The sequence below is a fragment of the Globicephala melas genome, chromosome 7 (genome assembly GCF_963455315.2).
Source record: "Globicephala melas chromosome 7, mGloMel1.2, whole genome shotgun sequence".
NCBI classification, from domain to species: Eukaryota; Metazoa; Chordata; class Mammalia; order Artiodactyla; family Delphinidae; genus Globicephala; species Globicephala melas.
The window spans coordinates 21,901,856-21,973,944 of NC_083320.1; the positions used below are offsets into that span (position 1 = coordinate 21,901,856).

Sequence of the window (72,089 nt, forward strand, 5' to 3'; positions counted from 1 at the left end):
CTTCACTTAGATGTCATAATGATTGACTAACTTTTAAAGTTTTAGGAATGACTGACTTGTTGACAAAACAGAAGTTGTGTGTATTATATAAACTTCCAAAGTTTGTTTTGTTTTAGTATAAACTTTGAAGATTAAAAAGTCATCTTTTATGTATGGTAGTTAAAGATATGTAACTGTGAATCTTAGATATTCCTTAGAACCAGTCTTATTTGTAGGAATGATAACCATTGATTTATCATTTTGTTTTTGTTTTGATACATAGGTTTATTCTTTCACTTTCCCCATTTACAAGAAACAGGTCGTAGTGTGTAGAAACCAGCTGATCTTTGCTTTTTGGTTAATTGAACTTTGTATCCAGGATCTCTGCAAATCCAAAAGTGACTTTTCATCTATTAACTATTTTTAGCCTTCCCAATTTTAAACCTTAATAGGGAGAATTCAAATGAAGGTCATTGACTATTCTTGTGAAATGATTATGATGGAATAGACTGGATCTTAAAATATCTGAGAAAATGTTAAGTGGTAAAGATAATATTTTCAAATCCAACCAAAAAAGTGGTTTGTCAGAGGGATCATGACCTTCATCTTTCCTTGCCACTCCTTCCAGATACCTGGCTTTGAAAATCTGGTGACATGTCCCAGTACGCTCACCATCTTGTGAGTCAGAACACGCCAATAACTCCTTGCCTCTGATCTTCCCCACCCCCCAGAATGGTGCCATGATAATGGTGTGAACTACAAGATTGGAGAGAAGTGGGATCGTCAGGGAGAAAGTGGCCAGATGATGAGCTGCACGTGTCTTGGAAACGGAAAAGGAGAATTCAAGTGCGATCCCCGTACGTTGCCACAAATCACTTTTAGTGCCTTCTTGAGCGCTCCCACCTTCATTACTGAGCTGTAACTCTCATCCCCAGAAATGATTGGAGACTTTAGGTCTTCTTGAGGAGTGAACGGTGGGTTTGTTAATCTTTTGATTTGGGACAGCAGAGACAAGCTTCAAAAACGAGCCATAATTTAATGTTGTTATAGGGCACTTTAGCACTTTTCCGACCTGAGTATTTTGACCATAATCTGCAGTGAAATGTAACAAGAAATCCTTACGGGTCTTTAGATTCAACTTTTAAAATATGATCTCTATCTTTGCATTGAACCGTTTCCAGTTTATTAGATCTAGCCTTTGGAAATGCTGCCCTAAGACCTATACAGCAGTACCTCTTTTACGGATGATTCCCATTAACACGTGGCACGTGGGCTGTGATGACAAATTTAGGAGAGAAACAAACCCACCCCCGTAGAGGGGTCAAGTCTGTATTACTGTTCTCAGTCTTACACGCGCTTATGATTTGTGTGTCCACGTAGATGAGGCAACGTGTTACGATGATGGGAAGACGTACCACGTGGGAGAACAGTGGCAGAAAGAATATCTTGGTGCCATTTGCTCCTGCACGTGCTTTGGAGGCCAGCGGGTAAGACCAGATAGGCCAGGCTCTGTGCAATTTAGACAAGGGGGGGAGGTTCCTGTACGGACGATTAAGAGTTATGCTTCCTGTGGGCTGTGCACACAGGTGTGGTAGTGCACCTTATGAAATGGGGAAATACTTCAGCTCCTGTTGGAACATAACGCTACTGACTACCCCTTTCCAGTTCTCCCCCTTTGTGGCAGCCTTAGCCCCCTCCCCCATACCTACTATTCTCAGACTGCCTCCGTTCTTCAGCAACTGAAGTGTTAAACGCTGGGTAGCACTGGGCTTCTTGCTCCATTCTGTTGGGCAGGTGCCCCTGTGATACTGCTGTTAAATATTTTGAATACCCAGATCTAAGAAAATACCACTTCTTTGTACCCTCTCTCAATCCCCAAATAGATTCCTGCCATAGGTCTAGTGCTATGCTCAGGAATATGGGACACACAGAGGGAGTGAGAAATGGTCCTGGCTCTTAATGATATAGCTGGAGATATTAAATTAGCATACATTGAAAGTCCAGCTAATTAAGTCAGGTTCTGAGTGGATCTGACAAACCCAGTTCCCATGTAGGCTGATGTCAGCAGGAAAGGTTTGGTGGAAAAGAGAAGAATGAACTGTCTGGGTTTTGGGTTGTTTTTTTGTAAAAATTATTTATTTATTTATTTTTGGCTGCGTTGGGTCTTCGTTGCTGCATGTGGGCTTTCTCTAGTTGTGGCGAGCGGGGGCTACTCTTCATTGCGGTGCGCGGCTTCTCACTGCAGTGGCTTCTCTTGTTGCAGAACACGGGCTCTAGGTGCACGAGCTTCAGTAGTTGTGGCACTTGGGCTCAGTAGTTGTGGCTTGTGGGCTCTAGAGTACAGGCTCAGTAGTTGTGGCACAGGGGCTTAGTTGCTCCGTGGCATGTGGGACTTCCCAGACCAGGGCTCGAACCCATGTCCCCTGCATTGGCAGGTGGATTCTTAACCACTGCGCCACCAGCATAGTCCGCTGGCTGGGGTTTAGGATGGTTACAATCTGGTTGAGGGATGGGGGAAGCAGAGAGAGCAGGGCGAGCACAGCCCCTTGGAATGGGAAGGAGCTGGCACATGTGGGCTCCAGTGAAACAACCCTCTGCCTGCTGTCTAGTGGGAAGACATTAAATGGGAAGAAGTGGGGGCCACTTATGGAGGGCCTCGGAGGTCCATTATTCATGCCAGTACTTCTCAACCATTTCTAATCTGTGTCCTACTTCAATATAACAGAAAAGTGCTGTGCTTTCCTCTAATCTTTGAAATTACAAAATAAAATGCCTTATAACTCAAATAAAAGCAACGAAACATAACATTCCTTTCTTTTCAATGAAAACATACCCTCCCCAACAGCTTTTCAAATTCTGGTCCTTGAAGAGCATGCTCCCTACTCCCGGGTAAGGCTCACTGGTTGATGCCTTTGGCATTAGCCAGTTGCAGGTGCCCAAGAGAAAGGGAACATGATGGAAGACGGTTTTTAGGAAGATTAAACTGGCAGCAGAGAAGGGTCTTCAAGGGTCTGGCTGAGGGCAGCCCCTGGAAGCTACTCTGACCTTATTCCACCACTCGTGGTTGGGTGGGGAAAGTCTCTCTCTCTCTGTCTCTCTTTAACACATATAAAGACCGTGATCACAGAACTCAGTCATCTCTGGTCATGTGCTCAGTGTAGAAAAGTGGGATGGAAAGTGAATTTGTTGAGAAGTCGGTTTTGGTCTCACTTCAGCCTCTCTGCCTCATGATTTACGTACATGAAACCTTTAACGTGTGACACCTGTTCTGCTCTAAAGCGAAGTGCGAAATGAAACACTTTAGACAGGAGTGGGAACTGTTACGTGTTTATATGAAAGCAAGATTCACTGATTCTTATAAATAAAAGTAGGTATTTACCCGTACTGTCTTAGGTATTATGGGGGATATGCTTTTAAATGGACAAATATGTCTGAAATATTTCACTGACAATATAAGAAAGAAAGTGATTGTATTACTTAGGGTTCTTCTGGCTGTAAGAGAAAAGCCCAACTCAGGTTAATTTAGGCAAAAGAAGGCTCACATGGCTGGAAAGTCCCAGGATCTCTCAGTAGAAAGGACATGACCAGGAGTCACCCAGCTGGGTGGCAGTCCCACTCCACTCACAGGTCACTGTGTGACTTCCTCGCCCCCCAGTCAGTCATTCCTCTGGGTCTCCTTTCCCTTACCTATAAAATGAGGGTGTCTGTCCATGTGATCTCACGTTCCTTTTAAAAGCTCTAGGATTCCAGGAAAACCTCCTCCATCATGTAGTGTGGAAAGCTTATTAAGGAAGTCGGGACTGGAATCAGCCTTAGCAGATGGGTGGGGTTTGTAAGACATTTCAGGAAAAAGGAAAAGCATCAATAGAGGCAGCTATAAAACATGCGTTATCAGCCAACATGTATTCTGCAAGTTATAAGTGCATGAAATCATCCTCAAAGCTTCCTTTGTGACTAACTGCGTATATTTTGCCGACCCGTAAGAGGTGAAATTCTTCGACACAAGCTCTAAGTTGCGATGTTCTTGTGTTGTCATAAACCCCATCCGACTTCATGCCTCTGCTCTCTCAGGGCTGGCGCTGTGACAACTGCCGCAGACCAGGGGCTGAACCTGGTCACGAAGGCTCAACTGGCCACTCCTACAACCAGTATTCGCAGAGATACCATCAGAGAACAAATACTGTAAGTGCATTTGCACCCTGCGTGTTTCTCCCCTAAATGCAATTAGGCACATAGCAGGGAGCCTCTTTCTGTAGGTACCTTTCTTCTGAATGAACCCATTTTAAAAAACTTTTAAGACTTAAGAGTAGAAAGAATATTGTATCCTGTAACATAATTTAGGTTCTCTTGAGCATCTCCCATTGCCCAATATATATAGCTAAGCTCTTAAAGCTAGACATTTTCCTATGCATAAGTAATTATCAGAGTAGCCACCCTCCCCTTTTTTCCTCTGTAGCCTTTACAGCATTGCTGTTAATTTTTCTTCTTCTTTTTTAACAGAATGTCAACTGCCCAATTGAGTGCTTCATGCCTTTAGATGTACAGGCTGACAGAGAAGATTCCCGAGAGTAATATTTCCAACCCAGAGAAACAAGCACGGATCTCTGTCAAGGTCCATCCAAACTGGAGTGATGCTAGCAGACCCCAGCTTAGTTTGTTTCTTTCTTAAGCCCTCTGCTCTGGAGTAACTTCTCCAGCTTCAGCTCAATTCACAGCTTCTCCAACCATCACCCTGGGAGTGTTTTTAGACTTTTCTCATAAATGGGGCAGTATGTTGCCAGCTCTCCAAAGTATTCAATACTGCTCAGTATTTTAAATGAAATGTTTCTAACTTGTGATTTGGATTGGGATCAATAGGGAAGCACATGCACCAACCAAGATACAAAATGTCTTGAAATGATATTACCAAAATTTTCAATAGGGAAGTTACCCAAACACTTCTGCTTCCACTTAACTATCTGGCCCACAATACTGTAGGAAGAGCATGTCCCTGTTGCTGTGATATTTGAAATATCCACAGTACTCACTATTTCCAAATGATTCTAGTATTGCCTAGAAATCTTTCTCTTACCTGTTATTTATCAACTTTTCCCTGTATTTTTATATGGAAAAAAATTGTATTGAAGACACTTAGTATGCAGTTAATAAGAGGAATTTGGTCTAATTATGGTTGGTGATTATTTTTTATACTGTACATGCCAAAGCTTTACTACTGTGGAAAGACAACTGTTTAATAAAAGATTTACATTCCACAACTTGAACATCATGGCTTCTTTTTTACATACAGAAATTTGGGGGGAAATAAGAATCTTCCTGAATGTTTTTTCTTCGCTATTCAGCAAACATTGGAAAAACCATGATGCGCACGGCTCTCTAAATTTTGGTGATTTATGTACAAGCTTTTCTAAGTTTGTCCCTCCCCAAACCCAGATTCAGTCTTGTCATTTTATCTCTTCAGTAATGGAGATAACTTTATATTTTCCGCTTTACCAGATTTAGGTGGATTCAGATACTTAACTTGCTAGCTAGCTCTTCAGAAGTATAATCGAAACAAACTTTTCATTGTTCTTTTCTAACCATTATAATTCTTTCCTCCCTCCCACTTCCTTTCCGTCCTTCATTAAATAAACATCTATTGGAAGCAATTACCTGCAAGGAAAATAAAAAGATGACTGAGAGGTTAAAACTACTTAAATCGGGAATCCCCTGGTGGTCCAGTGGTTAGGACTCCTCGCTTCCACTTCACGGAGAGCAGGTTTGATCCCTGGTCGGGGAACTAAGATCCTGCATGCTGCACAGTAAAGCCAAACAAAACAAAACAAAACAAAAAACCACCAAAAAACTACTTAAATCGCATGGCATAGAGGGGTTCTGTCTTAAGGAAACGCTGCAGTATGATAACGTCAATCCAACTTGTTTAAATGCCAGCTGACCCTGGAGTGCCCCAGATGAACAAACTGTGTGCAGTCCTGGTCTACAAAGGCCCTTTTATTTTTCAATTTAACTTCGGGGAACCAACAAATCTAAAACTTTGAGATTAAATCTGGCATATCCAAAATAGTAGAATAGCAGCACTGGAAACAGTCAATCATTAATTAGTAAAAGATTAGTCATTCATAATATACAAGGCATGGAAAACACTTTTTTATACACGACTGTAACAGAATATCAAAAATACCTGGCAATAAATATTAAGACTAAATACAGAAAGAGATTTCCTCAGGGTTCATTGGTTTTTGAAAAAAAAAACAAAACTCATGTTGGAATGGATTTAGTTTATAAAATTCTTTGCCATTTAGCATCTCATTAGGGAGAGGTGGTTTTTTTTTTTACATCTTTATTGGAGTGTAATTGCTTTACAATGGTGCATTAGTTTCTGCTGTATAACTAAGTGAGTCAGCTATACGTATACATATATCCCCATATCCCCTCGCTCTTGCGTCTCCCTCCCACCCCCCCATCCCACCCCGGGAGAGGTTCCACAGTCTAATTTGACGGGACTCCAGCTCAGAGGAGTTTTCCTTAGCAGGACACAGACTCACAGCCCGGACTTCTGTTAACATCACTAAACTTTCAGCTTTGTCAAGCCAGTAGTTACCAAGAGAGCTGCTCTGTCCATGTGGAAAAAAGGAAGAATCACAGGAAGAATATTAAATGACTGCTCCACATACGTGGGTCATCATTGTTCATGGAGAGAGAATACGACCCAATACAAATTCACACACGGTGTAAGGGGAAGCCCCACTGCAGACACACACCAAAGAGAAAGCGGGCTCCTGCCTCCATCTTTAATGTGAAGAGGAAGCCCAGGTACTGAACTTGTGAAAGTCTGCACCTCAGCTCCATCCTATTGAAAGGTCTTTACATTTAAAAACATAATGAAAGAACACCTTTGGATTGAGACTGACTTTGCTTCAAACCACTTATCTAGAGACAAACCTAAAACGATTTTCCCCAACATGAGTTTAAGTAAATCCAGTTGGACTATATTAATTAAATGCATAGTGAGCCCATCAAAAACTTGCACACTGAAAGGTAAAATCTGCAAGTTCCACATTTAAGATGTTAAAAAGCACCACTTTTTCCAGAATGTCTGCTAGATTCTCAAAAGCAATATATTAAACTTACAAATGAAACTCTTTCAATACTGAGTCAGTAACTACATGTAGATAATTAGAACAAATTAAATTTCAATGGTCTTTTATGTTTTGGCATCACAAGGCAAAACGGTAAAACTTTCTTTTTTACTATTTCTCAGCAAAATCATTCAAACACAAGGACTTCCAAAGATCTTTTACAGTTTTTACTGACTCATGTTACTGTTGTTCCTGAGAATTGTCTTAAGCAGGCCAGACTGAAAAGGCATAATGAAAAGACCAATCTGGATTCAGGCAAGAAACTGGCAATTCAAGCAAAGTCAGATAAAAGTAGTAAATATATGAGTTTAAAAAGAAAAATCATAATTTTTAAGCTATACCTTGTCTTGCTGGACGTGATTTGTAATAAAATTTATTGTTGAGTATTTTTGTTGTTTTCAGCTCTAATGACCAGAGTGAATTATGCAAGTTAGTCAGTATACTATCACTATAAGCCTGTAAGGCACACGTTCTGCGGAGGTGAATAAAGAAATGCTCAGGTGGAAATTACAAGTATAGGAAATGACTTTTCCATTTAATTATATTTCCATTGAAAATTCTATTCCATTTCTAGTTGTATGAAACTCATTAAAGTGATTAAGAAACACACATCAGCACATTTAAGTGCTGAAATTGCTTCCTATTCAGTAAGTTCCCATTACTGCGACAGGGAAAGTGGCAGGCTCCAATTAAAAAATCCCATTTTCAGGAGATACATTTCAACCATTAAAAAAAAGATCACTCTTGGGACTTCTCACGTTTGGGGACATTTAAAGATTACCACAAAGGCTGATAAAGCAGACGCAGCACAAAGCAGGGCAGCACCTTGCCCTGCCCTGGATTTTTCAGACTAAGGAAGTTTTAGAGTATATATGGCAGTCATATTTGAGATGCAAGTTATTTATCATTGCCACATCATCCCATTTCATAGTCTCGTTAAAATAAGAGATTCAATTTGAATTGCAAACAAAAATCTATATAAATTACAACGGAAGAGAAGAAAATACTGTAAGTAATAAAAGAGCAAGAGAAATGATGCTTCAGCTGAAAGCCCCAAACGGGAAATTCCTTTCTTAACATTCCTCAGCAGAGTTAGGTATGAAGGTATGAGATATTAAAGCATGTTTTACATTTCCTTAAATTCCTCTTTAGAGACGTAAAAGTTCTAACGATCTGAGGAGCCAGATTTATCCTATTAATGGCTCTTGTGTGGAGCCTCCAAAGGCTTGAAGTTATTAGCTTTGCTTGGAGGTGGCCAGCATGGGGTGATTGTCAGTACCCAGTGCTGGCTAGGGCTGGAATCACCCATCCTGCAGGCAGCCCATCCCCCAGCAGAATGCCCTTACGGAAAATACACTGCAGGCCCAGGATGCTCCCAGGGAGCTCTCTGCATCACGGTACCTCAGAAACCACCATTTCATTCCAGAAGGAAACCTTGCCTCTGCCAGGAGCTTGCTGGTCAGGACCGTACAGTGAAACCTCCTGATCCGTAAAATTCAGCATTAGTTGTAAGACGCCGAGCCAAGCGCCGAACATGCCACTTTGGTGGAGAAACTGGAACCCTTTCATACACTGCTGGTGGAAAAGTAAAATAGTGCAGCTGCTGTGGAAAACAGTTTGTTGGTTCCACAAAAAGTTAACCATTCAGTTACCATATGACCCAGCAATTCCACTCCTAGGTATATACCCAAGAGAACTGCAAACATATGCTCACATAAAAACTTGTACACAAATGTTCACAGCACCATTTTTCGTTAACAGCCAAAAAGTGGAAACAACCCAAATGTCCATCAGCTGATGAATGAATAAACAACATGTGGTCTGTTCATACAATGGAATATTATTTGATCATAAAAAGGAATCAAGTATTCATACATGCTACACCATGAACCTTGAAAACACACTAAGTGAAAGAAGTCAGGTACAAAAGGTCACATAATGTATGGTTCCATTTATACACAATGTCCAGAATAGGCAAACTAACAGAGACAGAAAGTAGATTAACGGTTACCAGAGGGAGAGAAGAATAGAGAATAACTGCTAATCAGAATGTGGCTTCTTTTTGGGGTGATGGAAATGTTCTGGAACTAAACAGTGGTGACGGCTCTACAACTTTGTGAATATACTAAAAAATCACTGACTTGCCTTTTATATGTGTATTTTATTTCAACTGAAAAAAATGGCACTTTAGTTACAAAAGACCTCAATATCCTTTTGCTTCCTGGTAATGTTACCAAGGCTGTTGCCCCAGCATCACACCCCTGCCCCTCCCTCGAATGGAAACCAGTTACTCTTATCTAAGTTTCAGGAGGAAACTGCAGAGAAAAAAACAAGAACTGGTTAGAATCAACTACACCGAAGATGGTGGCAGATTTCACTTCCAGTACACTTTGAGCCTCATTCTATGCTCCTTGTAATACATTAGCATGCTAAGTGACACCCCACCAGCGCCGTGACAGCAACTGTAAAAGCCCATACAAAGACTGAAAAGGAGCGTTGCATCAGTCTGCAGGTCCAAACCACACCCCTATTCTCAGATAACTCGTGGATATTCCTTCCCCGCTTTCCAGTTCCCTCCCTTTTACCCTGACCCTCCTATATATTTGGTGTCTCTGCTCTAACTGGGTTAGGAAGTTGATTTGTGAACTAGGTTCCTGCTTTTCCATTCTTTGACCATTAAATAAAGTTTGTGCTCTTCCAGTCTCAACATCGGTTTTGCTGTTGGCAAAAAATGGAAAAAATAGGAAAAAGAACCTCCCTGGCCGAGACAAGGGGTCCCGGCCCGGGCTAGGACCCTGGGATGGGTCTAGTCAACCAATTCGGTAGCAGTAAGAAGCGGTTTGGGAAAACAGAGTAGATGAAAGATTGAAGAGAGACGTCCCTGGTGGTCCAGTGGGTAAGACCGCGAGCTCTCGATGCAGGGGGCCTGGGGGCCTGGGTTTGATCTCTCATCGGGGAACCAGATCCCGCATGCATGCCTCAACTAAGACTCGGCACAGCCCCCCCCCAAAAAAAAAAAAAGATTGAAGGAACTCAAACTTTCTGGCTACCTATTCAAAAACTAAGGCAAAATCCAACTTCCACACATTAGTATCATCTTCCACTACCTTCCATGCCCCATATACACAAAAGCATTATGAAAATAATAAGTAGCATTTTTTTTTTATGAGCAGTATTTATCATGTCTGAGGTGGGGTTAAATATTTTGTTTCATTTACTCCTCAGAGCAACGTGAAGAGGTAGGTACTGCAACATCGGTTTATAAGTGAGGAAAGGCTAAGTGAATCACCTACCATCACACAGTTTGTTAGTAGCAGAGCTGGAACTTGAACCTGACAAACTGGCCCTGGGTTGTGTGCTTTTAACCAGGAGCTATTCAGCCTCCTTGGGAGCAAATGCATCTCCATTTTATAGATGAGAAAACAAATTCCAAGAGGTTAAGGCATGTGCCCAAGATCAACAAACTGGTGAGTGGCAAAACAAGGGAGAGATGATCATGAACAGCCCAAACGTGGTTTCCTAGAACGAAAGAGGGGGCCATAATCAAGAAGAGGTATGGGGGGACATGGCAGGGGAGCTGCTGGCAAAATCCTTTTTCTTTACCCGGTTGGTGGTGATATATGTTTATTTAAAAATTATTCGTGGGAATTCCCTGGTTGTCCAGTGGTTAGGATTCGGTGCTTTCACTATCGAGAGCTGGGTTCAGTCCCTGCTCGGGGAACTAATATCTGGTAAGCTGCGTGGCATGGACAAAAAAAAAAGATTCTTCAAGCTGTAGATGCTTTAAGCACTTTCCATAGGCATGGTTTATTACAATTTATTTTTTAAAATAAATCTGTGCCTGTCACAGTGTTTAGCAAAAGTGAGCTTTAAGAGTGTCCAAGAATGGAAGGCACTGGGAGCTTAAAGACCTGCAGGGACTTGTGCTCTCAGGAAGGGCCGAGGGACTGGGCTTCAGAAAGAAGGTGCCTCTGGAGGAAACAGGATGGGTTCAGGGTGCCCTTGGTGGACTATTTACAAATGAGTGAGGGCTCATGCTTTTCTTCCTGGGCCCCAGATGCTCCCCCAATTCAAATCACTCTTTACTGATCCAGACGTTTTGTTATGGGTTTTCTGCTCAGTCTAGAGTAACCCATTTCTCCAAGGAGTCCTGGATCCTTTTATTAGATAATGGTATTAGAAACCAAGATCTTAGCATTAGGTACGCTCATTGCCACTGGGGTGTCACACTTCTTGGCCCTTTCAGTTGATAGATATAGTCATGCATTTTAAAGTGTAAGAATATTCATTAAAAAATTTTTTTAAGTTACTTTTAGATTAACTGATTGAAATATTTACAGATGAAATATCTATAGACTTTACTTCAAAATAATCTGTGTTGAGGCATGAGAAGTGGAGAAACAGATAAAACTAAAGTAGTCATAAGCTATTATAGTTGGATGATAGATACATAGAATTTTACTTTTCTTGTGTTTATCCCCAAATATCCATAATAAAGACCTTTTAAGAAATGAGAAAACTACTTATAACTACATACTAACAATTTTGAAAACTTAAAAAAAATGGTCAAATTCCTAGGGGGAAAAATATACCTTGCTAGAACTGACTTAGAAATGAAAAAATTATTTAAGAAACTAAAGCAATTATTAGAAAACATCCTATGATATTTATTGGTGTTTTTTTATTTTCTTAATGGCAGAGTAGATTATATTGGACTACTCCTCCTGCAGATAATTAGGAACACTTGACGAAAATATTAAAAAATCTATTTAAAGCCCCTGGAAGGCAACCAAAAACTGGTGGAAACCAGAGGGGATCAACCTTCAAAGGGGATCAACATCAATTCTCCACAAACTGATCTACAGATTCAATGCAATTCCAATTAAAATCTCAAGAGGCTTTTTTGCAAAAATGGACTAGTTGATTCTAAAATTTACATAGAAATGCCAAGGAGCTGGAATAGCCAAGAAATCTTTAAAAAGACTATTATGAAGGACTCACACTACCCAATTTCAAAATTTACTCTTAAGCTACAATAATCAAGACAGTGTGGTGTTGGTATTAGGACAAACATAACAGTAGAACAGAAGAGAGTCCAGAAATGACACACAAATATGGTTGAGGCAACAAGGCAATCCAACAGGAAGAGCTGTCTCAACAAACGATGTTAGAACAACTGGATAAATGTATGGAAAGAAATGAAACTTGACCCATGCATCACTTTAACACTGGAATAGATAAAAGACCTAACTGTAAGAGTGAAAACTGTAATTGCCTAAAGGAAAACATAAGAGAAAAATCTTCACAGTCTTTGGATAGGTAGGCGAAGGTCTCTAGTTTTTAGATGCATAAAGATGCAAAGATGAAGATGGGATACAGGATGAGATTTTCCTGGAGGAGACCCTGAAATGGGATGGGGTAGGGAAGTTGGGGGCACCAAATGTTTAGAATAAGTTACTGCTCAGATTCTAGCTTCTGTTTTGGGAGAATGAGGTCACATTACTATTACATTACTAAAAATATACACATAGACCAGTCTGTCATGAACTACGGACTATGATTATTCCAATTCTTTATGTCTGAGGTCCAAAATTTAAAAATTACCTCAGAAAGTATTAAAAGGAAATACTCTAAAGAGCATTTTGAGGGAATTCCTTGGTGGCACAGTGGTTAAGGATCCACCTGCCACTGCAGGGGACACGGGTTCGAGCCCTGGTCTGGGAGGATCCCACATGCTGTGGGGCAACTAAGCCCGTGCGCCACAACTACTGAGCCTGTGTTCTAGAGCCTGCGAGCCACAACTACTGAGCCCATACTCCACAACTACTGAGCCTGCGCTCTAGAGCCTGCGAGTCATAACTACTGAGCCCATGCACCACAACTACTGAGCCCACACTCTAGAGCCTGTGAGTCACAACTACCGAGCCCATGCACCACAACCACTGAGTCTGTGCTCTAGAGCCTGCGAGCCACAACTACTGATCCCATGCACCACAACCACTGAGCCTGCGCTCTAGAGCCTGCGAGTCACAACTACTGAGCCCACGAGCCACAACTACTGAAGTCCACGCACGTAGAGCTCATACTCCACAAGACAAGTCACTGCAATGAGAAGCCCGCACACCGCAAGAAAGAGTAGCCTCCGCTCACCGCAACTAGAGAAAGCCCGCATGCAGCAACTAGGACCCAATGCAGCCAAAAATAAATAAATAAAATAAATAAAATTTTAAAATATTTTTAGAAAAAAGCATTTTGAGTCTTTAAAAATTAATATTGTGCCTGCATATCTGGGCAGTAATGGTGGGTGGAATTTCAGCTCTCACACGGTCCTCTTTTCTGCAAATGTAAAACAGTGATTAGAGAATGAATTATTTTGATAAATCTGGACATAAGTATTTATATCTAATTGAGATAGTTTGTAGTGCCATTCTTTAAAATATTTATGTAAACGTATTCAAACCATACAGTGTTAAATAGAGAAACAATTCTTCCAATGATTATACCCTCAGTGTTAACCTTTGTTCAAGGGGAGATAGAATGCACACTTAACAAGTTATAAGCCAAAATATGTATCAGCTGTTTATTGCTACCTAACAAAGCACCCCAAAACTTTATGGCTTAAAGCAATACATAATCTGTTTCTGTGTACCAGGAATTCATGAGAAGCTCCTTTGAGCAGTTCTGGCTCAGGTCTCTCAAGAGGTGGCAGCAAGATGTCGCCTTGAGACTGGAGCTCCACTTCCAAGGCAGGTCACGCACATGGTGGGCAGGTAGTGTTGGCAAGACAGTTTCTCCTTCAGCAGGGCTGCTTAAAGGTACCTACAGCATGCTGGCTAACTCCAAGAAACTAAGGCTGAAGTTGTAATGCCTTTTACAGCCTAGCCTTAGCAGTCACACATCTTTCCTAAAGTATTTTGTTGGTCACACAAGTCAGCCTTGTCTTCAGTGTGGGAGGGTACTAACTATACAAGGGCCGGAAGATTAGTCAATATATTAACGACTAGAAGGATAACCTTAAAAAAACCCGTCAGAAATCTTTTAATTTAGGGAAAGTGGGTTAAGGACATGGGAAGAGGGCAGGACTCAACTTTTAAGGTGAAAGATGACAAAAGGTTTCAGTTGGCCTTCGGTGTAATATGTGAACAATCAGGACCACATGGGCAGGGCACATAAACGCACAATTATGTCCTGATGTAGGAAGGCACTGCCATCCACTGTGCCCTACTTCTGGTAGTAAACCTGGGAGAATACCAGGTCCATTTCTGAGCACCAAACATTGAATACATTTTTTAGGTAGCTCCAGAGGGGACATCAAGGACTGGTTTAAATTATGGGAAACATTTCACTTAACACAGGAAAAAGGAAGTACTGGCAGTATCCTAATGTCGGGCCAACAGAAGCTTTAATCCCCCCTAAGTTTCTAGCCCACGGGTTACAATCTGCTGTTTGTTTAGAAGGTAGTCAACCACACTCTTTAGAACTATGATTAGAGGTAACTCACGAGCAGAATCCCCCATGAGTAAACTAGTGGGACTTTAAGATGCCTGTGCCACCTGCTATGGCGGCTGCTCAGTTTCTTTGGTTTACCTAATGATTTACAGATATTCACACAGGTAACATTTTGGGATGAGCTGAGCCCCAGGAGGCAGGGATGCTCCTGTATTTCTTACAAATAACCATGTGTAATGTTTGTCAAACTAAAGAGCCTATAACTAAGACAAATTAAATACAACTACCAGACACTATGGCTCCAAGATTATTAAAATTTAACGCTTTATTTTTTAAAAAAGGTTATTTTCAAAATTCCATATGTGATTTTTCACCTACACATAGGCAGGGTATAAAATAATGCGTGAAGAAGTCAGTGATGGAAGAGCCGGAGATTCGTGTGAGCGAGGATTATTCCCAGCTCATCGCAAGCCTCGATCACAACTTTGTCAGCAGTGGAACCGGAAGGGGCAGCGATGTAGGCCACGCCACTCTGAGGGGGAGACAGAGACAGACTCTCAAAACACAGCCTCATGCCAAAACACGTCCAGAACCAACCCCTCACACCCAATAACAAGTGCAAGCTAACAACGATTCATGCTGCAGACTTATTCGGTCAAGAGGCAAAATAACGGGATTTGGGTTGTCCATACAACAAAAGGAGAAGTCAAAATAATACTCTAGGTGTTACTGATATATCACATCATCATAGCCTGGATATATAATCTAACTCACAGAACTGAAAAATCAGAAGCAGCATCTCTGAAATGGTTGCTGCATAATGACCAAATCCATACACACACCAATTCCATACTTACCCTTTTAGCTCTGTCTACATTGTCCCGGAAAGGAAAGAAGGCATCAGAGCTGATGGAAACTTCACTAAGTTTGTCAACCCATTCCCTCTTCTCTGCCTCGGTTAATAACTCGGGGACCTGCTCAAACAGTGCCTTCCACTTGATCAAATCTTCACCCTATGAGTGGGGGCAGAGGGGAAAGACAGGTTTTACACCATCTTCAGTACTATCTGATACAAATCAGAATGCCAGAAAAACACTTGGGCATTTTTCCTAGGACTTAATTATAAATAATGACTCATTTATATCCAAGTCCATATTTCTAGAACCTTTTTTTTGATGTTGTATAACATTTCATTAAGGAAGAAAATTAATCTTAAGTGTACCAAATAAAGACTGTACCATTTACAAGCCAGTTTATTCCAAATATATTTTGTTCTTTAATCTCTAAGTTAAATCTACTGCTTTATATCCCTGTATCAAAGCAAGCAAGGAAACAGATAATTTCTAGAAATACATTTCTACAATAATTAGTCTTAAGTACAGAGTCAGTCTAATAGACCAACCAGAACATGACGCAACAGTGTTCATTTTTAAAAAGTACTTCTATTTAGGGTTTAAACCAAAAGGCTTAAACAACATACTTTTATTCTTATTCACATATATAAGTTCTCTTCCAGGACTTACAGCACAATTTGTTGTGTAATAATCAAGCAGAAAAAGCAAATATTAAAGTAATTTTTAAAAAAAGCTATTTGAAGCGTTTCCTGGTTACAAAGCACACTCTGCAACGACACCTGTTGATCATGTCATGGATTCCTATCCCTGAATGGACAGCCCAGTGGAGTTGACTCGCCCCCTCAGAAGACCACTGAGTTTTTGATTACCAAGCTTCTCTTTGTGTTTTGCATCCAGTACCTGTTAAGCATTTCTATTTCCAGAAACTGGGCTAAATCCTATTCTTTTAGCAGGCTACCTAATACTTGCAATTTTAATGCTCCCATATACCTGCTTCAAAGTAGAAAACATTAAAGAACATGAAATATAACACAAGTACACTGAGTTGTTAATGGAGCTTGTAGAAAATGTAGAGGGACATTTGTTACCTGCTATCAAGTAATTTGTGTGCAATGTTAAGTACACACCTATCACATAGTAAGCATCATGACTGGCACTGTGACAGACACCCAAGATGGGTGAAAAACAGCCCCTGTCATCAAAACTTATAATCAGGGACTTCCCTCGTGGTCCAGTAGTTAAGAATCCGCCTTCCAATGCAGGGGACGCGGCTTCGATCCCTGGTCAGGGAACTAAGAACCCACATGCCACGGGGCAACTAAGCTCGCATGCCACAAGTACTGAGCCTGCGCACTCTAGAGCCCGCACACCACACCTAGAGAGTCCACGCGCCACAGCTAGAGAGAAGCCTGCATGCTGCAACTAAGACCCGACACAGCCAAATAAATAAACAAACAAACAAATAAATCTTTAAAAAAAAAAAAAGCTTATAGGGACTTCCCTGGTGGCGCAGTGGTTACAAATCCGCCTGCCAATGCAGGGGACACGGGTTCGAGCCCTGGTCCAGGAAGATCCCACATGCCACGGAGCAACTAAGCCCATGCACCAACAACTAGTGAGCCTGCGTGCTACAACTACTGAAGCCTGTGCACCTAGAGCCCACACACTGCAACAAGAGAAGCCACTGCAATGAGAAGCCTGCACACCTCAATGAAGAGCAGCCCCTGCCTGTCACAACTAGAAAAAGCCCACGCGCAGCAATGAAGACCCAACGCAGCCAAAAATGAATAAATTTATAGGAAAATAAAAAGCTTACAATCAACAGGGGAGGTACAAACATACAAAAGTAAACCAGTGGTTATAATCTAAAAAGACATACGATCTGTAGCGTCAGAAAGGGATAAAGAACGCCCAAGAAAGGTAAACGAGACAGAAGAAGTTTAGATTAGCAAATTTAGATAATACAGAACTTCAAGAAAAATATCTTTTATCTTTGTAGTGATGAAGATAGTCTGCTACACAGAAAGGGTAAACATACTAATACACTCCACCCACACTCAACGACAGCCCTTACCTCTCCGATGGTTCCAGTAACATACTGATCGATGGCGTTGGAGATTTCTGCTCTCTTCACTCCAGTTTTAAACTTCATGGAAAGCACTTGTGGGTGATGTCTAAGCCACCAATAGTTTGCCTTATCCCCGGCAAGGCGTGTGCAGTGTATCCGAGACTGCTGTCCAGCTCCAATGCCAATAACCTGAAGAATGAAGAACACAGACGTTAAAATGAATAACAACACGCTTCTCAATGGATCTTTTGTGCATATTCCCCCAAATCCATCAATTTTGTGGGGGGGAAAGAAAATCAGGCTGAAATAAGAGAAATACAAATAATTTTAAAGTCATTAAAAAGGTTAAGTGTAACATGTTTTAACTATTATTTATATGTTTTACCTCTTCAGTGAAATTTGAGGTATGGCTATTAATTAATATCTGGAAGTTTCTAGAGCTCCTGGACATCAGTAGTGAAGCGTGGTCTTGCTGGAACTTATCAGACAAGTAGCCACAGTCTCCCAGGTTTTTGGTATTACAGATTAGCAATCTTGCAACAGTAGGCAATCACCTAAATTCCGAATTTGAAAGGGTCTTCCAGGTCACATGCCAATTAACATCCATCCTCCCCTCCTACTTATGGGCCAAATAATTTAACAAATGGCTAGAGAGGAGCTCAAGACACTATGAGAAGAAACAGTGCTGAAGCCACAGCAAAACCAGGTTTATCCTAGAGCTAGGAGAGGCCCAGTGATGAGCCAGCTCAGTCCTGCATCCTATGGCTTTTAACTAGGAAAAGTTAAATACCTAGCTTAACATCAGATAGTAAAAGATGTTCAATATTTTGACTGTGGTAGTGGTCACGGTCAAACAACTACATAATCTGTGCAAACTGGTCAAACTCTACACTTAAAAAGGGTGAATTTTACTGTATATAAATTATGCCTCAGTAAACCAGATTTTTCATCATGTTAACTCTTAGTCTACAGATCCTTGGTAAAATAACGTTAAAAGTATAAATAAAAATACACTTTATGCTGCAAAACGATGGGCTAGTGGGTGGCAGTATGTTCTACTCCCTCTTCAATGGAAATGCTACCGATAGGGACGAGGGGAGCAAAAAAACTAGTTCCCTAGCAACCATTGTCCCCTAACCCAAAACGTGCCAACTCGTTCCAGGCAAGAAGCAATAAGAACAATTTTAACACTTAGTTCCAAAGATACTTTGTATTCATTACTGAGTAAATACTGACAAACCGAGAAGAGAAAAACTTGGCAAATTTTCCGTTTCAAGCAGTCTAGTTCCCAAGACTGATGGATTTTTGAACATCATCTTGCAAAACAACAGTCCTCCCAAAGTGAGTCTGACAGCTTGGTTACCTGCCCGTCCCTGGCATAGCACACGGAGTTAGACTGAGTATACTTGACAGCAATGGTGGCCACAGTGAGGTCTCTGAGCGCAGATTCCGGCAACTAAAAAAACACAGAATGGTAAATGGGGCTTTTTTTTTTTTAAAACCTTCATTTAACTTTTAGCATCTTATGTGTCCCTTATAACAGACCTATAATATATAGTTCTATCCCTCAAATGAGGGAGTGAAATGAACTGTTCATAGGAGACACTATCATGTTTTACTGAAAGAATCATATTTAACGTATTTGTCATGGAACTCTGTGCGACGCCTAATATGTCACAAACTCAGATTGATGCCATTTTGCAACAAACTTTGGCTTAAGCCTCTTTACGTATCACACTAGATATGAAATACCATAACCACTCCAAAACTGACAAACAGTATTTTCTCTATCACAGTAGCACCGAATAACTGGAGATGTGATAAAATTTGTTAAAAAAAAAACATTCCCTGGTGGCGCAGTGGTTGAGAGTCTGCCTGCTGATGCAGGGGACACGAGTTTGTGCCCCCGTCCGGGAAGAACCCACATGCCACAGAGCGGCTGGGCCTGTGAGCCATGGCCGCTGAGCCTGCGCATCCGGAGCCTGTGCTCCGCAATGGGAGAGGCCACAACAGTGAGAGGCCCGCGTACCGCAAAACGAAACAAAACAAAAAAACACTGAGAGTAATTTTCACAGACTCTACAAATAACTGTGATGCACATACAGCCAAGACTGCTCAGGAAAAACCAAATTAGGATCATTTTTTGGTTTGCCTAGAATATTCTACATAGAAAGTATTCAAAAATGTATTATGTACTACCGGTTCAAACAGAATGAAACAACTACTATAACTAAAAATGTCACTATCTTTAATATAAAGAGCAAATACAAATTGAAAAGAATAATAATGATCTATGTTGGTATGCTAAGCGGACAAAAAATATAAGCACATCTAATTGATAAATTATCTAACTGAAAAACTGTTAAGTCAGACTTCATCAAAACTAAAGTTTCTGCTCTTAGAAAAGATCCTGTATTAAGAGGATAAAAAGACAAGTTACAGACCATGAGAAAATATTTTGCAAACCACATATCCAACAAAGAACTAGTATTCACAACATATAAAGACCTCTCAAAATTCAGCTACAAGAATAAAAATATAATTAGAAAATGGGCAAAAGACATGAAGAGACATTTGAAGAAAAAGGATATACAGATGGCAAATAAACACATGAAAAAATGTCCATCACTAGGCATTAGGGAAGGCAAATTAAAATTATGAGGTATTGCTACACACCTATCTAATAAGAAAGCGACAACACCGAAACCTGGTAAGGATGCAGAGAAACTGGGATCGTGCGTATGTTGCTGGTGTAACATATAAAATGATGCAGCCTCTTTGGAAAACAGTTTGGCAGTTTCTTAAACTAAATATGCAACTATGATGCCAGCCAGCAAATACACTCCTGTGTCTTTAGAACAGAGAAATGAAAACTATGTTCATACAAAAACCTGTTCATGAATGTACAATGAATGAAAGTTACAGAAAGGGGAACAGATTAGTAGTTGCCCGAGGTTACAGAGGAGGCAGAGGCAGGAGAGAAGTGAGTGTGGCTATAAAAGGCAACAGAAGCCTCCTTGCAGTGAGGGGCATGTTCTGTGTCTTGACTGCATCAATGTCAATTATCAAGGTTGTGATGCTGTATTAACAGTTTTGCAAGACACTGTCCATTAGGGGAAATGGAGTAAAAGATGCATGGGAACTCTTAAAACTGCATGTGTATCTATAATTTTTACTTTTTAAACTCAAAATTAAAAGCTTAAAAACCACTGTTAGAATTTTTTAAGAATTTATTATACTAAGGTACTATTGATGCATTGATAGTATATCCTTTTCTATCTGTATTTGCTCTTTGCCAACTATACATTTTATTCCTTTGGTTCTAAGAAAGATTAATAACAAAAGCCAGCCTTCTTAGCTGCCTACCTTCAAATATAACCCTAGTATCCCGAGTTAGGATCAAGGACTATGAGACATGTCAAGGGGTGGGAGTGAGAGAATCCAGTGTAATAAACATGGCACATATAGTTAAAACAAATTGAAGCATTATTCAAGAAAAATGGGAGAAGACAGAAAAATTCAAGCATGTTTGTTAATACTTAACACACACTCATTACACTTCTCCGGCTTCCTCAGGACTGAAACCATTCTAGACCTGATAGTATAATCTGATGATTTTGAGGCTGGAATATTAATAAAAACCTGTTTTAAAAGAAGGGAGGGGAATATAAAGGAGGATAATACCATCATTCTCATCCTTAGTTAGGTTTCCAAATTTCCATTAAAAATACATATGAACAAATACAAAAGAATGTAGATAAAAGATTAAAATCAAACCCTTGTAAAAATATCCAAGCTAGCACAGCCAGAGGCACAAAACCTATCAAGTGCTACTAAAGTAATCAGTCCAATACCTATAAAACTACAAGGAAAACTTACAAAAGTAAGAGTCTCAATAGGTAGACACAGTTGTCAGCATGGGTACCATGGAATCTAGCTCAATACCCTTTTGGTATTTTAAAAAATACATTAATCAGCCAGATTAATAAAGTTAAAAAAAAAAAGTCTCGTTTTACTGTGAGCTGCTTAAAAATATTGCTACCCCAGTACCTCAGGGCCTTGACCAAAGGAGTGGATTCCAAAGGACTGAAAGATCTTTCTATATATGATTCCTACATGTTCCTTCACTTCAGGGCACCATTAAGTTTGAAAGATAAAAATGAAAGAATAACCAGTAAACCAACAAAGATCATGTCTTAATCACTATATGTTTATTAACAGAACTATCCTGATAAAGATTTTAAAGCCTATTTTCCGCATTCTACTTAAAGTCGCAGGATTCAGACCGGGAAACAATAGCCAACTCGTCCACTTGTTACAAAATGACTTCTTAAGAGACTAATCCTTTTCTAAGAACAAACAGAAAACCTGAATACAGAGCTCATAAAATATCAAGTACTGAGAGGCAAGAGGCAAAGACCCCAGAGATAAAGGAAGCTGGAAGAAATGAATGTGATGATGCTTTTCCCCTCAAGGCATTTTCCAAGTTGCAAGGCAGTAACTAAGAGGTAAATGAGCTAAGCCCCACATTAAGTCAACTCTATGAAGGGAAAAAAACACCATCCAGACCCTCAAAATATCTATATGGTTCTTTCATATTGCAGACCAAAAACTGATCAAATAGTCAACCTACAAAAGATATGGAAAATTTTATTTGAGGCAACCTGAGGAACCCAGGAGACAAGTCTCTCAGAAAGATCTGAGAACTGTTCCAAATAGGTAAGGGGGGTGGCCAGTATATACGTGATTTCGATGAAGGGGCACGTGCAATCAATCACACTTCTCGGCAGAAGGTTACTGCTATTCTCGAGGAACAGACATCCTAATTAATGGTTGTAAGTGCTTTCCTAAGTACGGGAAGATACAAGAAACTGGGTTCACAAAATCTCCTGAAAATATATAACTATCTGAGGGCCAGTTTTATCAGTTTTCCCAGAGTACAGTAAGTCCCTCACCCTGAATTCCTTTCAGTGACTGCAGTGGCTAAAGACTTGATTCTTGCAAAACTGGATGGTGGGCGACATTCTTTATTTTACGATCCCCTCCCTTTTGGTCTTAATTTCAACCAAAGTTTGGGAGGCATTTTGTGACTAATTTGTCCCATGGTGCTAGGAATGCTCCTTCAGTTCAGGCCAGGATTTCGTTGATAAGCCACTCGATGTGCCATTACTGGACTCGATGTGCCATTACTGGACTAGGCCCTCTTGGCAGTAACCAAAAGCCTCTGGACCACCTGATTTACTAGTCTATTATGGTCCAGGAAATGGTTCCCTCTTGTTGCTTCTTCCCATATCTATAGTTACACTATTATAATCACTGATCTTATAAGAAAGATGTATTGGGTCAATCATTTCAACTCCCCTAGTCATCGTTATTTTTATCAAACGCTCAGTCACATATTTGGAAGAAACAATAATCTTGTAAAATAGGCAGAATAGGAATAAAATAGCTAGTAATATTAATAAGGTCATAAGTATTTAAGCTAAGAACTTCCACTAGGTGCAGCCCAGAATCTCCCCACGTTGTCTGACCGGTCTGCTCTGTACCAATCACTATCTTTAAGGGAACTGATATATTGGCATTGTACATAAAGTTCACCAAAGATGTCTGCATACAGAAGGCAGAGTGGTGGCTCATCGTGACCCCTCACAGGATTGAGAAAGGAATGTTATCTTCTAAGGAGTTACGTGGCTGGCACCAGAAGAAGAAAAATTGAGCTTTATGGTTGAGCAGGTATTTCTGCCACTGGGGAAGCCTGGTTAACGCATAATGCAGATGCACAATGCACGCTAGAGGGGAAGGAGGAGGCCAAAGAAAAAGTTTCATGTTTAAATTTTTCTTGCCTTGCCTTAAAATATGAATTTTTATTTCATCAATATCCAATGCCCAGCATGCAATCAAAAACACCAGCCACACCAGCAGGTAAGACCAGAAAACAAAGAAGTCAGTTACACATCTGAAGTACTGAAAGGAAAGTACAGCCAACATTAGACCCAGCAAAAATATCCTTTAAAACTGAAGGCCCAATTAAGGGATTTCAGAAAAACAAGTACTACCAGCTCATCCATTTCCTTATAGTATAACCTTGGGCAAATGTCTTAACTGTCCTCTCTGTCAGAATTTTGTCATCTTTACAATAGAGTTGACAGTAGTCACACCCCACCCAGAGGGAGCTGTGCATATTAATTGATATAATACATGTAAATACAAAAAGAAAACCATTTTTATCCTAGGAATATGTCCTTCTAAAAGATGACAACAGGACAAAGCAAAATCATGACTATGTGAAAACACCCATCACATCACTGAAAACGGAAACAACTTAAATATCCATCATAGTACGTGGATTGCCACATGGCCTTTCAGATGAAGGTGTGGATCGATCTTTCTTGATATATAAACACACTTGTAGCTCAGTGCATAGAAAAAAAGGCAAGTTACAGAACAGATTTACAAAAGACATGATCCCATATATGTAGAATTGAAGGTAGATAACTACATGTATACATACGCACAGAAGTTTCTAATATGGCCTTCTGTTCATTTTTTGAGTTCTCAAACTTACTTGACAACTCAGAGATGAGCTAGCTCTTTGCATATCGACCAGTTTTAAATATGGGCCTTAATAAATGCATAAGCATATAAATATTAAAAACAGATCTACTGGGCTTCCCTGGTGGCACAGTGGTTGAGAGTCTGCCTGCCGATGCAGGGGACACGGGTTCCTGCCCCGGTCTGGGAGGATCCCACATGCCGTGGAGCGGCTGAGCCTGCATGTCCGGAGCCTGTGCTCCGCAACGGGAGAGGCTGCCACAGTGAGAGACTCGCGTACCACAAACAAACAAACAAAGAACAGATCTACTGAATTACTAGTATTCAGTTCAGATATTTTCAGACTTACATCTTTATTCTTGGTAACAATGTTGCTAAATAATGACCTGTTGATGACACTATTATTTCTCTTCTGGCTTAAACGAAGACCAAAGAGAGTTCGAACTTCGTTTTCATCTGGACTGTAAGACTGGTCCATCTAAATAAAACAAAGTTAAGGAGTTAAAAGAGTAAAAAATATGTCTACATCCCTCAAAATTTTTCACTTAATTTATGTTCAAGATATTTCATTATAAGCAAGGTTATATGCATTTTTTCTAACTTAGGCAGGTACAAGATCATTTCAGGATGGGTGTAATAGAATGGTCAGGCACCAATATTTTGCTCCAAAATTTTTTATAGGTTTTATAATCTTATAGGGTTTTGTAACTTATACCAAACATTAGAACCAATGGTTCCAACAGAGCATTTCTGGTCTCAGTAACTGAAAGCATTATACATATGGTTTTTTCTTAAAAAAAAAAAAAACTAAAACAGATATGCTAACAAATAGGCAGTGGCACAAAAACTAACCTCTAATTTTTTTCTAAGAATCTACTACAAATACTTAATTAAGACTTAGATTAAAAGTTAAAAGAGTGGGCTTCCCTGGTGGCGCAGTGGTTAAGAATCCACCTGCCAATGCAGGGGACAAGGGTTCAAGCCCTAGTCCGGGAAGTTTCCACATGCCGCGGAGCAACGAAGCCCGTGCGCCACAACTACTGAGCCTGCGCTCTACAGCCCGCGAGCCACAACTATGGAAGCCCGCGTGCCTAGAGGCCATGCTCTGCAACAAGAAAAGCCAACGCAATGAGAAGCCCACGCACGGCAACAAAGAGTAGCCCCCGCTCGCCGCAACTAGAGAATGTACGCATGCAGCAAGGAAGACCCAACACAGCCAAAACTAAAACAAAACAAAGAAAAGTTAAAAGAGAGAGAACAGCATTTGTAGTCTGTGTCTTTGTTATTTGAAAAGGAATATGTCATTCATTGCTTTCTTCCTCTCCCAAATTTTTAACTGAAATGATAGTAAGACACGGGAATAACCTGCATAAGACCACTCTCTCTCTAGACATTTTTCCAAATTTGACAGTATTTCTTCATTTAACCTTTGGATGATCTTTGATTTAGAAAGCACTGATATCTGTAACTTATAAGCAAGACCTCATACTAATTCTGCTTAATCTGCATTTTCCTGAATTCTAAAATGGTCCTTTTCCCTTTATATTATAAAATTTCTAAAACTGAGATGTGCCCGCCTATTAACTGATGTCATAAAAAAACCTCTCAAATAAACAGAATATTGAGGAAGCCCTGGTGTTCTTTTGACACCCTGAAACATGATACTGTCTGGTGCTAAAGAGGTCATGATCAGGGTCAGGCTCAGGATTTGGAAAACATTCTTCATGATGCTACAAGTAACTGCTAATAGCCAGAAGTACTTACTACTCTTAATGACAACAACAAAAAACAGTTAAGAGTGAAAATACAGTGGCAGCTAACTGAATGATTAAGTACCTTTTAAAAAAGCTACTTCTGTCAAGTAGCTTTTTAAAAAGTATTACATTTAATGTGGTATTTTTGTTTTCTTTCCTTGAAAAGCTGACATGGAGTCTATGGTGAACCATGTAGTTATTGGTTTCTTAAAGTGAAGAATAATAACTTTCAATATATGGAATTTGGATTCCACAAATTTTTTTTTACATTAATACCTTCTGAAAAACAGTATTATGAATTTTAACTTTCAATTCAAATAACTTTTTGCTTTATCCATTTATGATCAGACTACGGGCTAATTTCCCTAATGTATAAGAGCTTGTAAAAATCAGTAAGGAAAAAACTCAACAATCTATTAGAAAGACAGGCAAAGAACATGGGCAGACAGTTCATAAAAGGGAAGTAAAAACACTTAAATGTGAAAAGATGTTCACCCACACACAATGAGAAACTAAAACTGCAATGAGATGCCATTTTCATCTAACTGCTAAGATAAAAATGTTTAAAAACTTGATGCTAGCAAAGGTGTTAGGAAACAGGCACCCTTACACATTCCCATTAAGACATAAAATTGGTGGTACAACCTTAAAATGAGCAGCATCTATCAAAGTCACCAACACAGTCTGCAACCCAGTCCTAATTTTATTCTCAGGACTTTCCCTCTAGCTTATTTCACTGCAGGGTATGTGTAATAGCTAAAGACTGGTGACTGGCTAGATAAGATACACAGATACGGGACAAACCTCCAAGATGATGAAGCAGTGTGCATTTGTGTCAGTGGGGAGAAAAAGAAGAAATGCAAATGCAAATATCTGCTGAATATGTATAGACTACCTATTTCAGGAAAGGTGAGCAAGAAATTGAGACTATTACTTTTAAAAAAGGTAACAGCGGCAGAAGGGAAGGATGAGGAGACTTCAAATAACCTTCAATACCTTTTGAATAGGAAACCACATTAAATATATTATTTTTAAAGAAATGAAAAGTAAGGGCAGGAAAGCTATCTTGATCTTAAACCCAAAAAATTAATAGGAAGAAAAAATTTGCAGGGTTAAGGATAAAAAAACCATAGTAAAGAAGGATAAATTAGAAGGGTGCCAGTATAAAGGAAAGATTAAATATGGGGAAAAAGAGACAAAAGAGAAGAGCAAATTACTGTTTCAAACATGAATTGCACTAACCTGAAGAACACAGTAGTTCCCATTTTTCTTCTTAGAAAGTAATTTCAAAGCTTCATCTTCATATCCCGGGGCAATAATACCATCAGATACCTATATGTGTATTAAATATTAATTTCTATTTTAAAAAATTAGAGAACACCTCTTAAACAATCTAGAGATAATTATCTGTCGTAAATAATGCAGTAGCAGTTTCTGGTTTCTGCCTCCACCAGATAATACAAATACTATACTTGGAAAAGGTAAGTCTATGCTAGAATACAACTTTCTACAGCTGATCTTATCTCATTGGCTGTCCTTCTGGTTGTCTGTTTCAATTTTAACCAAGAATATATGAGTGATTCGCTGTAATACACGTATCTTAGGAAGAAAAATGATTTTTTACTCTTCTGTTCACCGGGAGGTTTTGTACTAGAAAGAGCATGTTCTTCTAATTCTGGCTCTGCCAAAACCTGGCTAAATGACCCGAGGCAAGGCAGGCTCCTCAACAGCAAGAAAAGAGGTCAGAGGAAATCAGATTTAACACATTATAAAGATACGAAAGTCATAGCTCACACCCCAAAGCCTCGTGCTGTAACCTATAACGCAGCACACCAGCTCCACGGCAGCTGGGGATGGCAGGGGTGATGGTAAGGATCCCTAAAGCAACTAAATATTGTCAAGTCACAGCCCCTGTTAGCCTTAACTGCTAACTGTTTGTTTCCCTCCGAGGCATCTGATCTCCTTCATCTTCTTCTCTATCTCCCCAGCCCCACCCCCACCTTTCCAGAATGCCTGTTTGGTACTCAATTGATGGGGGTTAGTTTTTTAGAGTAGTTTATAATTTCCCTCACTATACAGTCTCTTTCATTACAGACCGAATGAAAGTTTACAGCCACGTTCACTATTATGTCACCATCCAAGATAGCATCCTCTATTCTTCAGAAACAGTAACTCTGGCATTAAGACAATGACTACTAGAAAATTTTAAAGAATTAAATACATAAAACTTGATCACAATAGCCAAATACAAATATTATAGGTTATGGTTTCAATAAACACTATGAACAAATTAAGCTCTACTTAGTTATGCATGGGACAAGATACAGAATGTCCACTAACCTCTCTAGAGATAATTTTGGCAGTAGGGACATCACAAACATCAGATAATGCGACAAAATCACCAAAGGAAGACATCCTATCAGCCCCTGTAAATAAAAATTAAAACGCAGTATTTATCACAGATTCTCCATCCTTATACAGAAAAAGGTAATGTTCAACAAACCCCAATGTGATCATATAAAATCTAACTTCACTAAGATTTAAACAATAGATTAATAAGTCATTTAACCGAAATAATCAATAAGAAATATTCTTTCATTTTACCTCCTAGAGCAACATTCAGCAAACTTTTTCTGTAAAGGGCCTGATAGTAAATATTTTTTAAGCTTTGCGGCCACGTGACCCTGTTCCACCTCCAAGACTGTGGTTAGCAATCAGCCACCGACAATACTATGTGGCCCTGTTCCAACCAGACTACATTTACAAAGCTAGGTGGTGGGCTGGATTTAGCCAATGAGCCACACTTTGCCAACCCCTGTGGTAGAAAGTAAACCATGAGAAAGTGTCTCAATAATCTCCCATTAATTTTACAATAATATTCACAGGTTATTAAGCTCATGCATTAGATACTTGTGAATTATATAAAGTATAACTTTAACAAAATTCAGTGTACTTAAATAACCATACAACTTAAATTTAGCAATACAAATACATTCAATAGCCTAATCTGAAACTTCATGCACCAAATTCCAATTGTGCTTCCCTTTATTACATTAAATACTAAAACTAACACACACTTTTATAAACAAATTTATTCCAAGGCTCTCATATAGTCATTCTGAAGTATTAATGAAAAACAGATTAAGGTAATTTGAAATCCTATAACGAAACAAAGGATATTACTACTTTAAGATAAAATATTGCTTTTCCTCTCAAAAAGAAAAAAAAAACAACAGAAAAAGCGCTATTATTCTTCTGACCTCTTGCTCTTGCATATGCAGTGGATATGGGTGTGAGCGTTTCGTACATATCATAGACCATGCAGACTTTGGCTTCATCTTCACTGAGTGGAACTCCAACAGCAGCGCCTGGTATAGAAAACCATAAATAAACCAAAAATCTCAAGTGACTACTTATTAATTCCTAAATCAGGACATTTTTCTAAACATCATCTAGTCTATACAGCATAATTTCTAGTGCTTGGGCCAAATTAAACAAAAACATGTTTGGCCAGATAATTAAATGCCAAAAATATAACTGCAGGGGAGGGTGAGGCGGGGGGAATATCTTCTCCAGCCTCTGAAAACAGAGCCACTGTCTTGAGTCTGCCAACACTAGGCGTATATGAAGCTACTTTAATTCATTGCTGACTCTCTGTCCTGCTTGATATCACACACAGTTTATTTCTCTGCCACTCCCATTGTTTTCATATCCAAAAACTATCTGAGAACTAATTATGTGTTGAATTGTCAGTAGGTGACACAAATAACTAAGCTGTACAGCTGACTTAAACACAGAAGAACAAAGGTCTCTCATACAATGGCCATAAAAAGTTAGAGTGCCGTAAGAACAACTTGTGTCTCCACTCAGTTAACTTCTCAACCGTGTGGAAAAATGTTTAGTTTAGTCATACTGCATTCAGCAGTATCACTTTTATTTTCTAAAACATGTTTCCACTACAAATACAACTATTATCTGACCTTCCTATCTCATAATAGTGTTACATATTATATATATGTAAAAGACAGGTGTGCATGGTATTGTTATCAGATTTTATCCAGTTACTACATTGATACTGTTATTAACAAAAGTGGTTTCGGACTTCACAGAATGTCTATATTCGCTTTTGAGTCTTGTCAAACTTCCAAAAAATTTTTTAAAAAGTGTATTTTGAACAGTTCCAGAGAATCCCAGAGGGCAGTGCTTTACCTGCCGGGCTGACATGTTTGAAAGAGGCAGCGGCTGGAATGCCTAAAGCTTCTTTGAGTTCCTTCACCAGCTGCCAGGCATTCAAAGCATCACACAAGTTGATAAATCCAGGGGCTCCATTCAAAACTACATATAAAAATATAAATACACATTAACAAGCCAGGTCAATAAGATCAGATATGTGTACATTTCCTAGAAAAATTTTAAAAACACATATATAAAGATTACACAAATATGTTGAAATAAAGTATAACAAAGAGGCAAACAGATATACACAAACATACAAGAACTTGCTGAGACTGAATAAAGCACCCGAGTCTGAGCCCATCTCAACAAACACACACACACCACACAGGTGCGTGAACACATACGTGTGCACACACCACTGGTGGACCAAAGCCAGCCAATCCATAAATAAATCAACAAAGAATTCAGGAACAGGAAAAAAGTACGACTAGACTAGTGGTCATCAGGGATCCACTTCAGTACAGAAATAAGATCAAACAACTGTGGCAACTTTACTGTACAATTTATAGTATAAAATTTAAATTGTAAGTCCTGTCAGTTTAACAAATAATGTTACAAACTAAAGCAAGAGTTTAGTAGGTGGGAGAGATGGAGGGAAAAACGTGTGTTGGGTTTCTCTTCTTTTATACCAGACTCGGTACACTCAGTCTAAAGTTGAAATGCAGTTAAAAAGGAGACTACAACTTTTTCACTGCCTATTCTCTTAACAGTGGCAGGATTTTTAAAAGCCAAAATCTTGTGAATAAACATTTATAAGAAGTTCAGTGCACACACAAAACTAGTGGGCCACTAATTAAAAACAACTTTATAATTTCATTTCCTTTGTGTTATTTTGGATAGCACATACTTTTAAAAACAAAACCTTGCCAAACATCTATTGAGTGCCTACTACAATGTTAAGCACTGTTCTAGGAACTTGGGATACTATCAGTGAATAAAACAGTCCCTCCCAAATTACTGTCATCGACAACCCGCTTAGATAGCCTCATCCAAGAGGGCAGACAGCAGAAGCAAGAAGAACAATTCTGCAGCCGGTGGACCGAAAAACACATTCACAGAAAGACAGACAAGATGAAAAGTCAGAGGACTTGTACCAGATGAAGGAACAACATCAAACCCCAGAAAAACAACTAAATGAAGTGGAGATAGGCAACCTTCCAGAAAAAGAATTCAGAATAATGATCGTGAAGATGATCCAGGACCTTGGAAAAAGAATGGAGGCAAAGATCGAGAAGACGCAAGAAATGCTTAACAAAGACCCAGAAGAATTAAAGAACAAACAAACATAGATGAACAATACAATAATTGAAATGAAAAATACACTAGAAGGAATCAATAGCAGAATAACTGAGGCAGAGGAACAGATAACTGACCTGAAAGACCAAATGGTGGAGTTCACTATCACGGAATAAAGAAAGAAGAATGAAAAGAAATGAAGACAGCCTAAGAGACCTCTGGGACAATATTAAACGCAACAAAATTCGCATTATAGGGGTTCCAGAAGGAGAAGAGAGAGAGAAAGGACCCGAGAGAATACCTGAAGAGATTATAGTCATAAACTTCCCTAACATGGGAAAGGCAATAGCCACCCAAGTCCAGGAAGCGCAGAGAGTCCCAGGCAGGATAAACCCAAGGAGAAACACACCGAGACACATAGTTATCAAATTGATAAAAATTAAAGACAAAGAAAAATTATTGAAAGCAACAGGGCAAAAAGACAAATAACATACAAGGGAACTCCCATAAGGTTAACAGCTGATTTCCCAGCAGAAACTCTACAAGCCAGAAGGCAGTTGCATGATATACTTAAAGTGATGAAAGGGAAGAACCTACAGCCAAGAATACTCTACCCAGCAAGGATCTCATTCAGATTTGACGGAGAAATCAAAAGCTTTAACAGACAAGCAAAAGCTAAGACAATTCAGCACCACCAAACCAGTTCTTCAACAAGTGCTAAAGGAACTTCTCTAAGCAGGAAACACAAAAGAAAAGGACCTATAAAAACAAACACAAACAATTAAGAAAAAGGTCATAGGAACATACATATCGATAATTACCTTAAATGTGAATGGATTAAATACTCCAACCAAAAGACACAGGCTCGCTGAATGGATACAAAAACAAGACCCACATATATGCTGTCTACAAGAGAACCACTTCAGACCTAGGGACACATAGAGACTGAAAGTGAGGGGATGGAAAAAGATACTCCATGCAAATGGAAATCAAGAGAAAGATGGAGTAGCAACTCTCATATCAGACAAAATAGACTTTAAAATAAAGACTATTACAAGAGACAAAGAAGGACACTACATAATGATCAAGGGATCAATCCAAGAAGAAGATATAACAATTGTAAATATTTATGCATCCAACATAGGAGCACCTCAATACATAAGGCAAATGCTAACAGCCATAAAAAGGGAAACTGACAGTAACACATTAATAGTAGGGGACCTTAACACCCACTTTCACCAATGGACAGATCATCCAAAATGAAAATAAATAAGGAAACAGAAGCTTTAATGACACATTAAACAAGATGGACTTAATTGATGTTTACAGGACATTCCATCCAAAAACAACAGAATACACTTTTTTCTCAAGTGCACACAGAACATTCTCCAGGATAGATCACATCTTGGGTCACAAATCAAGACTCAGTAAATTTAAGAAAATTGAAAACACATCAAGCATCTTTTCTGACCATAACGCTATGAGATTAGAAATCAATTACAGGGGAAAAAACACAAACACATGGAGGCTAAACAATACATTACTAAATAGCCAAGAGATCACTGAAGAAATCAAAGAGGAAATCAAAGAATACCTAGAGACAAGTTACAACGAAAACACGAACGATCCAAAACCTATGGGATGCAGCAAAAGCATTTCTAAGAGGGAAGTTTAGAGCAATACAAGCCTACTTCAAGAAACAAGAAAAATCTCAAACAATGTAACCTAACACCTAAAGGAACTAGAGAAAGAAGAACAAAGAAAATCCAAAGTTAGTAGAAGGAAAGAAATCATAAAGATCAGAGAAGAAATAAATGAAATAGAAACAAAGAAAACAAGAGCAAAGATCAATAAAACTAAATGCTGGTTCTTTTTGGGTATTTTTGCATTTTAAAAAATCTGTGTTCTAAAAACATACCAGTGAATGCTATAAATAAGGTAATATGACATAAAACAAAAAACGCTGGTTCTTTGAGAAGATAAACAAAATTGATAAACCATTAGCCAGACTCATCAAGAAAAACAGGGAGGGGACGCAAATCAATAAAATTAGAAATGAAAAAGAAGTGACAACAGATACTGCAGAAATACAAAGCATCCTAAGAGACTACCAGAAGCAACTCTATGCCAATAAAATGGACAACCTGGAAGAAATGGACAAATTCTTAGAAAGATATAACCTTCCAAGACTGAGCCAGGAAGAAATAGAAAATATGAACAGACCAATCACAAGTAATGAAATTGAAACTGTGATTAAAACTCTTCCAACAAACAAAAGTCCAAGACCAGATGGCTTCACAGGTGAATTCTATCAAACATTTCGAGAAGAGCTAACACCCATCCTTCTCAAACTCTTCCAAAAAATTGTGGAAGAAGGAACACTCCCAAACTCACCACCATCCATCATCACCCTGATACCAAAACCAGACAAAGATACTACAGAAAAAGAAAACTACAGACCAAATAACATTGATGAATATAGATGCAAAAATCCTCAGCAAAATACTAGCAAACAGAATCCAACAACACATTAAAAGGATCATACACAATGATCAAGTGGGATTTATCCCAGGGATGCATTTCTTCAATATATGCAAATCAATCAATGTGATACACCATATTAACAAACTGAAGAATAAAAACCATATGATCATCTCAACAGATGCAGAAAGAGCTTTTGACAAATTTCAACACCCATTTATAATAAAAACTCTCCAGAAGGTGGGCATAGAGGGAACCTACCTCAACATAATAAAAGCCATATACAACAAACCCACAGCAAACATCATTCTCAATGGTGAAAAACTGAAAGCATTTCCTCTAAGATCAGGAACTAGACAAGGATATCCACTCTCGCCACTATTATTCAACATAGTTTTGGAAGTCCTAGCCACAGCAATCACAAAAGAAAAAGAAATAAAAGGCACACAAATTGGAAAAGAAGTAGTAAAACTGTCACTGTTTCCAGATAACATAAAACTACGTATAGAGAATCCTAAAGATGCCACCAGAAAACTACTAGAGCTCATCAATGAATGTGGTAAAGTGGCAGGATATAAAATTAACGCACAGAAATCTCTTGCATTCCTACACACTAATGATGAAAAATCTGAAAGAGAAATTAAGGAAATACTCCGATTCACCACTGCAACAAAAAGAATAAAATACCTAGGAATAAACCTACCTAGGGAGACAAAAGACCTGTATGCAGAAAACTATAAGACACTGATGAAAGAAATTAAAGATGATACCAACGGATGGAGAGATATACCATGTTCTTGGATTGGAAGAATCAATATTGTGAAAATGACTATACTACCCAAAGCAATCTACAGATTCAATGCAATCCCTACCAAACTACCACTGGCATTTTTTACAGAACTAGAACAAACAATCTTAAAATTTGTATGGAGACACAAAAAACCCCCAAATAGCCAAAGCATTCCTGAAGGAAAAAAACAGAGCTGGAGGAATCAGACTCCCTGACTTTGGACTATACTACAAAGCTACAGTAATCAAGACAATACGGTACTGGCACAAAAACAGAAATACAGACCAATGGAACAGGATAGAAAGCCCAGCCATAAACCCACGCACCTATGGTCAACTAATCTAAGACAAAGAAGGCAAGGATATATGATGGAGAAATTACAGTCTCTTCAATAAGTGTTGCTGGGAAAACTGGACAGCTACATGTAAAAGAATGAAATTAGAACACTCCCTAACACCATACACAAAAATAAACTCAAAATGGATTTGAGACCTAAATGTAAGACCAGACACTATTAAAATCTTAGAGGAAAACATAGGAAGAACACTCTTTGACATAAATTACAGCAAGATCTTTTTTGATCCACCTCCTAGAGTAATGGAAATAAAAACAAAAATAAACAAATGGGACCTAATGAAACTTCAAAGCTTTTGCACAGCAAAGGAAACCATAAACAAGATGAAAAGACAACCCTCAGAATGGGAGAAAATATTTGCAAACGAATCAACGGACAAAGGATTAATCTCCAAAATATATAAACAGCTCATGCAGCTCAATATTAAAAAAACAAACAACCCTATCCAAAAATGGGCAGAAGACCTAAATAGACATTTCTCCAAAGAAGACATACAGATGGACAAGAAGCACATGAAAAGCTGCTCAACATCCCTAATTATTAGAGAAATGCAAATCAAAACTACAATGAGGTATCACCTCACACCAGTTAGAATGGGCATCATCAGAAAATCTACAAACAACAAATGCTGGAGAGGGTGTGGAGAAAAGGGAATCCTCTTGCACTGTTGGTGGGAATGTAAACTGATACAGCCACTATGCAGAACAGTATGGAGGTTCCTTAAAAAACTGAAAATAGAATTACCATATGACCCAGTAATCCCACTACTGGACATATACCTAAAGAAAACCACAATTCAAAAAGACACATGCACCCCAATGTTCACTGCAGCACTATTTACAATAGTCAGGTCATGGAAGCAACCTAAATGCCCATCAATAGATGAATGGATAAAGAAGATGTGGTACATATATACAATTATTACTCAGTCATAAAAAGGAATGAAATTGGGTCATCTGTAGAGACCTGGATCGATCTAGAGACTGTCACACAGAGTGAAGTAAGTCAGAAAGAGAAAAACAAATATCGTATATTAACGCATGTATGTGGAACCTAGAAAAATGGTACAGATGAACCGGTTTTCAGGACAGAAATAGAGACACAGACGTAGAGAACAAATGTATGGACACCAAGAGGGAAAAGCGAGCTGCAGGGGATGAATTGGGAGACTGGGATTGACATATATACACTAATATGTATAAAATGGATAACTAATAAGAACCTGCTGTATAAAAAAATTTAAAAAAAATTCAAACATTAATCTGTTTCTCTATACTTCTTCCAAACAATAAAATGCTCTTTGAATTTAAAAAAAAAAACAAAAAAAAACCCAAGTTACTGTCATCATGGAGCTTACGGGTGGAGTTAGAAAGGAAACAAAATGCACAACAGAATTATACGATAGAAAATATTAGGTATTTATCCAAATGAGTTGAAAACTTGTGTCTACACAAAAACATGTACACAAGTGTTTATAACAGCTTTATTCATAAACTGCCCAACAGCATCCGAACATTCTTGATGTCTTCAAAAGGTGAATGGATAAACTGCGGTACAGCCACACACAAGGAAATATTATTCAGCAATAAGAGGTAATAAGCTACCAGAAGACACAGGAGGAAACTTAAATGCATATTGCTAAGTTAAAGAATCAGTCTGAAAAGGCTATATACTGTATGTTTCCAAGTACATGATACTGGAACACAGCAAACGTATAGAGATAGTGGTTGCTAGGGGTTAGGGGGGTGGAAGGGGAGGAGTTTTTAGGGTGGTAAAACTATTATGTAGGAAAATTTCACAGCGAATACATTATACATTTGCCCAAACCTGTAGAATGTACAACATATTCTGAATCTAAACTACTGATCTTAGTTAATAATAACGAACCAATATTGATTAATTGTAACAAACGTACCACACTAATGCAAAGTTGTTAACAGGGGAAACTGGGGGAAGGTGGACATATGAGAATTCTTTGTACTTCTGGGAAATGTTTCTGTAAATCTGAAACTGCTCTTTTAGGGGACTTCCCTGATGGTCCAGTGGTTAAGCCTCTGCACTTCCACTGCAGGGGCATGGGTTCAATCCCTGGTTGGAGAACCAAGATCCCACATGCCGTGCAGTGCGGCCAAAAAAATTACTGTTCTCATGGAGCTTATGCAAGAGGCATAGAAGAAACAAAATAGGCAATAAACAGTAAACAACAAAAGTAAAATATCCTATAAGACATACAACATGCAAAAATTAAATGAGACATCTTTTATAAAACTCCCCCATCTCCCTTTTTTTATACTTTAGACTAATTGTGGTAAGTGGGAGAAAACTTGGCTTCTGAAACATTTCAGTTAGTTAGAATAACCCCTTCAAATTATCAAATTTCCAAAGACACTAACAACTCTTTAGACACAAGAGAAAATGCTATAGAGAAATGTTTAAAGTTGTTTAATTTATTAAACAGTTGAAGCAAAACAGAACTCTTCTCGTTTCCAATCACAAGAAAACCAGTCATCAACATCACTCTCTCTCTCTCTCTCTCACACACACACACACACACACACACACACACACACACACACACACACACACACACACAACTCTAGGGCTGAGCACACGGGCTTGGGCAGCATTAGAAAAGATTCCAAATATACCTGAGGCAAAGTAGTAATAGAATTTACCGACTGTCAAGAGCAAAGAAAAGAGTATTATAAATGCTCCTTAAACTTCCTGCACTGCTTCTCTCTCCTCCCCTCTCTCCGCTGGTAACAGGGAGTAAACAGCACCAATCTACCAATGTGCGCTCTGAGCTTGCCTTCTCAGTGCCTGAAGGAAGCTGTCCGTGCTCTCACCCAGGGCAGCCCCCCACCAACTTCAACCCTCCGAAGTCTTCACACCTACAAGTCTCTCCTCTGCCCACTGGACCCACTCTTCCCTTCTACCAGGGAGTAGGACGTGCTTGCTCATTAAATGGTCCACCTTAACAACAAAACAGAACCAAAAACTGTAAAATCCCTCTTACAACTCTACAAATCCTTAAGCCCTGACTAATTTCTCTGTTCAAAGAATTATCTTTATCATTCTTCTTTCCTAACCTCACATTCCTATTTTGGCCCATTGTAACTGGGCTTCCAGATCCATCATTCCAAGGAAACTGTGTTTGTAACATTCCCAAATCAAATAGCTACTGCTCTCAGCAGCATTCCGACTGGTTGAAACTCTGTAGGTTCTCTGATGGTTCTCCACTGCCACATCAAGGTTTGGTCTTGACCGTCTTCTCCAAAATTCAGCCACCCCATCCTGTCCTACATCTTCAAAACCATCTACACACCAGACATTCGAATCTGTATCTTCAACTTGACTTCTCTCCAGAACCCTAGATTATCTCAATATTTTTTGTTCACAAGTCCCACTGACAGCTCAAACTTCAGGCAACTATAAGAGGTACTACGTAATTTACTTTATCTTCTAAAAACTGAATCACACCTGATACAATAGAGAGAAAGACACACACATCCAGACACGGCAAACTGTGCCACGTTAACGCTCAGCTTTTACCTGTGATTGGGAGCTTGGGCTTCAGGGTATATAACTGGGCAGGAGTTTGATGAGGGTTCATTCCATACCTCAAGGGCATCTGAGATATTCCTTTACTATATTCTTTCCTGAAGTAATCTGAAATTGCTTCATCATATCGTGCCGTATGAGTGAAAGCCTAGAATAAGAGTTAAGATTTGTGAAAATAGCTGCAGTATTTCTGAAAGTGAGGTAAAAATGGTTATAAGTAGTATATATCAAACTACAACCCACAGCCCGCACACATGCCTGTGCAGGAAAGACACCAAATAATAATAAATAGCACAAAGAATTATTCCCTTTCCATTTCTCTTTCAATCTTTTGACAGACTACCTCTCTGATAGTTGGTCTTTGCATTTACAGCAAAAGGATAGCAGCTCCAAGCAGAACCCTGGAGGGTGATGTAATCTGGTGAGAACTGAGTACTGTTGGTCTTGCAAGCACTGAACTAGATAAAAGCATGTCCGCACCTTCAAGGCTAACTGGCGTCTTGTCTCCAAAGATGTGTCTTTGCTGTCGGAGCCCTGCATCTCTGAGGACACAGCCGCGTAGTCCTCTGGTTCACACACTACTGTCACTCGAGTGTGGTTTTTGGCTGCCGCTCTCAGCAGGGTTACTCCCCCTTTGAAGAACAAAAGACGATTTGCATTTTCTTATCAGTTTCACCTCTTTCAAATCAAGTCACTGTACGCATACGTACTTTCTACTATAATTCTTGCCTTACAAATAAGAGAAAAATAAGCCAGATGAATCTCTAAACAGAGAAAGAGCTCAGAAAATATCGATGAATCGGTCATCCCAGAACACAATCTGGGGGGGGGCGACTATCTGCTAGGCCCTCAATAGGGAACGTCCAAGAGTCATCTTGTTTACAGTGTAAAGAAGTGTCTCCTCCAGCAGTCTTCAAATATGGTTTTTCTGACTTACCAATATCAATTTGCTCAACCGCCACTTCAACAGTTACAGCCGGAGAAGCCACCGTCTTTGCAAAGGGATACAGATTACAAACGACAACTCTAAAAACAAAGAGGAATTCAGCTGTCACTAAAAACTCAAACTTCCGTGGTTTACACACCTCAGTCAGTAGCTGTTAACATGACCAAACCCCTTAAGACCTAAAATATCAACTGTGAGCCTGACGTTTTAAAGTTCTAAAGTTACTCTGAAACATCAGGACCTCCCACATTTGCAAGAGCATAGGTATACAGAAGGGGCTGTAGTCAGCAAATGCTCTCAATGCACGTTATTCCCTCCAAATCATATTGCAATGTTGCTGCTTGGGTCACCTTAGCTTCCCACTGTCCTAGCAAGCCATCAAAATTTAAAAACAAAATTTTAACTGAAATAAAATACAAAGCTACCGATAATATCCTCAATTTGGAAATGTGATCACCATTATCTACCACATTGGATTTTACACTCTATTTCCAGTGGATTGTGTAAAATGATGAAAAATGATAGGTCATTCTAAAGGGGAAATATTTGTTTTGTCTTCAGAAAGGTCATACACAATAATGGTAAAAGGACAAAAGAGTAATTTAAAGGACAGACCTGATCTAAAATTCACCACCAGTGAAACAGAGATCCACCCCTAGGGCTGCAATGTGAGGAGATATGTGGGCAGGTTCCCCAGTGAAATAAGCACAACTGGTAAAAACTAACAAAAAAAGAAAAACAGAAGGGGGGGTGGTGGGCAACACTTCCCAATGCCTGATACTAAAACCAGACAAAATGTCACACACACATAAAACAACACCCAGAACAGTATCTTATGAATACGGACCAAAAAGTCCTTAACATACTACCAAATTGAATCCAGTAAAATATAAAAAGAAGTACACACCACAGCAAAGTATGGTTTATCCCACGACTGTAAGGTTGGTTTAATATCTAGAAGTCAATTATTGTAATAGCTATGTCAATAAAATAAAGGACAAAAACCACCTGATTATCTCAATAGATGCACAGAAAGCATCTGATAAAACTGAACTCATTCATGATGAAAACAGTCAAAAATTAAGAATAGAACTTGCTCAACACGATACAGGATATTTAAAAACAACAACCCACAGCTAACATCATACTTCAAGGTGAAAGACTGAAAGGTCTACCTTAAGATCTGGAACAAGACAAGCATGTCCACTCTCACCATTTCTACTCAACCCTGTACTGGAGGTTCTAGCCTGGTCAATTAGCAAAGAAAATGAAATAAAAGGCACCAAGATTGGAAAAAAGTGATGCTATCTCTATTAGCAGGTGACATGATCTTGTATCTAGAAAATCCTAAGGAATTCACACAGAAAAATCATTAGCACTAATCAGTAAATAAGTTCAGCAGAGTTGTAGGATATAATCAATTGAACTTATACACACTAGCGAGGAACAATCCAAAAGGAAAATTAAGAAAACAGTTCTACGTACAATAGCGTCAAAAACAAAAACAAACAAACAAATTTATGAATAAATTTAAAAAAAGAATATGACTTGTACCTTAAAAAGTACAAAACAATGTTGAAAGAAATTTTTAAAAAATCTTTAGGGGCTTCCCTGGTGGCGCAGTGGTTGAGAGTCTGCCTGCCGATGCAGGGGACGCAGGTTCGTGCCCCGGTCCGGGAAGATCCCACATGCCACGGAGTGGCTGGGCCTGTGAGCCATGGCCGCTGAGCCTGCACGTCCAGAGCCTGTGCTCCGCAGCGGGAGAGGCCACAACAGTGAGAGGCCCACGTACAGCAAAAAAAAAAAAATAAACAAATAAATAAATAAATTAAATAAATAAATAAATAAATAAATAAATAAATCTTTAGAAAGAGATGCCATGTTTATGGACTGGAAGACTTAATATTGTTAGGATGGCAATATTCCCCAAATTGATCTACAGATTCAAGATAATTCCTACAAAAATTCCAATGCCCCTTTTTGCAGAAATGGGCAAGCTGACCCTAAAATTCATATGGAAATGCAAGGGACCCTGAATACCCAAAACAAGCTTGAAAAAGAAGAACAAAGCTAAAAGACTCACACTTATCACTTTCACAATTTACCGCAAAGATAATGGCGTGGTGCTGGCATAAAGGAGGTATAGATCAAGTGTACCAAGATCATTCAATGGGGAAAGAATAGTCTCTCCCACAATTGATGCTGAGACAACTGGATAGCCACATACTAAATAAAGCTGGACCGCTACCTCACACCCACATATAAAAAAAGTAGCTTAAAAGGAATCAAAGACCTAAGCATAAAAGGTGAAACTAAAAAACTCTTAAAAGAAAACATAGGCATGAATCTTCATTATTTTGAACTATGAAATGGTTTCTTAGAAATAACACCAAAGGCACAGGCAACAAAAGAAAAAGTATAGGTAAGTTGGATATTACCAAAATTTAAAACTTTTATGATGGTCAAAGGATACCATTAAGAAAGTGAAAACAATCCACAGAATGGGATAAAATGAATTCTTACAACTCAATAATAAAAAATAAGTAACTCAATTAAAATGGGCATCTGAACAGACATTTCTCCAAAGGTATACAAATGGCTTATGCTCGTGAAAAGATGCTCAACCTCATTAGGACATGCAAATCATAATCACAATGAGATACCACATCATAGGATGGTTAGAATCAAAAAAAATCAATAACAAATGTTGCTGAGTACGTAGAAGTGAGAACTTCTGTACACTGCCGGTGGGAATGTACACTGATGAAGCACTTTGGAAAATAGTCTGGCAGCGCCTCAAAAGTTTAAACAGTTACCAGATGACCAAGAAATTCCATTCCCAGGTCTATACCCAAGAGAAATGAAAATACATGTGCACACAAAAATTTGTACGTGAATGTCCATAGCTGCATTATTCATAACATCCAAAAGTGCAAACAATCCAAATGTCCATCAACGGATGAACTGGTAAATGGGAGCATATCCATACAATAAATTACTTTTCAGCAATAAAAAAGTGGATTGATATATGCTGTAACATGGATGAACCTTGAAAACACGCTAAGAAGCTAGTCACAGAGGACCATATATTATACAATTACACTGATATGCAATGTTCGTGTAAATCCAGAATAGAAAATACACTAGTGGTTGCCTAGGTTGTTGGAGGAAATGAAGAATGAAAGTTAATGGGTAGAGTTGTTTTGGGGGGGGAGGGTCAGGGTGGGAGGTGGGGTGATGAATATATTCTAACATTAACTGTGGTAATAATTGTACAACTCTAAATATACTAAATTACTAAACTACTGAATTATCTACTTTAAACTGGGGAATTGTATGGTACATGAATTAAGCTGAATAAAGCCATTATACATATGTATTAAAAAGAAAGACTGAATATCATTATGCAAATAACTAAGCTACTTATATGTATGACAATTTAGATCACAACTTCCTAAAAAAGCAAAGGTTGTTTAAGCATAATTATGTATTTTAGTAATATAAATTTGGTAAAATCAAAATGCTTATTTACCCACATACAATGTCACAAATGTCCTCAATAAATGTTTATAGTAAGTGATCAGGAAACTAAACCTAATGCTAACCTTGACCTTTAAAAAGAGACACCAGATTTGGCTTCTTTGTCTTTGATCCCTAATGTATTAAAAGTTCAACTTTGAATTTTTACCTTATAAGACTGAAATCAAGTCTGGCCATGTCAGCATTATCTTCTGGGATATTACGAGCCAAGATGCCTAATTTAATAAAGTTAGAGTATTAGGTTCAAAAAACAAGTCAGAATAAGGTACTTCTTTCCAACACAATCCCATCAATCAAGTTAAAGCCCCTAGCATTGCCTAATTAAGAATACCAGACAGTACAAATCTCAGATTAGTGGGTATACTTAAAAACTGTTTGCATCAGTTCCTGATTCCCTTTCTCTTGAGCAACAAAACATAAAAGGAATTTTCATATAACTGTTGTCAGTTCCATCACTCCATGTACTCCCATAAATACTGAAGCATTTTGAAAGAATTCCTTTGAAAGTCAGTTACACTGTGATGCTTTATTCTAAGTTTGGAATCATCATAAAAGTTTTTTCACACTCTAAAATCTAAGTATTTTCATTAACTCCAGCAGGAAATATCATACTCTAACTTATTTATCAGGCCAGGACTAATAGCAAGCAGAGGGATCCATCAAGTAATAAAGCAAACCAGATTTTAAACAGGTTCTAATGTATTATGAACTTTAGCAGCACATGTGACAAAACCAGCATAACCTCACACGTAAGTTTTTTTTAAGCTATGACCTGCCTTTTTCCTTATTCCTTTGTTGATTCTACAAAGTAACTGATTGTTTTAAACTGAAAGTATCGGGGCTTCCCTGGTGGCGCAGTGGTTGAGAGTCCACCTGCCGATGCAGGGGACGCGGGTTCGTGCCCCAGTCCGGGAAGATCCCACATGCCGTGGAGCGGCTGGGCCCGTGAGCCATGGCCGCTGGGCCTGCGCGTCCGGAGCCTGTGCTCCGCAACGGGAGAGGCCACGGCAGTGAGAGGCCCGCGTACCGCAAAAAAAAAAAAAAATACTGAAGGTATAAACCACTTACCAGCATGGACTGCAGGATGCAAGGTTTTCACACGCCCCCCTAACATTTCAGGAAATCCAGTTACCTCAGAGACGTCTCTGAAAACAGATAAACAGAATATTGCTGGTGCTTCTGCTGAGTTGTCATTTTACATTTTACACCATTCCAAAGCATCTTCCAACATTTTTTCAGAGCCTGGATTTTCAGAATTCAGAAAATGAATCATAAGCCATACTAATGAAATATTAAGAAATAAATCCAACTCACAAGTAATTTGGCAATATACAACAAAGTATTAATATTCTTATCTCAGAAACAGACTAAAGAGAAAGCAAGGATTTATTTTTACGATTAAACTTTAAGCATAAAGACAGCAAAGTAAATGAGTGGGACAATAAAAGATTGTTTAGTAAAGTGGTGTTGGTATTAGAATAACTGGTTAACACTATGCAAATACAGATTCCGAATCAAAAGTTTGAGCTCTTTAATAAAAGAAGTACCAAAATTAAGTATGTGAGGAATGCTTTCAAAACACTGAACAAAGGACTGAGCTATGTAAATTTTAAAACTTTTTACTCAATACATGAAAAGAAAAAGCTGGAAAAAGATAATCACAAAACATGACAAAGGGACACATAAAAGACAGCATTTCAATATCAATCCATATAACCAAACTGACCTGAACCCTCTCTGCCTGAATTTACAAGCAAATTTTTAAAAACCCACAATATGTGAAAAAAGCAACAAGCAAAACCATCTGTCTTCTGTATGAGCTATGAAATAAAAAAAAATATGCTTATAAAAACACTGGAAGGAAACACATCAACATGTTGAACATGGTTACCAGAGATGCTAAGGGAAGAGAGACTGAATTTTCAGAGTTCAATTTTAATGATGTCAACAGTTTCACTAACGAGCCAGTCAAAACAGATCATATGCATCCTGCAAATCACAACTTCCTTCTTGCCCAACAGACAGTCCACCTAAATTAATCTGTTGTGGCTGAGGAGGGCTCTGAAATGAGGACTCTGGGGGTCCCAACTCCTTACTCTGTAAAAATGAACAGAAGTTACTAAATTTCTCTGGGCCTCATCTCCCTCTTCCACAAAGGTGGTTAAGTAGTTTACCAATCTCACAGCCTGGCTGGGAGGAGTAAATAACGTTATTTTACTCAGTGCTTGGAATACATTACTTTCTGGTCAACGTCATTACACTAGGTTCTGATTGGACTCAACTTAGAAAGCAAGTTGTGCCTTACCTGACTGCCAGACCAGCATCTCTGAGAGCTTTTGCAGTCCCTCCAGAAGCGATCAGATGCAAACCCACAGAAGCTAGGTTCCTGGCAAATTCCACAAGGCCGGTTTTGTCAGAGACACTCAATAAGGCTGAAACAGAAAACATTTCTCATCACTCGCTGTACACATTACATTCCTCAAGGCCGGGGAGGGGGCGGGTGGGCAATCGGGAATCTCAAGGCCCTCACTACCCAGACCTTGACCCGGGGCCGGGCCTGCCGCCAGCGAACCGCACTTCCGCGGGCCGGGGCCTAGCAGACCGCAGCGCCGCCTCCCACCCTGCCGGGCCCCCGCAGCTCCCGCCCGGCCGCCGCCATTGCCGGGGTGAGGGTGCCGCGGAGCACGGATGCCGATGGCGCGGCACCTCCAGGGCGCCAAGGGGCTCACCGAGCTGGCCGGGTGCCATGGCTGCAGGCGGCAAGGCCCCGGGGAGCGCGGGGCACAAAAGCGGAGACGCCACGTGCGGAAGGAGGGGCGGTGCGGCCAGAATTTACGCCGGAAGGAGGCGGGGCGGACCCGGTGGGCGCCTGATCCGTCACGTGACCCAACCCGCCCCCTGTTCAATTTCAGACGCGAAATTGGAGCCTCAGGGTTGTAAGGGAATGCGGGGTGGGGTGCGGTGCAGCTGGCTTCCTAAATCCAGAACTGCAAGGGATCACCGCCTACAGTCTCACACTCCGAGAGTGATTTGTCCCTGCCCTCAAAATGTGGTCGCCCCAAGCCTCGGGAGCTAACTCCTGTTGCCCAGGGTAGCCTGTCCCGGAGGCTGATCAAAGCGTCAGAAGCCCTGACGGAGAAATCAAGAAAAACACAAGGAAAAGTTCTTAGAGCAGCAAAGCTGGAAAGCCTCTTGGCAATCATCTGCTTTCCTCCCGTTTCAATATATTAAAATAAGTAAAACGAAGGCCTAAAGATTAAGTGACTCCACAGTTCCCAGAGGCAAAATGAAGTGAAATTGACATTCATTTGAGATTCCACCTTATACAATAGCCTGAAATCTGCTTATGAAAGGTGGTGTCTTCTGGCAAATCGGTAAATATTTAACTCAAGCCTGGATGAGAGGAATGATAATGGTTGGGGTGGGGGCGAGGGGAATGCCATTTTTTATTTTGGCCGTGGCTTGAGGCTGGAGGGATCTTAGTTCCCCAACGGGAAGACAAAAGTTCATAGCTTGTAATAAAGGAAATTTCCCTGGCCAGTCACTGTAGGTTTTTATAGGATACAAAAAGCAGAAAATAATGCAGAGATTTAGTGATAAGAGGAAAATAAACAGCACTTAGGCACTGCATTTTTCCTGCATGTGAATTTCAAGTATTCAATGTAATAAATATTTATTGATCCCTGTCTTCCTGAATGGCAGAAATACAGTGTCAGAAAGACAAAGATGAATATCAATTAATCACTGTTCTCAAGGAGCTCATGATGGAATGTAAGTGTAGCAACATAGTTAGGTACAACTAGAAAATACTAATAGAAAGAGAAAACATGGGATTAAACTGATTTTTGTAGAGGTCCTTTGGAATGCTGCCATATATACTAAAAAAGAATGAACTGTGGGTTCCAGACCAAGACACAACTCTTCATTTAATGATGTTTGCTAAGATTAGTTCTAACTAATCCTGCCATAGTATTAAAGTTCAGACTTGATAACTATCTCATATGTTAATGGCAAGAGGAGTAAATGAATTTACTAGCTTTGTGATCCTGACCACATCACTACATCTTTGAGGACCTTAGTTGCCTTGTGTGTAATAAAGGCATAATATTTGTTCTGTAAGCTTTAGATTGTAAGATGCAAATTAATTTATTGAAAGTACAAAGTGACTTTATAGTGAAACTATAAAGTGACTAATAAGGGTAACAAAGAAGCATATTTCCTTCTTGGTTCATTCCCTTGATATAGTTGACTAAGTGTGTATCTCTCTGGACTTCATAGTATGCCCTCCTTAAAAATGCTAGTCACAAGCAAGCTAGTGTGTCAGAAATGAAACGACAGATATTTTCATAAAGATGTGGACTCACCTTCTAAGGGTCTATCACTAGCATTCCTGTTCCAGACAGACAGAAAAGAACATGCGTGCACTATAATGATTATATTTTCATTTCTTCTCTTCTTACTTCACACCCCTCCCAAAGGAAGCTTAAAGAATCTGAAATCATCTTTATATATCTAAAAACATTTGATATGTTTATAAGTAATTTCAATTTCTCAAGTGTGCTATTATCTGTTTTTCTTCTATGTTGTTTATTCTTTGTGTAAACTTATCATTTCCTCCAAAAAGCCTCCATTCTACTCCCAAATCTGTGAACTCCTACTAGACTCTAAGGATTAGTAAGGCTGCTCATTTGGGGCCAACTTGCTCTAAGGGTTTACCACTCACATGGATATAGTCTGCCATATAAAGTGATTCCCAGGAGCTTGGATAATCGGATTAATGCATTAAGGATTATAAATAAAATTTCTCTCTAATCTAGAGGTTAAACTATCTTATGACATATTAATGAATTTGAACATTTTCCTTGAAGGTTCTAGTGAAACAGGAGGGAAGCGGGGGCAGGGCACAACCTTTAAAAGAATGACATAGCTTGAGGACATGACATAAACTGATTAGAACCAAATAGATCCAAGATGGCTAGACCTTGAGCCTCAGTCTAGATGGCTAGAGCTTGGGCTCATTGTAACACATCAGGAAGCAAAATGACACACCCATAGGCGCCATGACAGTTCCAAGGCAGACCATAAAGGTCAAAAAGTGGGCAGTGGCCTAATTCCTAGAAATCCCCACTCCTTTCCCAAAATAGATGGAATACTCCTCCCACTCAGCCTGTGAAATTACCCACCCCTATAAAAGCTGACAACCCCCATGCCCTGGTGCCATCTCTCGCCTTCTGACATGGCCCACACTCTGTCTATGGAGTGTGTTTCTCTCTAAACAAATCCACTTCTTACCTATTACTTTGTGTCTCACTGAATTCCTTCTGGGACAAGACATCAAGAACCTGAGCTTCATTAAGTCCTGAGACCAGGTGTGTGATCTCAGTTAAAAGACCGTGGGTTCAAGTCCCAATCTGAGTTGCACGGTTTCACTAGGGGTGTTCTGAAATGTAAAGCTGGCAAACATACAAAGAATGAATTAGAAGAGCTGCAATCAGAAAAACCACTTAAGAAATCACACAAACCCTAATCAAAGACCTGAAAGCATGGAAAAGGAGAGATTGATTGGAGAGAAAATCAGGGGTAAAACCTACAGCACATGGCGATGAACTGCATAAGGGAAACATGAAGTGGAAAGAAATAAGGGAGGCTCCACTGTTTCTAGCTTGGCCATCTGAGTTGCTGGTGAAGCAAATCACTAACATTAGAGAGAGAGAGAGAGAGAGAGAGAGAGAACAGTTTGGGTGTGTGTCTATTTTTATTTGAGGTCAACGTGAGCATTTGGGTAAATCTGCGTTTCTGTTACCAAGGCTGTTGCGCCAGATCCTACCGCAGCCCCTCCCTCGAATGGAAACCAATTATTCATATATTCTTATATAATTATATTCAATTATATTCTAAGTTTCAGGAGGAAGCTGAAAAGAGAAGAAAAACAAGAACTAGTTAGAACCATCTACACCGCAGATGGTGGAAGATTTGACTTCCAGTAGACCTTGAGCCTCATTATACGATCATTGTAACACATTAGTATGCTAAGTGACACATCCACCATTGCCATGACAACAACCCCAAAAGCCCATACAAAGACTGAAAAGGAGTGTGGCATCATTCCAAACCACACCCCTGTTCTTGGATAACTCATGAATATTCCTCCCATTTTTTTCCAATTCCCTTGCTTTTACCTCAACCTTCCTATATATTTGGTGTCTCCGCCCGAATTGGGTTGAGAAGTTGATTTGTGAACTAGGTTCCTGCTTCTCTATTCTTTGGCTATCGAATAAAAGCTTGTACTGTTCCAGTCTCAGCATTTGCTGTTGGCTGCGTGAATCTGATTGGAAAAACAACTTCCCTGGCCGAGACAAGAGGTCTTGGCTTGCAGCTAGGACCCTGGCATGTGTCTAGTTGACCAATTTGGCAACATATCTAGATGTTGATTTTGAAGTATAAATAACAAAATGAAAATATACAGTAAGTTTTTGGGAATACAAATGCAAATCAGGAATGGACCTGAGGCTAAAGATAAATAGATTTGGAAATTTAATGCCACTGAAGTAGCAGTTGAAGTCTGAAAGATGATAAACTGGCTTACTTAGGCCCAGCAAATAACTTAAGTCAGAAGGCCAAAGAAAGAAAATAAGCAAACACTTAATGCCCTAGAGCGCATGTGGATTTTAACCATTTAGCCTTCGTATAATTAATGGCTGATAGAGTAATACAAAATTGGTGTTACGGCAAGTGTTCATCTGGTGAATACTTATTGAAGATGATATTCATTCACTCACAAATTCATTCAAAAAATATTTACTGGTGGCTTACTATGCAATGAGGATGCAAAGGTGGACCAAACAGATTAAAAAAAAGAAATCTCTGCCATCACAGAGTTTATATCTCAGAGGAGGAGATGATAGTCAATAAACAACAGAAATGCATAAAATGTACAGTGTGTTGGATACGGAGACATTTCATCCCTGCGGGAAAAAATAAAGCAGGGAAGAGGGTAGGACAGAAGAGACCTGCAATGTTAAGTGGTCTCATCAGAGAATTTCATACTGAGAAGGTACATTTGACTAAAGAACTGATGATGGGGGAGGGGTAGGAAGTCATAAGGTATTTGGCAGAGACTATTCCAGGCAGAGAGAATAGCAAGTGCAGCGGCCCTGCATAAGGGTGGGCCTGTCAGGTTTAAGGAATGGCGGGGAGGGCAGTGTGGCTGCAACAGAGGGAGCAATACTAAGAAAGAAGGAGCAATGTCAGCAGTCAGATTGTACAGGGCTTTCTGGGCCACTGTAAAGACTTTGGCTTTTACACTGAGACAGGAAGCTGCTGGAGAGCTTTGAGCAGGAGTGAGGTCTAGCTTGTGTTTTAACATGTTCACTCTAGTTGTGCAAGAGTGAAGGTGAAAGCAAGGAGATCCCTAGAGAGACTCCCTGTGCTATGCGGCTGTTTCCCACTAGCTAACTATTCTACATTTGGTAGTGTATATATGTCGATGCTACTCTCACTTTGCCCCAGCTTCCCCCTCCCCTCGTGTCCTTAAGTCCATTCTCTATGTCTACGTCTTAATTCCTGACCTGCCTCTAGGTTCATCAGTACCATTTTTTTTTTGAGATTCCATATATATGTGTTAGCATATGGTATTTGTTTTTCTCTTTCTGACTTACTTCACTCTGTATGATTGACTCTAGGTCCATCCACCTCACCACAAATAACTCAGTTACATTTCTTTTTATGGCTGAGTAATATTCCATTGTATATATGTGCCACATCTTCTTTATCTATTCATCTGTCGATGAACTAATACCTTTTAAATAAGTAAGTGTTTGCTAGAAGAAGAGATAGGGGAGTAGAGACTGTATTCAAGAGAGGAGAAACCAGTATGTGCAAAGGTCAAGAAGGGAAGATTACCATCTACGGACAAAAGTGGAAGAAGCCTTGTATATCTCAAATGTAGAAAGTAAGGGGCAGAGGTATAGCTGGGGTATTGGAATGGGTCTATTTGAATAGTGAATTTTAGTCTTATTTCTAAGGGTAATGATAATAAGCAACTGAAGAGTTTTAAGTAAGGAATCAACTCAACAGATTTGAATTTAAAAAAAAAACCTTCTGTTTGCTGTGTGGAAAATAGTTTGGAAGGAAACTGGAGGGGATGTAGGCAATGACAAAGAGAAATTGATAGTAATTTAGATTAAGGTAGTGACAATAGTGATGGAGAAAAGTGAATAGACTCAAGTAATGTTTAGGAGGTAGAATCAATAGCATCAGTGAATGACAGGATGTGGCAAATGAGAGAAGAAAGAATCTTAGATAACTACAGTTTTCTCTTTTGAGTAACTGCCATTAACTGAGATGGGGACACTGATAAAAGGACAGGTGACAGTGGGGGGGTGGTTGTGGTGGGAGAGGGTGGGAGATAAGGAACTCTGTTTAGGACATATTACATTGGAGGTTTCTGACAAAGTTGTTAATGGAAATGACAAAGAGAAGTCTGGCTTGGAGATGTCAGTCTGGCCCCTCAGCGTATCAATGGTAGTGAAATTTCCCTGGATGAGGAAATTTGGGGAAGGGGATTGCTGAGTGAAAAGAGGGCTTTGGACAAAGTGTTCAGGACAAAGCTTAAGATGTCATGAAAGCCAAGGACAGAAAGTAAAAAAAGCTGTCAAATATTTTAACTATTGTTGGAAAGCAAAACGAAGACCTAAAAGTGACTGTTGCGATTAGCATTGTTGTCATAGTCAAGGTCAATCGTGGTGTTGGTAAGATCAGCTTCAGTGGAGTGGTGGTAGCAGAAGCCAGGCAGGAGGAAGAATGCCAGGCAATACTGAAGTGCGTCCGATGTTGATGATGGTGAATTTATAGAGATTGTTGAAATACGTGATTTTCCTCTAGCAGCTTGGTAGTCCTCATATAGACACAAAGAAGGCAGATGGTTCATTTCATCCAGGATTGGGGTTTTGACAGGAGGATGAGAAAAGAACAGGAGTCAATGGACTTTGGCATTTTGGTAAGTGTGACTGACTTGATGGGCCATGAAATATAAGCTGGGTAGGGAGAGAAGTAAAAGCCAAGAGGAAGGCTGTAGCATGTGAAGATGAAGAACAGTTAGGGGTCATGGAAACCTGGAAGGATGGAAGCACTGTAGAGAGTGGAGTTATAGGGCGGAGCAGTCTTGGGTATTGACAATATTCAGAGTGTTACCATGGGAGTGGGAAGTTAAAGTGGAGTGTGGGGAAGGTCATTGGGATGCCCAGGACTGTGCCAGTTTATGTCTCTTCTCCTAGGGTACTTGTTAACACCACCAACTTTTACTTTCAAAAGCATGCCTATTTGGACAGTAAATTGTATGGTCCAAATGAAGTTTTATCATTTTGATAATAACTGAATAATATGTAACTCTATAAGAAATACCAATTCTAGTAATATATTAGGTAGGAATTTCTTAAAGGCAGTTATAATCGATTATGTTCATAAATTCGTATTACATTTAACATTTTCAGGTATCTTTTTTCATTTTGGCAGTTACTTTAGCTCCTCTAGATATTTAAGGAATTTAAAATTGAAGTCAAATTATTATTTTCAATATTGATACTAAGAATTGATTCAGACAAGAATCAACAGCAAAAACGGGGCTCCAGCTACTATGCAGTGCCTTTTTAGATAATGGACATTCTGGGCTAAGATTTACAAAAAAGTCCTTTAGTTTTTATTTAGTTTTGATGATCGAAGTTCCTTTTCCAATCACCTGCTGAGTAGACCAGTCCACAGTTGGAATTGGCCTTTTCCTTGTCAGTCTTCCTATCTTATTCCTCCCAGATATAACTGCCTGGATTTTCAAGTGTCTGCTAATGCCCTGGGTCTTTCTGGTCATCCCATCCAACTACTGAGTTCCTCTGCCACTTATCTTTGATTACTGGTGTCACACATTTGTCAGAACTGGGGCTGAAGATTACCACTTAACCTCAGCCTCCATGATATTTTACCCTTGGCTAAATAGTCACCATCAGTTTTTGTAGATTTTATACAGTTTTCTCAGTACCTGAACTGCTGCTATCCTATGTTTTCAAAAATAAGATATCAATAATGAATTAATCCCAAGCTAAAACAAATAGTTTTTATGTTATTTTTTTCTTCTAAAGGCTTTCTTGATCACTCCCTTTCCCACGTAGTTTAATTCTTTCTTCTCTGATCCTGGAGCTTACTTTAATTATAACACCTTTAACATTATACTGCGTTAATTTCTTTGTAAAACTGTCTACCTCATTACATTTGATAGACAGGGACTATGTTTTATTTTTCTGTCTTTACCTGAATGCCTAATAAAATAACTAGTAAACAATAGGCATTAACCATCGAGCTTAAAAGATGGGGCTCTACGACCCTCTATGCTTAATCTTTGTCATCTCAAATTCATAGACACCATCACTCATTCACAGAGATCTTGGCACCAGGCTTACAGTCTTTCTACCTCAACTCCTATGATTATCTTGGTGACATCAATATCCCCATCAATGACCCATTCAATGTCCTGGTCTTTGAGGTCCTTGACTCTAAGTATAAAAAAGATATCTTGGGCTTCCCTGGTGGCTCAGTGGTTAAGAATCCGCCTGCCAATGCAGGGGACACAGGTTTGACCCCGGTCCAGGAAGATCCCACATGCCATGGAGCAACTAAGCCTGTGTGCCACAACTACTGAGCCTGTGAGCTACTGAGCCCCCTTGCCACAGCTACTGAAGCCTGTGCACCTAGGGGCCATGCTCTGCAACAAGAGAAGCCACAACGAGAAGCCTGCACACTGCAAGAAAGAGTAGCCCCCCGCTCGCTGCAACTAGAGAAAGCCTTCATGCAGCAACGAAGACCCAATGCAGCCAAAAATAAAAATAAATTTAAAAAAAGATATTTTAAAAACTCTAAATCAATACTAATTTTGTGGGCAAAATTTTCTGGGTAAAATTCCTTGGAATTTTCCTGGATTAACTCCTAACAAGATATTATTAAAACTGGTATTCCAACGTGAATTCTACTTACTAATGGCATTGGAGCCAAGTGAAAAATATTCTTAGGTGAATCATAGCTTACTGCCCAAATCAACACAGACCTGACAATCTCTGCCTTTTGAATTGGATTGTTTAGCCCATTCACATTTAATGTTATTATTGATATGTTTGAATTTATGTCTGCCATTTTGATATTTGTTTTCTATGTCTCATGTCTTGTTTTGTTCCTCTGCTCTTTCATTACTGTGTTCTTTTGGATTAAGTGGATATTTTCTAATGTACAATTTTAATTCCTTTATTGACTTTTAGTTATATTTTAAAGTCATTTTCCTCAGTGCTTGCTCTAGGGATTATGACGCACCTCTTAATTTATCAGAAATTACTTCAGATTTATACTAAGTTAATTCCAATGAGATATAGAAGACTTGCTCCATTATAGTCCCTTTTCTTGTTACAAATCCAACAATGCAGTGTAATAATCATGGTTTTATGTAATCATATGACCTTTGAAGAAATTAAGAAAAAATATATTTACCAAGTTTTTATGTTAACAATCTTATTAGCCATTTCCAGTACTTTTATTTCTTTTTGTGGATTTGAGTCACTGTCTGATTTCACTTCCTTTCCTCACTATAGCTTCCTTCTTCCTCACTTCTTTGTCTTGTTATTGTTAAATATACTATATCTTTATATGCTATCAGCCCCCAAATTCAATTTTTTAGGAATTATTTTATGCTATTTAAAAAAAAATCAATTAGGAGAAGACAAATTAAATTATACTATCTTTTGTAGTTACTACATAATTGCTTTTACTGGTACTCTTTGTTTTTTCATGTGCATTCGGATTACACTCTGATGTTACTTCCTTTCTGTCTAAAGAAATTCATTTCGTATTTTTTGCAAGGCGGGTCTGCTAGCAGCAAATTTTTTCAGTCTGTTTATCTGGGAATATCTTTCTTTCTGTCTTCATTTTCAGATGGTAGTTTTCCTACATGTAGGATTCTTGCTTGGCAACTTTTTTTTTTCTTTAAGTACTTTGAATATGTCCTAACTGTCCTCTGGTCCCCCTTGTTTTTGATAAATCAACTACTAATCCTATTGGAATTCTCTTGTACATGATGAATCATTTTCTTTTGCTGCCTTTAAGATTTTTCTCATTGTCTTTGGATTTTAACATTTGACTATGATATGCCTAGCTGTGGATGCCTTTGGTTTTACCCTACTTAGAGTTCATGTGTAAATTAACGTTTTCATCAAATTTGGGAAGTTTTCAGACATTATTTCTTCAGATATTTATTTCTGTACCCATCTCTCTCTCCCCTTCCTCTAGTATGTCCATTATACACATGTTGGCATGTATAATGGTGCCCCATATTTTCTAAGGTTCTGTTTATTTTTTTCATTCTCTTTTCTTTCTGTTCTTCAGATTGTATAATCTGTATGGATCTATCTTTAAGTGCACTCATTGTTTCTCTGCCAGCTCTTATCTACTGTTGAATGCCTCTAGTGAATATATCATTTCCATTATTGTATTTTTCAACTCTAGAATTTTCATTTCATTCTTTTTAAAATAATTTCTATCTTTTTATTAATATTATTATTTCAATGAATTTTCATCATACTTTAATTCTTTAAACATGATTTCTTTTAGTTCTTTGAACATATTTACAATAACTACTTTAAAGTTTTGCCTGCTATCCCAAATTTGGGCTTCCTCAAAGGTAATTTCTGTTGTCTGTTTTGTTTTGTTTTTTAAACTAGGACACTTTTGTGAGTGAAAGTCATTGTTATTTAATAAATACACTGGGGCAAAATGAATAAACTCTCATGGTCCTGGTAAAACTGGGATGTAAGGTTACACTTAAAATGCAATGTGACACTTGATAAACTTGACAAATTGAGATTACCAATATTTCCTTCTGGATTTCTATATCCAGAAATGATGTATTTCTGAGACACATAAATCTTTGTTCAGAAAGGAATATATAAGTTTAGGAACTTGACTTGATATAGATAAATACCTTGATACTTTCTATTGGGGAAAATCCTAAAAGTCAAAAATTAGAAAGTGTGCTTACAGTTACTGTGTGTGGCACATCCTTGGTTTCCTACTCAAAATTTCACTTCCCCCTACTTCTTATTGGCAGAACCTCAATTTTATTCCAGTTTACCTTTTAAGAAGATCATATACTTATGGAAGGAGCTTTTAATTATAATCACATTTCCCTTGGCAGTGATGGGTTTATGGGTGCATATATGATCAATTTTGGGGATAATAAGACATGCAGAAGATCTATTGGAGGGTCTTTTTAAAAATCTCTTAGAGGCTCAAGGAAGACGTAACCCCTTTTCTTCTGTGGGATACGACTCTTAGAGCATGGCAACAACCTTTTAACTACCTCTTTTAACTATAAGATCTACCTTGAGGCCAAAGAAAGATGAGAGTAGTCTGCGCTTTTGATGCCATCATGACGCCTCTGAATTAAGCAAATCTTGAGCCACTCCCACATTCAAACTTCTTATTGAGTAAGTCAATGTCTTTTTTTTTTAAGCCAGTTGATTTCAAGTCTTCTATACAAGTATTTTAAAATGTTCTAAGAGATTTTTAAAAATTAAAAATTTGTTTCAGAAAGAGACTAGCAAAGGATAGGACTCATTCACACTTAACACAGTGTGTGGTTGACTTGAACTGTCTCATCCTGGTCTGTCCAATATGGTAGCCACTAGCTACATATGACTATTGAGCACTTGAAATGTGCCTAGTCTGAACTAAGAGGTCTGTAAGTGTAAAATAAACAGCATCATTTGAAGACTTAGAACAAAAATAATAAGACATATAAAATATGTCTAATAATTTTAATAGATTACATGTTTAAATGACAATATTTAGGACATATTGGGTTAAATAAAATATATTATTTAAATTAATTTTACTTTTTTTCCTTTTTACTTTATTTTCAGGATATTTTTTGATGTGGACCATTTTTAAACTCTTTATCGAATTCGTTAAAATATTGCTTCTGTATTATGTTTTGGTTTTTTGGCCACGAGGCATATGGGATCTTAGCTCCCCCACCAGGGATGGAACCCAGGCCTCCTGCATTAGAAGGCAAAGTCTTAACCACTGGACCACCAGGGAAGTCCCTCTTTTTCCTGTTTTTAATGTGACTATTAGAAAATTGAAAAAACTTATGTAGTTTCCATTATATTTCTACTGAACAGCACTGATCTAGACAAAATCAAAGAATTGTCACATCACTTGCCAATTGGGGTAAGGTACAGAATTCCTTGACATGCATTATACTTGAAGCTTTATATACAATTTATATAGCAACATTCAAACATAAATTGCAAATTTTAGGAATTATCTGAAATTAGAAATGTGGTATACTTGATTTTGTCAGAATTCTTAGAATTTCCAGAGACTTAGGATTGATTATAGAAAATCTAGTCTACCTAAATTCAGGATTTAGGTACCATATCTTTCAGATGTATTCTTCATATCTTCTTCCTGTCTCTGAGATATTAAATAATGTTCAGGGAAAATGTATGTTGTATTACTTCAATTCTCTAGATCAGAAATCTAAGTTCCTCTGAGTCTAAAATCCTAGATTTTGAGTTCTGTGATAAGGAATGTTTCTAACAACAGAAAAAGCTAAATTAAAATTTGACTTTAAAAACCTAGTCTTCATTTGAAAAAAATAGAAATAGAACACAGCTTGATAGAGACTCTCCTTATGTTCCTATAGGACTTAAAGGAAGTGCCTTTTTTTCTCATGCTGAAAAGTGATCATCATGTGAAAGTGTTGTTTCCTTTCAGGGTTGCTTGCCAACATGCCAGTTTTTAAATTTGGAAATAAAATAGTTGAATATATGTTACTGAACACAAGTTTGTGTGTCTGATGCACAGTGAGGCCAAACAAACTGAAATGTTGGAGTTTGGAGCAGAGAAAGGTTTATTGCAGGGCCAAGCAAGGAAAACGGATGGCTCATGCTCAAAAACCCCGAACTCGGGGCTTCCCTAGTGGTGCAGTGGTTGAGAGTCCGCCTGCCGATGCAGGGGACACAGCTTTGTGTCCCGGTCTGGGAAGATCCCACATGCCACGGAGCGGCTGGGCCCGTGAGCAATGGCTGCTGAGCCTGTGCGTCCGGAGCCTGTGCTCCGCAATGGGAGAGGCCACCACAGTGAGAGGCCCATGTACCGCAAAAAAAAAAAAAAAAAAAAGACACAGGCTTGCTGAATGGATACAAAAACAAGACCCATATATATGCTGTCTACAAGAGAACCACATTAGACCTAGGGACACATACAGACTGAAAGTGAGGGGATGGAAAAAGACATTCCATGCAAATGGAAATCAAAAGAAAGATGGAGTAGCAATACTCATATAAGATAAAATAGACTTTAAAATAAAGAATGTTACAAGAGACAAGGAAGGACACTACATAATGATCAAAGGATCAATCCAAGAAGAAGATATAACAATTATAAATATATATGCACCCTACATGGAGCACCCCAATACATAAGGCAACTGCTAACAGCTATAAAAGAGGAAATCAACAGTAACACAGTAATAGTGGGGGAGTTTTAACACCTCACTTACACCAATGGACAGATCATCCAAAATGAAAATAAATAAGGAAACAGAAGCTTTAAATGACATAATAGACCAGGTAGATTTAATTGATATTTATAGGTTATTCATTCTATCCAAAAACAGCAGATTACACATTCTTCTCAAGTGTGCATGGAACATTCTCCAGGATAGATCACATCTTGGGTCACAAATCAAGCCTCAGTAATTTGAAGAAAATTGAAATCATATCAAGCATCTTTTCTGCCCACAATGCTATGAGATTACAAATGAATTATATGGAAAAAAATGTAAAAAACACAAACACATGGAGGCTAAACAACACGTTACTAAATAACCAAGAGATCACTGAAGAAATCAAAGAGGAAATCAAAAAATACCTAGAGACAAATGACAAAGAAAACACAACGATCCAAAACCTATGGGATGCAGCAAAAGCAGTTCTAAGAGGGAAGTTTATAGCTATACAAGCCTACCTCAAGAAACAAGAAAAATCTCAAATAAACAATCTAAACTTACACCTAAAGGAACTAGAGAAAGAAGAACAAACAAAACCCAAAGTTAGCAGAGGGAAAGAAATCATAAAGATCAGAGCAGAAATAAATGAAATAGAAACAAAGAAAACAATAGCAAAGATCAATAAAACTAAAACCTGGTTCTTTGAGAAGATAAACAAAATTGATAAACCATTAGCCAGACTCATCAAGAAAAAGAGGGAGAGGACACAAATCAATAAAATTAGAAATGAAAAAGGAGTACAACAGACACCGCAGAAATACAAAGCATCTTAAGAGACTACTACAAGCAACTCTATGCCAATAAAATGGACAACCTGGAAGAAATGGACAAATTCTTAGAAAGGTATAACCTTCCAAGACTAAACCAGGAAGAAATAGAAAATATGAACCCACCAAACACAAGTAATGAAATTGAAACTGTGATTAAAAATCTTCCAACAAACAAAAGTCCAGGACCAGATGGCTTCACAGCTGAATTCTTTAAAACATTTAGAGAAGAGCTAACACCCATACTTCTCAAATTCTTCCAAAAAATTGCAGAGGAAGGAACACTCCAAAACTCATTCTATGAGGCCACCATCACCCTGATACCAAAACCAAAGATGTCACAAAGAGAGAAAACTGCAGGCCAATATCACTGATGAACATAGATGCAAAAATCCTCAACAAAATACTAGCAAACAGAATCCAACAACACATTAAAAGGATCATACACCATGATCAAGTGGGATTGATTCCAGGGATGCAAGGATTCTTCAATATACGCAAATCAATCAATGTGCTACACCATATTAACAAACTGAAGAATAAAAACCATATGATCATCTCAATAGATGCAGAAAAACCTTCTGACAAAATTCAACACATATTTATGATAAAAACTCTCCAGAAAGTGGGCATAGAGGGAACCTACCTCAACATAATAAAGGGCATATACGACAAACCCACAGCAAACATCATTCTCAATGGTGAAAAACTGAAAGCATTTCCTCTAAGATCAGGAACAAGACAAGGATGTCCAATCTCACCACTATTATTCAACATAGTTTTGAAAGTCCTAGCCACAGCAATCACAAAAGAAAAAGAAATAAAAGGAATACAAACTGGAAAAGAAGAAGTAAAACTGTCACTGTTGCAGATGATGTGATACTATACATAGAGAATGCTAAAGATGCCACCAGAAAACTACTAGAGCTAATCAATGAATGTGGTAAAGTGGCAGGATACAAAATTAATGCACAGAAATCTCTTGCAGTCCTACACACTAATGATGAAAAATCTGAAAGAGAAATTAAGGAAACACTCCCATTTACCACTGCAACAAAAAGAATAAAATACCTAGGAATAAACCTACCTAGGGAGACAAAAGACCTGTATGCAGAAAACTATAAGACACTGATGAAAAAAATTAAAGATGATACCAACAGATGGAGAGATGTACTATGTTCTTGGATTGGAAGAATCAATATTGTGAAAATGACTATACTACCCAAAGCAATCTACAGATTCAATGCAATCCCTATCAAATTAACAATGGCATTTTTTACAGAACTAGAACAAATCATTTTAAAATTTGTATGGAGACACAAAAGACCCCGAATAGCCAAAGCAGTCTTGAGGGAAAATAACAGAGCGGAAGGAATCAGACTCTCTGACTTCAGACTATACTACAAATCTACAGTAATCAAGACAATATGGCACTGGCACAAAAACAGAAACATAGATCAATGGAACAAGATAGAAAGCCCAGACATAAACCCATGCACCTATGGTCACCTAATCTATGGAAAAGGAGGCAAGGATATACAATGGAGAAAAGACAGTCTCTTCAATAAGTGGTGCTAGGAAAACTGGACAGCTACATGTAAAAGAATGAAACTAGAACACTCCCTAACACCATATACAAAAATAAACTCAAAATGCATTTGACCAGACACTATAAAACTCTTAAAGGAAACGATAGGAAGAACACTCTTTGACATAAATCACAGCAAGATCTTTTTTGATCCACCTCCTAGAGTAATGGAAATAAAAACAAAAATAAACAAATGGGACCTAATGAAACTTCAAAGTTTTTGCACAGCAAAGGAAACCATAAACAAGATGAAAAGACAACCCTCAGAATGGGAGAAAATATTTGCAAATGAGTCAACGGACAAAGGATTAATCTACGAAATATATAAACAGCTCATGCAGCTCAATAATAAAGAAACAAACAACCCAATCCAAAAATGGGCAGAAGACCTAAATAGACATTTCTCCAAAGAAGACATACAGATGGACAAGAAGCACATTAAAAGCTGCTCAATGTCACTAATTATTAGAGAAATGCAAGTCAAAACTACAATGAGGTATCACCTCACACCAGTTAGAATGGGCATCATCAGAAAATCTACGAACAACAAATGCTGGAGAGGGTGTGGAGAAAAGGGAACCCTCTTGTACTGTTGGTGGGAATGCAAATTGATACAGCCACTATGGAGAACAGTATGGAGGTTCCTTAAAAAACTAAAAATAGAATTACCATATGATCCAGCAATCCCACTTCTGGGCATATAGCCAGAGAAAACCATAATTCAAAAAGACACATGCACCCCAATGTTCATTGCAGAACTGTTTACAATAGCCAGGTCATGGAAGCAACCTACATGCCGATCGACAGACGAATGCCTAAAGAAGATGTGGTACATATATACAATGGAATATTACTCAGCCATAAAAAGGAACAAAATTGAGTCATTTGTTGAGACGTGGATGGATCTAGAGACTGTCATACAGAGTGAAGTAAGTCAGAAAGAGAAAAAGAAATATAGTACGTTAACCCATGTGTATGGAACCTAGAAAAATGGTACAGATGAACCGGTTTGCAGGGCAGAAGTTGAGACACAGATGTATAGAACAAACATATGGACACCAAGGGGGGAAAGTCGTGTGGGGGTGGGGATGGTGGTGTGCTGAATTGGGTGATTGGGATTGACATGTGCACACTGATGTGTTTAAAATTGATGACTAATAAGAACCTGCTGTATAAAAAAATAAATAAAATAAAATTCAAAAATTAAAAAAAAAAACAGTAGAGAAAAGACTCCATGTGCTCAATTATAAGGTGAAACACAATTGTCATCTGTCTCCTTTCCCCACCAAAGCATCTAGTTTAGGATTAAGATTAAATATCAGACCCAAGAGATCCAACAGTGCCTCTATTTATTATTGAATCTGAATGTCAAAAGAACTTCCAAGCAGAAGAATTACTTCAGCATAGCATCAATATAATTTATTTTCACTTTTTTGTCATTAAATATTAAGGGATGTCAACTGTAAATTAATATAATTTTTAAGTTTGTTTTGCTTAATCCAAACATAATCTACTTGGGCTCTTTGATAGCAAGTTTTCGATAAGCATTTAGGAACGTATCTCCTTTATTTGTTTTTTGGATGGATATAATAGCAGGAGAGCAGAGGGCAAGGACTAGGTCCTTGAAGCAACATAATAAAGAATAAGTATGATTTTTGTCTTCAGAAAAAATTTTTAACTTGTTTTGGCCAAAAATGAAAGGAATCTAGAAAAAGCTATGTTTAAATAAAATGATCAGTTTTCATTTTGAAGGATAATGCAAACTAGAAAGGGGCCAGAAGACCTACGGTTAACAGAGCACAAATGTAAGTGGACAAAGTACTCATGGTGCAAATTCATTTACAGGCTTCCTCCTTCCCACTAAAAATTCATGTTTGCTAAAATGTTAAGGACAAGGAGATGGGAATGGATAAAAGGAGGGCATTTAAGACATTTAAGCTTAACAAGCGCAGAGAAATGGAGAAATCTAAGAAAGTGCAATCACAGAAGAATAATTAAAACATTCTCTGCTCAGATTATTTTCTACATAATATTTATGCAATGAGTTCACGCAGTTCTACACAGAATATTAAGCATATCAAAAGAAAAGCATCACCTCAAAGAGTAATGAAAGCAAAGATGATTTATTTCTAGAACAGTGCTCCCAGGAGAACATGCCACCACTAGTGAGCAGCAAAGGTTGTTCCCTGGGACATCAACATCAACTTGCAATCTCAAAGTCAAAGATAATCAACTATATTTGCATAATGTTTTCAGGTATAAAAAGTGCTCCTATAGCTCATTTTCCTTATAACACAATGAGGGGCATTCTATTCTTATCCCCATTTTTCAGATGCAGAATGTGAAGGCCTCGAGGTCAGAAGCTCAAGGTCACGGTGCTAGAAAGTGATAGAGTTGAAACTATGTTTTCTACTCTAAAGTCTGTGCTTGGGCTAATAGTACAGAGAGTTAATGATAAAAGACACCCTCCTGGGAGCATGAATTATAGCCAAAAAGGAGCAACCACTGAATTTTTCAGGTGTACCATTAATTTTATATCAGTTTTTTTTTTTTTTTTGCTGTTAGGTAGGAGGAGAGGTATAACGCTCCACATTAATTTTAAGTTGCATTCCAATTTTAGAAAATTAAAATAAAGTGTGTCATAAACTTATGTTTGTGTGTGTGCATGTGTGCACATGTATGTTGATAACCTCTTAAAGAAAGTGGTACAGCACATGAAAAAATGCTCAATATCACTAATTATTAGAGAAATGCAAATCAAAACTACAATGAGGTATCACCTCACAGCAGTCAGAATGGCTAGCATCCAAAAATCTACAAATAATAAATGCTGGAGAGGGTGTGGAGAAAAGGGAACCCTCCTACACTGTTGGTGGAAATGTAAATTGGTACAGCCACTATGGAGAACAGTATGGAGATTCCTTAAAAAACTAAAAATAGAGCTACCATATGATCCAGCAATCCCACTCCTGGGCATATACCCAGAGAAAATCATAATTCAAAAAGATACATGCATCGCAATGTTCATTGCAGCACTATTTATAATAGCCAGGACATGGAAGCAACCTAAATGTCTGTCAGCATAGAAATGGATAAAGAAAATGTGGTACATATATACCATAGAATATTACTCAGCCGTAAAAAAGAACGAAATAGGGACTTCCCTGGTGGCGCAGTGGTTAAGAATCCGCCTGCCGGTACAAGGGGCCATGGGTTCGATTCTTGGCCAGGGAAGATCCCACATGCCGTGGAGCAACTAAGCCTGTGTACCACAACTACTGAGCCTGCACTCTAGAGCCCACATGCCACAAATACTGAGCCCATGTGCTGCAACTACTGAAGCCTGTGTGCCTAGAGTCTGTGGTCTGAAACAAGAGAAGCCACTGCAATGAGAAGCCTGTGCAATACAAGAAAGAGTAGCTCCCACTCACCGCAGGCAGAGAAAGCCCGTGAGCAGCAACGAAGACCCAATACAGCCAAAAATAAATAAATAAAATAAATAAATTTATTTTAAAAAAAAGAATGAAATAATGCCATTTGCAATAACATGGTTGGCCCTAGAGATTGTCATGTTGAGTGAAGTAAGTCAGACAAAGACAAATATGATATGATACCCCTCATACGCGGAATCCAAAAAAAAATGATACAAATGAACTTATTTACAAAACAGAAATAGGGTCACAGGTGTAGAAAACAAACTTATGGTTACCAAGGAGGAGAGGGGGGAGGGATAAATTGGGATTAACATATACACACTACCATAAATAAAATAGATAACTAAGAAGGACCTACCGTAAAGCACAGGGAATTCTACTCAGTGTTCTGTAATGGCCTATATGAGAAAAGAATATAGAAAAAGAGTGGATATATGTATATGTATAACTGATTCACTTTGCTGTACAGCAGAAACTAACACAACATTGTAAATCAACTATACTCTAATAAAAATTAATTAAAAAAATAAAGTGGTACAATGAGTCTGTACTCTTCTTATTCTTGGTCATGTCTTCCTAATTCTCTCTCCTCTTGTTTCATACTAAAGTGTGTTAATACTGTATGTCACTGCTATAGGGCTAGTTCTCACTGAAATGTCAAAGTGATGCATACCAGATGATTCCTGACTCATTAGCAAAGTTAGAGAAGGATCCTAAGGTTTCCTTCCCTTCTCAAAAGCATTGACTCCTTTAAAAAAAAAAAAGCAACGCCCAATTTCAGGCGGGGTAGTAGTAGTGGTTGGTGTCAAAAGAGAAAATATTTTGCTTAAGTGGAATTTGCAGCACGGTTCATTAACACTGCGGGAGTGGATGTATTCTCCACCCTTATTTTGCATTCTTAAGAAGGCCCACCTCTTTCTTGCCTTACATGTATTTCCGTCTGCCAACGTTGACCAGACAATTTTCAGTATGCAGCAAATATGGCTGCTTTGTCACCAGGATTTTTGAAAGATTGAGAGGCCGTGGGCTAATATTGAAATGAAGGAACTGGATTAGATCATTTGACAGGTTCATTGATGCGACAAACATGTAAAGAATACCTACTATGTGCCGTACTAGATTGCTACTGGGAGCATTAAGGTAAGGAAATAGTTTTCAGACAAAACAAACAAAAATCCAAAACTTTCCAGCGACACATGGTAAGATCCAGACAGTACCAACATCAAACGCAAAATGGGCGTCAGCGGCTCCGCAGAAAATCCTTTCTCCCAGCTTCCTTATGTAAGGAAATACCTTTGACCCTTGAACAACTCGGGTTTAAATTGCACGGGTCCACTTTCACCAAGACTTCTTGGCCCTCCATATTCTCCGGTTGGCATTCGCATCCGCAGATTCGAAATTTCCATCCACAGTGGGTTGAATCCGCGGATGCGAAACCCGTGAATAGAGAGACCGGCCTGTGGGCCCTGAACATGCGCAGATTTTGGTGCCCGGGCCTTCTGGAACCAATCCCCCGCCTTTACGCGAGGGTTGACTGTACTAGCAAAGCGCTGTTTTAACGAATAGTGCGTTATCCAGCCTCTCGACGATCCACAGCGTGTTGTGCCGAAAAACATGGGAACTGATCAGAGTGGGTTTGCAGTTGTCAGCCTCCCACGTAGTCCCAGAGGATGCCCACCACCCGCTCTCCTCACCTGTGTGGGGTCCCATCCCACACTAGCAGGGTTGGCCTGGCGACAGGACGCGGCAGAAGTGACGGGGCCGCTTCCATCCGGGACTGTCTGGCTTCTCCTCCCTCAGACGGCGAGCCGGCTGAGGCCGGCCCGTGCTGTGAGCGGCCATGTGGAGAGGCCAGCGGCGAGGCGCTGAGCTGCGGCTCCTCGGGCGGTGGCCGCGCCTTCGGGGGACTGCGGCCTCTGCGAGGGACCCTGATCCCCAGCCCCCGCCGGATGTGGACCCACAAATGGTAATGAACGTGCGTTGTTTGAAGCTGCTAAAAATTGGGGAGTAGTTTGTTAACACACTAACAGAGCGGAAATAACTTTCTAGGCCCCCAAGAGAGCCGCTCCTGCCCGGGTGCCACGTGAGCAAACAGAAACTTAAAAGGGTCACTTTCAGGTCCCTGTCAGTGCCCGGCTTCACCAGAAACGCAGTCTAGGCGGTCAGCCAGTCCCCTCGCGCGGGCCACCGCTGGGCTCTGTTCTCGCGTCCTTGTTCCCACTCACCCCAAACCCGCTTGGCTCTGTGGCCCCAGCCAATCAGGTATTTTCTGTTCGTCTCTTTCTGGTTCTTTATTCTTTGTCCTAGAAAAGCGTCCTGCCTTCCACTCCTTTTTTTTTTTTTTTTTTTTTGCGGTACGTGGGCCTCTCACTGTTGCGGCCCCTCCCGCTGCGGAGCACAGGCTCCGGACGCGCAGGCTCAGCGGCCATGGCCCACGGGCCCAGCCGCTCCGCGGCATGTGGGATCTTCCCGGACTGGGGCACGAACCCGTGTCCCCCGCATCGGCAGGAGGACTCTCAATCACTGCGCCACCAGGGAAGCCCCTTCCACCCCATTTTGCAGTTCTCAGAGAGGAGACTGTCCGCCTCATGAAGTGTTAGATAAAGGTGTTGCTATCACCTCAGTTGTCTTCTTTGATCACTTCTTAACAGCTTTTGGCAACGAGGAATGCGATCCGAAGCTGACTGCTAACAGTCTATGGGACAGCGAGACACAAGCGAGGCGCCTGCTGTATACCTTTTGAGTTCTCTGCCCCTCTCATCCTTAACAGCTGTGGGTAAGTGACTCTCAAATTGGAGCTCCACTCCCTTGAGTGAAGTTCTACAACACAAACACTCTCTCTATATATAATCTCTCTCTCCCAGAAAGTTCCTGTGTTTCTAGAAAGACTCCAGGGTAGTAGTATTGGGAGCTCCCAAAAGTGGTAGCCATTAAGGGACTCAATAACGCCTCAAGGTAAGTCCACAGTATAAACTGCTGGGGGACTTGGGAAAATAAATTAGGACAAGAAATTTGAACTGCTTTGAACATCAAAATCAAAATTTGGCAGAAAAGCATTGATTCCCAAAGCTTTTTTCCATCCCTGCACTTCCCCCCACCCCCAAGAATGCCTCATGTAGTCTTTACGTCTCATCAGTGCATCTGTATCTGACTACTTGTGGTCAAACACCTTGAAGTTGCCCTGAATTTCTTTTTTTCTTCTCATACCCCACATCCAGTCTGTCAGTAAATCCCATCAACTCTATCTTCAAATGTGTGCAGAATCTAACCACGTTTTACAACTACCTATCTGGCCAAGTTATTGTCATCTCCTTCCTGGATTATTGCAACATCCTTGTAACTGGTTTTCCCATTTTCTACCCTTCCCCCTGCAGCCTATTCTCAACAGTGTGGCCAGGTGGAGAAATCCTTTCAAAAGCGTATACAATCATCATTCATCTCTGCTCTAACCCTTCCAATGGCTTCCACTCTCACTCTGAGTAAAAGCAGAAGTATTTATAATGAGCCACAGACCTATACAATCTGGGCTCTTACTTTTCTTCCTCTTCCACTATTCACATTTTTGTCTGTTCCACTGCAACCACAGTGGAATCTCTGCTGCTGCTTCAACATTCCAGGCATGCATCCACTTTTAGGGCTCACTCCCTCTCCAGTCTCACATCTTTCCTCATTGTCAACTTTTCAGAGGGGCCATCCGTAACTGCACTTTTCATTCATTCCATATCTATTTACTGAGCACCTATTCTGTGTCATGCAATGTTCTAAAATCTTGGGGTACAATAGTGACTCAGACAAAAATTCCTGCCTTCATGGAGTAAGAGAGGTTGCAGATAATAAGCAATGCACAAAATAAAGACGTAAATTCAACCTTAAATCTTACAGAAAAAGAAAGTATAGAATCCTTTACAGAGGATCAAAAATGACATGCTTCAGTGATCAAGGCAGGCCTCACTAAGAAAATGACGTTTAAGGAAAAACTTGAGGGAGTTAGCTACTCAGGTATTTACAGAACCCTTCACATCCTTCTATACTTCCTTCCTCTTCCAGTTTTCTCTCTATGTAATATTACTGCCATCTAATATACTATAATTTTACAGATAAATGAGGTGATTTTATTAATGTATTATATCTTCCATAATTAAATAATGGGATAAAATTAGCTTCTGATAAGCCTCTGAGAGAAGCCTTCCTCATTTGAATATGTGTAAAATGTTGCTTGAAAAACTATGATCTTTTAGAGAGGATAGACTTTTGCAAAAATCAAGTATCAAATAGACTTTAGGGAACTTGTTTCCTTTGATATGAAATCCTGTTGGACTTGGTGTAGGAAATCAATCTATAAAAATACCTGATTAGATGTAAGAATTCTTCATGACATTCAAGAAAGGATTCTCTCTCTCTCTTTCTCTCTTCCTTCCTCTCTCAGGTTTTGTCACATGGAACAGAAAAACCAATTTCTTCTTTATGTACAGAGACCAAGGAAGGTTGAGTCCTTAGATATTGAAAGCAGAGTACGTTCTTTTTTTAAAAACCACCAAAAGCCTCTGGCAGAGGAAGAAGGGCTGTAGGGGTTTTTATCACTCTTAGAACTGGTTTGGTGAAAGGGAATCCACATTCCCTGGAGAAGCCAAATAAGTCGGAGTGAATTAAATATAAGCTGAGGATAGGTCAGCCTCAGATGAAGGCTCCAGTATAACAACTGATGATTAAAGCAAAATACATTTTTCTATACAAGAGAAGCCCTAGCTATTAATAGTTTGGTGAATGAATTATTAAAACTAAGGGTGATCAATATTTTATGATCGATATTCTTCTTGTCTTTCATTAGTTTAAAAAAAAAGTCATTGGCTAGAGTCAGCTCTAGGTTTGACATGTTTCTGAGCCCCCATACCATGATAAAGGATGCTGCCAAACTGTGAAATATGGCTTGTACAATTGGAGTTATTTGGGGGCCAATGCATTTGTGCTGCTTCATCCAGATTCTTACTAATCAATAGATCCCTCTAGTGACTAATAATCCATCATGAATTTGCAAGACTTGCTTCATCATCTGGGGATCATAAGGAGGTCTTGGGCTCATTAGCATAGGGACTAACAAGCTGAGCTAATTGGTCACACACTGCGGTAACTTACAACATGATTATTTATGGTATGCCAAAGATACAGTCTTAAAGCATGTGTATATCAAGGACACTTCAGTTTATTTGTAAAATTTAAAAATAAGAGCAATAGTAAATGGAATCGTATATCATACTTCCCGGACATGAAGTTTGCAATACTGAACAATTTCCTAAAGGAATGTTTTTTACTTCTTTTGAATCCGTAACCCCTTTGTTAATAAACATAAAATTGTCATGCTCCATTTGCAAATCATTGCTATCACCTACACATTCCCACCAACCAAAATAAATCTATGATGCTTTATTTATGTAGTCAGATATAAAATATTATAATATTGTTTGCTTTTACAAACTACAAATATACTTCCTGAAATGTCTGACATGTCCTTTCTTGTTCTTCTTCTGCCTGTTTTATCTCTAACCAACCAGGCTCAAAATTAAAAGCATATATCCTTTGATGTGATTTTTCTGCAAACGTATGCAGATTTAATGTATAATTTCAAAATGTAAATATAATTTGTATATAAGTAGATAGCATGGATCAAACTTTCATTTAATTAGTAGGTTAAAAACACCAGGCTAAATAAGAATATGAGATTGATATGTATAATAAGTAAAAAAGTAAACAAAAAGGAATCCTGAAATTAGATTGCTAAATTATATGTAAATCTGGCTACTAATGTTCTACATGGCAATAAACCATAACCTTCAGAGTCGCTTCTCTTCAGGATGGAAATCATTTGCAGTTGATTGGTTTCTGTAAGTTACACATCTAACTTCACAGAACTTAGACCCTAATGAGTAGTGATATTAAAAGATAACAGAACCATGTTTTCTCCAAATTTCTGGTAACTTTTAAAAATACAAGTTATAAAAATGTAAGCATATGATACAAATAGTAAATGGTGAAGTGGTGGGGTTTTGGGCGCAAGCTTTTCCAGTGATTGTGTAATACCACGCCACCTTTCCCCATCCATCTCCCCAAATCACTTTTTCCTAGAGTGTTTTGGAAATTTTGCTCATCCTTCACCAGCTCCTGAGCGATCCTCTTGACTCTTGCCTTTCTTGGCTCACTGTGCTTCCCATCTCATGTTGTTCTACTTTGGGACTGATCAGTACTCTTTTTGATGCTAACAGTGCTTACATGCTTACATATTCTGGAAACTAGGCCTCCCATGATTGCATGCAGAGGGGTAGATGAGCAACTGGCTGTACTTCCTTTCATTACTCCATTCCTTAGTTTCATTCTTTGCTACACTAGGCTGTGCAGATGTGTCCGATTCACCTATTGTGTTGGGAGGAAAGAGAATTAGGACATAGAGAAAAGTTGTAAACCGTGTGTTGCATGTCACTATTCCCATTTCCCAAGGGAAAAGCTCCCAAAGGCTCGAACCTTTGTGAAGGATTGCCTTTGTGGACACAATTCAGGTTCCTTCCTTGATCTCCTGCCCTGAATTCCGCATTTCTTGGTACCTGCTTTCTTCTTCATACCTATGCTGTGTGAACCTCTGATTCCCTTTTGGGAAACCCTCTCTATTCACTGGGATTTGTTTGATCTTCCTCTTCCATGTAATCTCTAGACATAATTATCCACAGCATGACTTGCCTGAATATCTGAATTATTCAAGCTAGAATATCACCCCTGGGAGCTTCACCATGGTAGTCCAAGGTGGACACTAGTCTCCATGGCAAACCCCCTTCTCCATTCTCTCTTTCCTACTCCTCCTTCAGTGTTAAATAGAGATACACCATCTCATTGGAAGCCTCCCATTATCAAGTCTAATACACACAGACACACCTATTTCCCAAGGGGAAAGGTGCTTTGTAGAGAGGAATGGAAATCTTTAGCTAAATATGACAATTGGCCAGGGTCTCTGCTCTCTTATATATGTATCACTTTATATTTATTACCCTGATGGGTAATTGTTACCCTTTAACATAGTTTCTTCCAAACTATGCCTTTTCCAGGCACTCTTGGCCATCTGCCCTTGTTCTGTACCCTTTAATATAGAAGGAATTGAATAAACTTTGAAATGACCACATTAGTGAGAGTAGAGTAGAGCATCCCCATTTCACTTTCTTTTGAAGCAGAAGGAAGAGTCATAGAGGATTTCTTTTCCTCATGCCCGAGCATCATCTCTTCTGTGCCCAGGAATCAGCAAGGGAGTTCTTCTAGTTAAGCTTACTCTTTTTGGAAAGAACATGGCAGAACGTTTTTAATCATTGTTATGGGTTGAACTGTGTCCCCTTAAATTATATTTTGAGGTCCTAACTCCCAGTACCTATTAATGTGACCTTATTTTGAAAGAGGGTCTTTGTAGATGTAATCAAATTAAAATTAGATCGGGCCCTAATCCAATATGACTGGTGTCCTTATAAAAAGAAGAGGAGAAGACACACAGACACATACACAGAGAGATGGCCCGGTGAAGATGGAGTCAGAGAATGGAGTTATGCTGCCAAAAGCTAAGGAGTGCCTAGGACTACCATAAGGTGAGAGAGGCGAGGAAGGATCCTCCCCTGGAGGCTTCAGAGGGATCATGGCCCTGCCAACCCCTTGATTTTGGACTTCTAGCCTCCAGAAATGTGGGGGAATAAATTTCTGTTGTGTGTGTGTGTTTTTTTTTTTTTGGCCATGC

The 72,089-nt window shown here is 39.0% G+C and overlaps 2 protein-coding genes across 3 annotated transcripts in view; one reads left to right on the top strand and one right to left on the bottom strand.

Annotated features, from left to right (window-relative positions):
* The window catches only part of FN1 (fibronectin 1), a 66,933-nt gene extending 61,699 nt beyond the window's left edge, over positions 1-5,234 (top strand). Inside the window, exons 42-45 of the mRNA XM_060302643.2 lie at positions 711-836; positions 1,360-1,466; positions 4,051-4,161; positions 4,480-5,234. Coding sequence (XP_060158626.1) covers positions 711-836; positions 1,360-1,466; positions 4,051-4,161; positions 4,480-4,551 — 416 coding nt within the window. The 3' untranslated portion in view covers positions 4,552-5,234. The remainder of the gene's footprint in view (positions 1-710; positions 837-1,359; positions 1,467-4,050; positions 4,162-4,479) is intronic.
* A 9,630-nt stretch (positions 5,235-14,864) lies between these two features.
* On the bottom strand, positions 14,865-45,796 carry ATIC (5-aminoimidazole-4-carboxamide ribonucleotide formyltransferase/IMP cyclohydrolase). 2 transcript variants are annotated; one of them, XM_030852819.2, is made up of 16 exons: positions 45,667-45,796; positions 45,243-45,369; positions 44,006-44,082; positions 43,086-43,152; positions 39,389-39,477; positions 38,932-39,083; positions 38,443-38,599; positions 30,002-30,127; positions 29,053-29,160; positions 28,133-28,218; positions 27,035-27,124; positions 24,388-24,516; positions 18,850-18,942; positions 17,493-17,675; positions 15,422-15,577; positions 14,865-15,096 (listed from the first exon to the last, which is right to left on the bottom strand). In XM_030852819.2, the coding sequence occupies exons 1-16, from the start codon at positions 45,683-45,685 to the stop codon at positions 14,977-14,979; spliced, it is 1,779 nt and encodes a 592-aa protein (XP_030708679.1). In that variant the 5' UTR covers positions 45,686-45,796; the 3' UTR covers positions 14,865-14,976. The 2 variants fall into 2 exon arrangements, with proteins under 2 accessions (XP_030708679.1, XP_030708681.1); XM_030852821.2 differs by lacking the exon at positions 45,667-45,796 and adding an exon at positions 45,477-45,592.
* Positions 45,797-72,089: the final 26,293 nt, after the last annotated feature.

Excerpts from the sequence above, each read along its gene's own strand:
- ATIC (XM_030852819.2), bottom strand. Across the intron at positions 44,083-45,242 it reads GATGCTGGTCTGGCAGTCAG|AGACGTCTCTGAGGTAACTG; the intron begins GTAAGGCACAAC and ends ATCTGTTTTCAG. Across the intron at positions 39,084-39,388 it reads GGTTGAGCAAATTGATATTG|GGGGAGTAACCCTGCTGAGA; the intron begins GTAAGTCAGAAA and ends TGTTCTTCAAAG.